Below are 72,089 nucleotides of genomic sequence, written 5' to 3'. Positions count from 1 at the left end.
TTTTTTTGGATATATAAGTCACATGCCGCGGAAGGGGAGAACTGGCAGGAAGAATCCATTCAAGGAAGAACGCGTTATAAAGGAGCATGAGCCACATGTCAGTCAGCGACGCGCAGAAAGACTAAGCCACACGTATGAAAGAAGACATATAAGAAGATTTTAAAGGTAGCCCGTGACCATAGAACACTAAGATTGGACAGAAATCAAAATCTAAAAGACATACCAAACCTGCGCCTCCCTTGCCGAAAAAACAGAAGATAAAAGCACAAGAATAGGCCCCTTCTAATGCCAAAGACAAGATATCCTGTGAGAGTCCACAAGAACAAACTGCAGTATTAACTAAGCCAGAAGGAAGAGTCATACATAGGACATTTGCAGCAATAATAGTGGTGGTACATTGGGATCATTTACATCGACCACGAACGTAATTGTGTGGTAAAGGCCTTGTACGGATTTGATTGTAAGATACCCTGCACACAAAGAAGAATGAAAGGATAAAACGATTTCTAAGCTGGTCCTGAGGAAGGTGGTCACATCTCACCGAAACGCGTAGACCTGGCGTTAGGAAACTTTTAAGATCTTTTGTTATTTCCAAACTTAGAGATTGTTTTAGAAGTTGTAAGAGTGTGAAACTGTATGAATGTGATGTATGTGAGGTAGTTGCTGTGTGTGTTAGGGGTATAGTTGGTCTTGTCGTATCTTTACACTTTGCACTTTTCAGAACAAACAAATACATGATTGGACTGTACAGATGATGATAGCTGATGTTACATTGTATAAATTATTTGGATTGTAACAAATGTTAATGAACTGATGAATTACACTTATATATCCAAAAAAAAGATTCGGTAAAACTTTAAAAAAAAGATAAATAAAATAATTGTTTTAAATAATTTTGATAAAATTGAAAAAAAGAAATAAAAGAGATTCAAATGAAAAATATGAGACTGTTATTCCTATACTAAATGTGAATTTTGATGGTTAAATTGTGAGAGCGAAGCCTGAAAAGAAATTATGATCTGACCATGGGGGAATTTTGATAAATTGTGGACCACCACTGTGTACACTTCCTTATCAATAAACCCAAGACACCCACGATGAAACTGGAGCATGGTCACAGAGGAGCAGCTCAACTGCACCCTCACCAGCGATGCCCCCACCACCAGGACCAACCCAACCTCTCAGCAAAAGAACTCCTCAAATTGATCACCAACTGTGCAGACGAGCTTGCGCCCCTATGTATTCCTGATAGACAGCGTCCCAGTAAGGCCACATGGATCACCATTAACCTCCAAGAAGCCAGATTCTCCTGCAGACTTCTCGAAGAACTGGAGAAACAGCACATCTGCGGAAGACTACCACCTTCAAGAACGCCATGACGGAATACCATCAACACATCACATCACACGCCAAGAGGACCTTCATCCAGAACAAGATCCTCGCCAACTCCAGCAACTCCCAAGGAACTCTTCACCGCCATACAGGAATTCATCAGCAAAACCACGGACATAACCACCTCCCATGACCTCTGCAACATGCTTGGCTCCTACTTTAATCTGAAAATCAAGCTGACTCTACGACAACTTCAACGATCGGATGCCTGACTCCGAAACCACCCCCTCCTCCAGCAGCGCCAGACAGCCCACCATCTCCTCCTAGACCGCTGTCACCACCAAAGATACCGCATCGAACCTGAAAAGCATTCACTCTGGAGACCCCGGGTCCCCGCGCATCTTCGACAGTCACAATCGCTCCCGAACTACGACGCACCATCCAAGCCACCTTCAAAACCAGCATCTTCCCTGAGGACTGGAAACGCTCAGAAGTCAGACCCCTATTAAAGAAACACTCAGCAGACTCCACGGACCTCAAGATCTAAGACACCTCTCACTCCTCCCTTTTACGGCTAAGGTCACTGAGCAGACCGGTAATGTCCATTTAACAAAATTAATTGCAGAGAACTCAATTCCCCCCCCCCCTTCTCCCAATCCGGATTCCACAGCATCGAGACCGCTCTCCTCGCATCAACAGACTACATACGCACTCTCCTCGACCAAGGACCCACTGAAGCCTTGATCCTACTCGACCTCTCAGCAGCCTTCAACACTGTTTCCCACCACACACTCACCGCCAGACTCCACAACAACGGCATACAGGGAACGGCCCTCAATCAGCTCTGCTCCTTCCTCACTGGCAGAACCCAAACAATCGGACTACAACCCTTCCTCTCCGAATCCACGGAAACCAACTGCAGAGTACCCCAAGGATCGTCACTCAGCCCCTCTCTCTTCAACATCTACATGGCCCCCATGCTGCCATCATTGGACAGCACGGACTCCGCATAGTATCCTACGCCACTGACGCCCAGCTCATCCTCTCCCTTACCAAGTACCCCTTCACCAGCAGACTCCACTTTCAGGAAGGAATGAAGGACGTTGCATCCTGGATGAGCAGCAGCTGCCTAAAGCTCAACTCGGAGAAGACATAGGTCCTCTGACTCTTTTCACCCCCATTGGCTTGGTACAACATCTAGTGGCTGACTGCCTTCGGCTGCTCCCAATCCCCCGCTGACCCCGTCCGGAACCTCCGCATCATACTCTACTCCTCCCTCTCAAAGACCCGACATGTCCACGCGGTCATCTCCACCTGTTTCAACAGCCTCTGCATCCTACGAAAGACCTTCAAATGGACTCTTTCCCCTGACCCCACCCCCAAATCAATAAAGACCTTCACCCAAGCTCTCATAACCATCAGACTGGCCTAAGGAAACGCCCTCCACGCCACTATCAACAAGTCTCTGCTCTGCAAAATCCAGACCCAACAGAACACCGGAAACCAGACTTGTCCTCGCTGTCCCTCGGCATGGACACATCACCCAACACCTCCTTGAGCTCCAGTGGCTCCGCGTTGAGAAGAGACTAACTTTCAAGATAGTCACCCATGGCTACAAATGCCTCCAACACCGGACCCCAATATCTCAACGACAGAATCTCCTTCCATGTACCCAAGAGGAACCGCCGTCCTTGCCCTTGCCGAACCCCTGTGCATCTGCAGAGCATGAATGGGTAGGAGAGCCATCACAGCCAAGACTTGGAACAAGCTCTTGATCGACATCCGACATGCCCCACCCTGCACATCTTCAGGAAGAACCTCAAGACCTGGCTCTTTGACTGACTGGAGCTGCCCCCACGCCTTGAAACCCTCATGGGTGAATAATGCACTTAAAGAATCCCTCATTGATTGCCATATAGCAATATCACCGAGTTTATGCAGCCTTGCAGTTGAGCACTGGGCATGGAGCCCAAGTAGCCTTATGCACTTTGGCAAGGCTCGCATTGTGGTTCTACTGGTGGATGGCCACTATTGACAGCCAAGCAGTCGCATGCCTATACCTGGCATGACTTGTTTGGGTGCCTCACTCTCTCCTATGCCTGTTTGCTATACTGCTATCTCTCAAGTGTGCTGTTTTCTCTCTTGTCTGATTATTAGATCTCCCAGTGTGCTGTGTTCTGGCTACTGACCCGACGATGATACTGTTGTCGACCTTTTCATTATGATGTGGTCTCTCCACTCCATATTGTTAGACTGATTGATTGTTGAAAATCTGTTACATTGTGTTCCCTCATTGTGTTTTCTCTCCCCCCCCGCCCCCACCCTCATCCACTCCCGAATTAGCCTCAAACAACTTGTCACTTACCCTACCTACAACGCTCGACCCCATTTTCACATCTAAAAGACCTAGTCATGTTCAACCTAGTCTAACAGCTCACCTGGGCTAACCACTACCGCATCCACTTCACCATCTCAAGACTTACCAACACTGGCACCATGCCCCCAACTCCATGCGCAGAAACTGTAAAAATATATCCAAAAAACAGTGGGACAATATTAAACGCTCACCTCCCAGACCCAGAAAAGGCTGCTAAGAACTACTCCCAGTGGATCATAGAATGAGTTGACATAATTACCACTGCCAAGCCAGCTCGATCCACAAGACTTTTCAGAAGAGCCAGCTGGTTCATTGCTGAGTTGAAATCCACCTAATGCAACTGCAGGCAAGTTGAAAAGAAATGGCGCACTAGCAAAGAGACAGGCAACCATACCAGCTTCAAGACCTCTCTAAATCATTTCCGCCCCATCCTGAAAGAAAAAACGTACGCTCAAGCAGACCGCATGGAAGCCAGCACAAACCGCAGCAAGGAGCTGTTCATCATGAATGAGATCTCCAACCCTGCAGCCACTAAGAACCACACCATCCCCTCCCTAGAAATGTGACACCCTGACTAACTTCTTCCATGACCAGATCTGTCAACTATGAACACTTCAATCAATCAACCAAATTTGTAAAGCGCGCTACTTACCGTAAGGGTTTAAAGGCGCTGGGGGAGGGGGGGCTGCTACTGCTCGAAGAGCCAGGTCTTGAGGAGTCTTCTGAAGGCGAGTAGGTCTTGAGTCTGTCGCAGGTAGGTGGGTAGGGTGTTCCAGGTCTTGGCGGCGAGGTAGGAGAAGGATCTGCCGCTGGAGGTGGTTCATTGGATGCGAGGAACGATGGCGAGAGCGAGGCTGGCGGAGCGGAGCTTGCGGGTGGGGATGTATAAGTTGAGTCTGCGGTTCAGGTAGGTTGGTCCGGACTTTAAAACCGTAACCCCATACCGCCGACCGCATCAGCCTGCTCACATCCGCAAACTGCACCCTCAACACCTGATCACCAATTGGGACCCTCACAAGTTAAGCCACAATCTCCATTATGAACTCTGTGTACTCGGGTTCACACACAGACCACTGTCACCACCCCACCTTCAACCTCGGGAGCAGGACTATTGACGATGAGCTCAAAGTCTTGAACACCTTCATTACCTCTGCGTCCTTCCCTGAAGACTTGAAACACGCTGAATTACAGCCCCTCCCAAATAAATCATCTGCTGACCCAGCGGAACTGAAGATCTAATGGCCCATTCCCACCAAATGGTCTGACATTCAATCAGCAACTCGCCAAACAAATAGAACACAACAGTCTCCTGGACTACTTTGAATCTGGATGCTGAACCAATCACAGCACCAAGACGGCCCTCATCAAAGCCACCAACGACCTCCGGGCCCTCCTGGACTTCTGCAAAATGGCAGCCCTCCTCCTCCTGGACCTATCAGCTTTCTTCAACAGTCTCCCATCACCTCTTGATCAACAGACTTCACCACATGAGAGTCCAGTGAGACGCCCTCAAATGGATCACCTCACACGGAAGAACTCTGAGAATCTTTCTCCCACCATTCACTTAAGAACCTGAGAAGACTACATCCCACATGGATCATCCATCAGCCCCTCAATCTTTGACATGCATATGATCCCGTGGCCAACACAGATCGCACAGACTCAACATCATCTCCTATTCACATGACACCCACATCATCCTCTCTCTGTCCGAAGACCCCTCCATCACCAGAGGCAACTTCCACAGATGTATGATAAATGCTGCTGACTGGAAGGACAACTATCCCAAGCTCGGCATGGACAAAACGGAAGTCTTGATCTTTGGGAACAACATCTCATCATGGAGCAATGCACGATGGCCTGCTTAACTTGGCCGATTTCCCCCGCCTGACAGACCCCGTCTGCAACCTGTGCGTCATCTGGAACAGCAAGCTATCTCTGAATAAGCAGGTAAACGTATTCTCATCTGCATGCTTCTAACACCCTACACATGCTTGGAAAGGTCTTCAGTTGGCGCCCACTGAACACTGGAAGGACTGTTATGCAGGCCCTTGTCACCAGCTGGCTGCACGGTGTGAACACTCTCTACATAGGACTCACCGCACATCTCCTGAAGAGACTACAGTCAATACAAAACTCAGTGGCAAAACTCTTCCTCGATCTCCCCAGACAGACCAGCATCACACCCCACCTCTAGAAGCTCCACTGGCTCCAGATCCAGAAGAGATTCCAGTTCAAGATGCTGATCTACTCAAACAAAGTCCTGCACATTAAATGACCAACATAAATCAACAAAAGCATAACTTTCTACTAACCGACCAGACACCTGCGATCTTCTTCCCTCTTTCTCGCACACAACTTCTCGGATCTGCCAAGTTAATAGCCGTTGGCGCTCCTCACACCTGGTGCCCAAAGCTTGGAACGGCCTTCCACTGCACCCCCTGACTACCCCAATCACCCCGGCAATTCAGGAAATTACTCAAGTCCTGGCTGTTCGAATCAACAAATCACCACAAAGCAGTTAAGCAGCTCCAGTGCCTTGAGACTCTCACAGGTGATATGCCATGCTTTATATATCCTTTATTGACTAAGAGGTCGTAGACTGCCTCAATGGCTCTGTGGCGCTTGTATAAGTTTGGGGAACTGCCTAAGTCTGAATCCTGCCCTATATCTAATTGGGGTATTGCACTGCAGCGATGATTCTCTATGATCCACCTCGTGTCTGCCTTTTCTGGCTGCTCGCGCTACCCTTTAGCAAGTGGGCCACTTGGGTTGTGCCTATACCCTCCCATGGTGAATGTGGCTCTGCAGTTGGAGATGGGGTTTGACAAGCCCTCGCAACTCAAACTGGCCACACAAAAATACTAGTATATTGCACCTACTGTACATACCGGGTAGACTGCAAACCAACTCTCCCATCAATAACAATAAACCGACATGCCCATCATCCTCAAAGCAATTCAAGGCTCCAGGGAAGCAGTACAGCCAAAAGTGGATACGCTCTGGGTGGATGTAATCTTCCTGCACTAAGATACTCACAAAATAGTAGGCAGGGTGGCTAAAGCAAGGGTCTCCGTGGTTGAAGATGAAGTGACAACCCTTAAACTGCAGGTCTCTAGTTGATCTCCACAATGGATACACTGGGAGAACGAAAAGAGGGTACCGAAAGCAATTCCTGAGAAACAACCTGTGCCTCATTGGGTTCCCAGAGGGGGTTGAGACCTCCAGGACAGACTGCTTTCTGGAGCAATGGTTCTGTTCTTGTGTCCCATTAGATAAGCTGTCTCTTTGGTTTGTGGATGAGAGGGAGTATCGAGTCATGACTAACAGGCCGCCTGTAATGGTTTCTCGCCCCATGATAGGATGCATCTTCAACCACCACTATCGGAATGTCATCTTCAAGGAGGATCAAGATCTGCGCTTCAACACCATGCTCATGGTCTTCACACTACACCCGGGCGGTCCTGCAGCGCAGATGCTTGTTTGAGGGTGTTCAATAAACTCCTGGCCCATCATATCCAATATATGCTCCTATTCTTGGTCCGTCTGAAAGTAATTTTCAACTCTTCCACCTATTTCTTTGACATTCCCCAGCAAGCATGGAAGTGGGCAATGGAGCAACGGTTACTCCGATCCACCAGAATTGAAGATGGACAAACTCTAGCTGGGTCCCCAAGAGCTCTCTCGGGTACCCAGGGGGAAAGACAACCCACTCAAGCAGGGGCCAACCGAACCAGCACAGGAGACAAGAGTTACTGAGCCAGGGCTCGACAAATCCACTCGCCAGCTCGCATTTGCGAGGTAGAATTAAGGACGAGCTATTTTTAGGTCCTACTCTCCCTTTCTGGCGAATAGGAAAACAAACTAACTTTTGTCCTCTGTCTTTGAAAACGGAGCAAATGTGACAAGATAAGATTTGAAGGCATTTTTATTGCTCACCAAGCTAATGAGCAATAAAGATGCCTTTAAATCTTGTCACATTTGCTCCGCTTTCAGAGGCTGAGGTAAAGTAGGTTGCAGTTAGGTCAAGGTGATTTTCAAGGTATTAGACCTACAGGACTAATACCATTTTTCAGATTTTTCGAGCCCTGTGAGCTCATCTCCTACTGGGAGTGAACCAGAAGCTCTTGACCCAAAGGTGTCGCTCTCTAGCACCCCCACAATCTTTCAGACTCAAGATGGCGATAATGAGCCACTCACTTGACCCCCGCAGATGGAGAGGTGCAGAATAACCCTTTCATGGATAGCCAGCCATTGCTACATAAGCTGTGAACTACTCTATTGCTGTATTACATATAGTCTTTTTGGTTATGGGTTGGAGGGTGTGTTATCCTGTGTTCTTACGTTCTTTTATTGTGATAATCAGAAATTGCTGTCAGCTAGCGTGATCCTTCTATTGGGCAACAGGGAGCCTAGGATGGAATCCTGACACCCTACTAGTTTCTTTATATTTGAATGTTTGGCGACAGATGCTTCATAGATAGGAGTATGTGTTGAGGGGGGCGGTGTGATGGGATGGGTTAATGTTTTGTTTTCCTTTATTGTTCTGACTTTCTTTTGCAGGCACCTGCAACAAATTTCATCTACTGGGTCAACTCACATACAACATGCTCTCTATGGCTCTACTGAGTCTATCCCTATTTGGACCGGGAGGCCTCTCATGAGGAGAGTGGCCAGTACTCCACTTTGCAGCCCTGCCACACATGGTTACAGTAATTTCCTAGAATGTAAACTATGTTCTTTACCGATAAGAGATTGCCTGTACTTTGTTATATAAAGCGGTTTCGCTAGGATGTGGTCATGCTCCACGAAACACATCTGTTAGGGTCCCACTGTCCCTTGCTCATCAGGTTTGGCTGTGACTTGAGTTTTTCATGCTTGTTTCTTCAGAGGTTCATGAGGGTTTGCGATCTTGCCGCACAAGGCCTTCCCAATGGCATTGTCCTCCTCCTACATTGACCTGCAGGGGAGGTACATAGAAACGGAGGGCGCTCTAGAGACTAGACACCAGAACTTCATATCTGCCTACGTTCCCCAACATATGTTGCACTGGACACTGCAGGCACCCCATGACCTTGTGGTGCCCCCACCCCTTGGACTGTCTGATTGGTGGATGTGCTGTTTTTTTAACGCTGTCTCAGACCCCTTTCTGGATATTTCCGAGGCCCTTTGGCTCTGCCTAATTACACTCTCATCCCAACTTACATTGTAGACTTACTCATATGTCCTAAACGATGCTTGGAGATTATTGAACCCCTCACGCTTGTAAATGTACATGTCAGCAGAGCATAAACTGGGTTCCAGACCTAGAGACCCTCACTGGTGAAGCTGCTGTGTTCTACAAATCCTGATTGATTGAATCAGTCAGATTTGGCTCCCATCCAATGACTTCCTGCCCTGAGGCATCTCGGATCACACACCCTTCATCTCTGTAATGGAAACTCTTCGGTCTACTTACGAGCTATGTGGCGCTTCAACGCCTGGCATCTAGTAGACCACGACTGTATTGACTTTATAGCGGAGGAACTCCAGATCTTATTTAAGCTAAACTGTAATACTGAGCCCTCTGCCGGAACCCTTGTGGGTGTCCAGTAAAACCACCTGAGGGGGTCTGACCAAGGGACATGTAAGGGGAAAGGAGATACCCAACTGCTACAGGTAATGGATTTTGAAGCCCAGATCCTCTCTGGAGTGGTGGACTTGTGGCTGGGCCTCTGCGACATTGAGCGACAGTCGCAGGACCACCAGTCCACAGAGAGAATCTGGAGTGCCCACCCTGAAACAGATCTTCATAGAGGATGCCAGGCAGTGCGGGAGAGCGTTGACCCAGCTGGTCTCGGAACATAGAGACAAATCTAGCAAGCTCTTATATTGTCTAGCAGCTTATGCTGCCTTGACTAGAACCGTACCGGCCATTCGCAATTCTCATGGAACGCTTCTTGAAAGTATGTCTGAGGTTGCTCAGGTCCTCACAGTGTATCAAGACTTCTACGTGGCAACCCCTCTACCCCCACAGGAGCTGCATTTCCACTGCGAAAGGACATTCTCCCTCCACTTCATTCCCTGCTGTCTCTGGCCCGAGAAATTGACCAACGGATCACAGATGAGGACACAAACATAGCTATTTCAGATCTCAATTCGGGCGAGACCCCTGGCACAGACTGGTTCGCCAAGAAATTCCTTTAAAGCGACCTGGCCCGTTTGTTCCCTCACCTACTGGCCCTCTAAACTGAGGTGGCAGAGCATGTATCTTTCACCCCCAGACCTGGGCACTGCCATTATTGTTGTGATTTTCAAGGCCAACCAACCGGCAGAATATTGCACCTCGTATATGCCCATCTCTCTCAAAAACGCAAACCTCAAAGTGTTTGCGAAGGTCCGAGTGATTACATTAAGTCAGACACTGAGTTACCCAGTCCACCCAGAACAAATGTTGGCTCATGCCTTGCAGGATCACCTGTTATTGTGCACGGAGGGTACAACTCTCCCTGTCCCAGCCGTTCTGTTTGAGCAGCTCCCTGGTCTTAGTCCTAATTGAATTTGAAAAGGCCCTTTACACTGGGGCGTGTACCTTGGAAGCTGTGCTGAAGCATGCATGTATGTTTTGGAACTTACTTCCTCAGACTCAGCAGCTTACCATACAATGCCCCAGCATCCCAAGTCCAGGTAAACTGAGCCTTATCCCCCGCCTTTTTCAGTAGTCTAAGGCTCCAACCAGGGCTGTCCTCTGTCTCCATTACTTGCCCTAGTAATCGAACTCTTGGCACGTATTATCATTATCAATGCCCAAATTTGGGTTGGCTTTAAGAGGAGGATCATGAAAAGCGCATAGCTCTGTAAGCGAATAACATCCGATTATTTCTGGCTGACCTGCAGTCTTCCAGCCCCAGACGCCTCCACCCGTATTGTGAAGCATATGGTCTGCACAGAAACATGAACAAGTCGCTGTTGGTACCAGTTGAAGACACGAGGACATTCTTGGCACCCTGCGATCTCGATACGTTGTCTTCTTCAAATATTTAGATCTCTAGTTATTGTCCACTGCCAATCCCTGGCCTGGACTCTTAATTTTCAGCCCCTTATGATCACCTTGACTAGGGACCTGTGGAAATGGGGCCTCCTGCCTCTTAGCATTATGGGGCGGGTAGCCTTATATATGAGGATGTGCATCCCGCGCTTTAGGTATGCCATTGTGATCTTCCTCCAAGAGACAGAACGGGGCTGCCTGAGGACAGCCCTGTTGTGCCACTTGGAGGAAGTTGGATGACTGCGACTGGAGACAAATTTTATTGGGATGGCCACATTGTTGGGCAAACAAGATATCGTCCGTAACTGGAAGTCACCGGAATCGCACCCCATTGTAAGGTTGGAGGGGGGTGGACTGGTGTGCCAGCCATAAGAATCCGATCTATGAGGTCCAGTTAGGTCACCAAAAGTATAAGATGTGGAGCTGGTAGCAGATGCATCATGAGCTGAATGTGTAACTATATTGATGGTAATGTATTTACTATGTCTATATCTCTAATGCATTTTTATGTATTCTTTTAGAATTGTTTGTGAAATGCCAAATTCTGAAAACTTGGATGTCAAAAAAGAATGATGCTTTTAAGTCCTGGATAAGGAACAGGGTGCACGCAGTGTTAAAATTAAATTAGCAGCCACCCATGGGCTGGTCCCCATAACGTTTGATCTTACCCGCTCCACAGGAGACTTTATTGGTAGCCCCAGAAACATTTGGTAGTCTGGCTTACATAACTCTCGTTTTCCACCACGGATTTCCTGAAAAGCAAATGCAATCAAGATTAGACTGTCCCAGCAGTGCTCCCAGACCCCAAAACTCACCCACAAACACCCGGAACCCCCCCCCAAAGAGCACCTCAAAGGCAAGCAAGTCAGCAAAAACGCAAAAAAAAATCCACCTCCGATTTGGTCCAAACCACTTTTATCCGGTATTAGAGCTTCCCAGCAATGGCCCCAGAGCCGTCAACCCAGGAGAAAACTAGTAGAAGACCCCCAAACAGCCAAAAAGCAAAAGTACAAAAATGGGGACTTAGTCATTTTCTTGCCAATTTCCAAAATCATTCCGCGCGCGCTCTGCAGCTAGGCCCTAACTCCCCTCTGCCACCATGGATTTGCTTCAAGCCTCTTGCAATCTAAAGTATCCATAGCCAGCAGTGCTCCCAGACCCCGAAACCCACCCACAAACACCAGGAAGCCCCCTAAACAGGCCCCCGAAAACGCTACATTGAGCAAAATGTCAGAAATAGCAAAAAAAAATTCTGCATGGATTTTGTCCAAACCACTTCTATCCGGTATTAGACCTTCCCAGGAATGCCCCAAGACCCGCCAACCCACCCGCAAAAAAGCACAACACCGCCAAACAGCCAAAAAGGAAAATCTCATACTTACAATATTTCTCGGCCTTCGGTCCAAACGCGCTGTGCAGCTAGGTCATAACTCCCGTTTTCCACCACGGATTTCCTGAAAAGCAAATGCAATCAAGATTAGACTGTCCCAGCAGTGCTCCCAGACCCCAAAACTCACCCACAAACACCCGGAACCCCCCCAAAGAGCACCTCAAAGGCAAGTAAGTCAGCAAAAACGCAAAAACATTTCCGCCTCCGATTTGGTCCAAACCACTTTTATCTGGTATTGGAGCTTCCCAGCAATGGCCCCAGAGCTGTCAACCCAGGAGAAAACTAGTAGAAGACCCCCAAACAGCCAAAAAGCTAAAGTACAAAACTGGGGACTTAGTCATTTTCTTGCCAATTTCCAAAATCAATCCGCGCGCGCTCTGCAGCTAGGCCCTAACTCCCCTCTGCCACCATGGATTTGCTTCAAACCTCTTGCAAACTAAAGTATCCATAGCCAGCAGTGCTCCCAGACCCCAAAACCCACCCACAAACACCAGGAAGCCCCCCAAACAGGCCCCCGAAAACAGTACATTGACCAAAATGTCAGAAATAGCAACAACAAAAAAATCTGCATGGATGTTGTCCAAACCACTTCTATCCGGTATTAGACCTTCCCAGGAATGCCCCAAGACCCGCCAACAAGCACAATACCCCCAAACAGCCAAAAAGGAAAATCTCATACTTACAATATTTCTCGGCCTTCGGTCCAAATGCGCTGTGCAGCTAGGCCATAACTCCCGTTTTCCACCACGGATTTCCTGAAAAGCAAATGCAATCAAGTCAAGTCAAAAGATCTTTATTCGGATTAAAAACATCCATAAAAGTGCATACAGATTACAATTTCAGACAGTACAGTACAATGATATAGAACCGACAAGGAGCATAATTCGATCAATTCCACAAAAACACATAAATGTCCCACTTTGTTTAAAAACAACAGTATATACTATAAAAATTTTAAAAACAGCTAAAAAGAATAGCGACAGTATGAATAAATCACAATCAATATTGTGCAAAATGCAAATATGCAAAATGAAATAAAATAAAGTGCATAGTGCAGTAGTGCAAATGTGCAGAATATTATACGTCAATATGTAAAGTGGCTTGTGACCGAACAGCAGATTTAAGAAAGCAGCTCACTCTGAATATTACTTCATCTGATCCCAGTAATAGTAATGTTCTCAGTGCTGTTCTAAAGTTGGACAACTTACTTTTACGGCAGTAAGGCATTAAATAGTGAGCGGAAAACAGTTTATAAAAATCACAGAAAAACAGAAAATGCATGAGACTCTGTTTCATATTTGGGTTACATGGACAACTTAAGGTTTCCAGGTGTTTGTTGTAACCCAGGGGGGAAGTTTAATAAGTGTACAATGCTCCCATCCCGAAAACGAAACAGTAGACTCCTGTTCCATCTACCAAGATGTAAACGTAGGTATCTCTGTGGGGGGCCTGGGTGACTGTTTGGGGATTCAAAATAAACCATATATTTTGTAACAGTACACTTTAAAAGGTTCTTCCTTTCCCGCTCCTCTCTGTATGAATCGTATAAGGCCCTTTTAACAATGGTCTTATGTGAACGATTTATTAAACTGGGTGAAGTGAACAAATAACCGTACCCTATACTCACTAAACATTCTTTTACAGCTTTTAACCACGGGATACAGTGTGCCCTATCACATTTCAAACAATCCAAGATTATATCACGGGTCAAAGTGGCAGCCGGGTTAATCCATATCTTTAGCCAGAATAGCGGTGGTCTAGATCTGACAAAATCCTCTATATATGGAATATTTAATTCACTATGGCATATATAGTGTGGGGAACAAATAACCCCACCCAACACCTTCCGGCAAAACCTGTTTTCTTCGGTCTGGATATGGATACAGTTTGTGTAACCCCAAACCTCGGTGCCATAAGTACCCGTTGGGATGCATTGGGTTTGGTAAATCTTTACTAGTGGTGCAATCACATCAGCATGGTTGGGTTGTCGTAAGGAAGTAATACAGTTTATCGCTTTACCCAACTTGTTCCTTGCATAAGAAACATGTGGTTGCCAAGAACCAGTGTTAGAAAATAGCAGCCCCAAGTAGGGAAAAGTGCAAGTGCTTTTTAGGACGTTTGTCCCGGATTTAATCTCGATAATTTTGTACTTTTTAGGGCCACAACTCATGATGAGAGATTTTTTAAAATTTGTGGTCAAGCCTAGGTCAGCCATAAAACAGACAAAACCTGAAATTAAAGTGCGCAGTGCCTAAGGTGTGCGGCCCATTAGGACCGCATCGTCTGCATAAAGAAGAGTGGGTATAGGGATCCCATTTACATAAGGTACGTCTTTTGTTAAGGTACTCAGGGAGCTGCTCAAATCATTAATATAAAGAATAAAAAGCAGGGGGGCCAGCACACATCCCTGTCTGACCCCCCTGCCAATGCTGATATCATTGGAAACTTCGCCAGATTGATTAATGCGCACACGTGCTCTTAGGTCGCTATGTAAATAGGCTAAAAAATGAACCAAATAATCATCCAAACCATAATTAAGAAGGATAGACCATAAACGGGAACGGTTAACAAAATCAAATGCAGAACTTAAGTCCATAAAACCAAAATATAAGGGGGATTTATTTTGCGATATTATACTTTGCCATTATCAGACTCAAGTTTAAGCATTGTTCCACCGTGCCCACACTACTGCGAAAACCAAGCTGGCTAGGGTGTAAAATTTTACTTTCATCTGCCCAAGTTCTTATTCTTTTAAAAATGACCCTGCCCAGGACTTTCAGGGTATTGTCAATTAACGATATAGGGCGATAGCACCCAGGATCCAACCTGTCGCCTTTTTTAAAAATAGGTACAATAGTACTACACGACCACGTTTCGGGGATGGATTCATTTGTTAAATTATTGAAAACGTTACATAACAGTGGGGCCCAGAAATTGAGTTCACATTTTAATTGATCTATCGAAAGCCCATCGGGACCAGGCGCTTTATTACCTGCACTTTCTTTAATGGCATCCTCGACCTCAGACAGAGAGATGTTCAAAGAGGTTAAAAGGGAAGGGGTTACTGTGTGGTTGTCAGATGCTGCATAAATTTTGGAAAAATGTTCAACCCACACAAGCCTGGTAATATTACAATTAATTGCTGTTAAATTTGAGCCTAAGGATTTTAAGTTCTTTACCTCCTTCCAAAACCCTGTAGTGTCTTTTAGGTCAGCCATGCGTGCAAGGGATTCCCAGTGGGCCTTAACTAATTCATTTGATCTAATGCGTAGGGTAGATTTATACTCTGCTCTAAGCAACCTTACTTGAGGAATGTCCCTGGGTTCCGATTTGAGTGTGGCCCTCAAATTCCTGTTTGCTCTAGAGCAAGAGGCATCAAACCATCTAGGGGTTTCCTCAAGTTTCCTGGGTGCCGGTTTGGAGATCTCGCTTTTTATTGCAGCGCAGAGTTCACTAAATGATTTAATCACATCGCCCCCGCTTCCATCGATAGTAAGGCAGTTATCAATCAATGCAGGATGTTTTTCAATAACATTTGCCAGGACTCCCCTGTTATCCACACCCCTCCAAACTACCCTTAGTTTGTCCGTTGAAACTTCCAGGTTTCTTGCTCCTATTTCCTTTTGTGGACACTTACCCCCAGGCAGTTGTAAGTGGATTACAATGGGATAGTGGTCGCTGTATACTTTGCACACTACCTCAGCTTTAATTAAAACGTTGGCAATGGGCGGTGAAACAAATATGTAATCAATCGTGGTGGCACTCCCATGCCCAATAAAAGTGGGAAACGGGGCAGTGCTAATTTCGGTGCCAGCAGGCTCCATGCAATTTACAAGTTCTCTAGCTGCGAGGAGGTTTAATAATTCTTCACCTCTTTTACAGGGGGGATTTCTGGAATGTATATGTGCATTGAAGTCCCCTCCTAAACAGATACCGTCAAATTTCCCGTATTTCCGTCCCTCCACTATTTCATCAATAAAATCAAACAAAAGTATAAAATTACGATTAGGTTGGGACAGAAAATCGTTATTATAGAAATTAATCAAACATAGTCTTGTCCTCTTGGTATATATCAATGCCATGAAGCTTATACAGTTAGTTTGAAGTACTTCAACTTTAGCTTCAGCAGATATTTTAACCCAAATCGAAAGGCCCCCACTCGGTCGTCCTATAGAGGGGGCCAAAACAATCCTATTAATGCAACTGTACCCTTCAAGTAGCAGGTCGGCTGTGCACCAGGTTTCTTGGAACATTAATATGTCGTGACAAATAACCCAGTCCTTCCAGGTTTCGATTTCCATCTTTGCCTTCAGGCCGGCAATGTTCCAACTAAGGATTAGCAAATTTTTATCGGACCTTCGACAGACGTCCTGATTAGTTACTTGGGTGGATACTGTTGTTTGGTTCACCCATGGATCACATTGTGGGGTTACAGACAAAGGATTGTCAGATGATGTCAGGGGTGCCTCAGATGGTACTTCCACTGTGGAGTCGAACCCAGAGACCACAACAGCTGGATCCTCAACAGTAACAGACAGTCAATCCAAGGTACCCAAGTCACGAAGTATTGAGAACCTGTTTTGCAGCGGAAATACAGGAGGTGGCTGCATCATTCTGTGTGGGGGTCGGTAGAAGTAACTTAGCGGTAAAGGGGTCACCACGGTGGATAAACCGGGTTGGACAAAGCTCTTATTCAACAAAAATTTTACGGTGCCGGGGTTCCTGAAGTTGACTATAATACAGTCCCCGTTGATGTTTTTAAAAAGAGGACCGACCCAGGTTACTCGGCGTGTGGGTAAGATTTCTTTGGATATATCATAGCCGACTCCCTTGTGCTTAGTTAACCAGTCGATGCATTTATTGTGCAATTGAACCCACGATTCTCCTTGCCCTTCCCTGAGAGGTGGAATGCCAGCCAGAACCAAAACATAGGGACATGCCTCAGGTGGAAGATGTAGAGCAGGGCCTTGATGTTTGAAAGGCCTATTGTCCTCATACGGAGTCTTATTCTGGCTGGAGTTGGGAAGAACCTTCTGCTTATTTGTGCCTATGACAGAATTGTATTTCTGATTATTCTTAGGGGCACTAGAAGCAATAGAGGCAATAGAAGACGGGGATGATTGAGGGATGGATGATGATGATGTGCTTGGGGAAACAGAAGAATTACCTTTCCTTGTGTTTACATCCACCGTAGTTGTTGCAGTTGTGGGTTGACTAGTGACAATCTGTGGTTCTTTAGCCCCGTTAGTTGTAGGCAAATTACAGTTTTTAGTACACTCACCACTAGGGAGTGCACGGGTAATAGACTCCAGGTCTTTTAACAAACGATCACCTCTTATCTTATCTAGGCATACCGTAGCCTTTCTCTTGGCGTCATCATTTTTGATTAGGGTTTCCAGTCTGTCAAGTCTCTTAAAAATACTATTAAATTGTTTAATCATTTGACCTTCTAGTTGTTTAAAAATTGTGTCCGCAATAGTCTCAATGAGATTCCCCTTTGGTTTAGAGTGAAAACTGTTTTCATTGGGGGATTCTGCCTGCGTAGAAGTTGTATTAAAATTTATGCCGTCATTTATAACAATGGTGTCACCCAAGTGCGGTTGAGCTGGCAAAGATACTGTGTGTTGTTGTTTCTTCCCCCTAGTCCACATACTTTGTGGGGTTGGCTGATTATTACTCCTAGGGGGCTGCTTCCTTTTATTTATTGTAGACTTTACTGGGCCCCTTTTTCGCTTAGCTCCAGTATTCTCAATGGTTTCAGTACACTCAGTGGTTTTTGGTGATGATGATTGCGAAGTGGGATCCAAAACCACCACTGGGGCTGTATTAATAACATTCGCGTCTTCTGGTGCGTCGGGCAAACTAACAACAGGGTTTGGTTTAACCACAGTAACTTCAGGAAATAAATGCATGTTATCATTTGGGCTGCCTGATGTACTAGGTTGAGTAATAGTAAATGAGCCCATAGAAAGCCTCCTCTCAGTTTCAGCAATCTCATTGAAGGCAGTGTCTATTAATGTCTCAAATGATGTTAAAAGAGATGCTGAAGTTACGACGTCCTGAGTGACTATGTCAGTAGTATTGCTTATAGCATTGCGTTTGCCCATTATTTCAACCAAAGCTCACCTTGTTAATCGACGTTTGAAGTGTGGTCCGCCCGACCACTGATGACCTCGGAGGGCCTCAGAGGGCCCGCCCTTTGCCCGGGTTTCGCCACGGGCTCTCCCGCAGGCGCGACTCGCGGGGCGAGAGGGGTGTCAGCCTTTTACTCGCGCCTCCGGGCGCTTCTGGTGCGTCACGGGCGCGCTGCCGCCCCAGAGCCTGCTGGGTAGTGTGGTCCGGTCCGCCTCCGGGTGTAAGCGCTGCCGCCGTTTCCCTCACGGCTCCGCTGATGGCGTGGCAGTGGCAGTCAGGTAAGAGCGCCTGGTGTTCCCAAATGCAATCAAGATTAGACTGTCCCAGCAGTGCTCCCAGACCCCAAAACTCACCCACAAACACCGGAACCCCCCCAAAGAGCACCTCAAAGGCAAGCAAGTCAGCAAAAATGCAAAAAAATTCCGCCTCTGATTTGGTCCAAACCACTTTTATCCGGTATTAGAGCTTCCCAGCAATGGCCCCAGAGCCGTCAACTCACTCGCAAAGAAGTAGAACACCCCCACAAGTGCTGAGTCTTTCTTCATTGGGCGTAATCCAGCCCTCTGCTTTGAGGGAAATAGGAGTCTGGAGGAGGAGGATAGAGGAGCATGTTCTTCTGAACTTGTGAACCTGAGGAATGCAGACTGCGGCACCTTCAAATCAATAAGCAAACAAGTGAAGACAGTTCTGCTGATGGGCTTGTTTTTGTGATTAGGTGATTAAAGTTTGAATTATATTAACTGTGCACAACAAAGAAAGACACACAGGAATAAAAGTGAATAAGGACGAAAAAGAAAGTTATTGTTTCATTGTCTCATTTTCAGGGCTCGGTGTCAGTGAATAAGAATAAGGCTTCGTCATCATACTCTGTGAATTCAGGCAGGGTGAGCTCAGTGTCACCTAACAGAGAAGAAATTCCCTCATCTACGTTGCTGTCCACCTCGTCTTCATCCGGCGTGCTTTCTCGTACTTTGTAATCTGGTGGTATGAGGTGCTGATTCATCTTGATCATTGTTAACCTCTCCACATTTTTGGGCGAGAGGCGGCTCCGTTTGGGAGTTACAATGCCACCAGCAGCACTGAAAACACGTTCAGAAGACACACTTGCGAGTGGGCAAGACAAGTAGTTTATAGCCAGGTTGGAGAGCTGTGGCCACAATTCTTTTTTCCCATGCCAATACGCCAATGGGTCAGCATTAACATAGACCTCTGTTGAGTCATTCAGATAGTCCTGCACCATCGACTCAAGGTCCTCCAAGGTTCCTCCACTTTGCTTACTTTTTGCTGTGACCTTTTGAGAACCAAACCCAAGCCAAGTTAGCCAATCCTCGTCAGCATCCAATGTTACTGTTGTGTCTGGTGCAGATGATCCGGTTGCCGGTGTCTTTAACGGCTGAGAGGTCACTTGTGCCACAGGTGCAGAAGTGGATTGTTTTGACTGGGGATGGCCTGCTGATGCTGATGCTGATGTACTGCCTTTTCCTTCAATGAGCTGCCGTTCTCTTTCAAACCTCTTGGCTGACAAGGCTAGCCAACGTTTGTACTTTGCAACATCTTCATCAGCAAAAGGAAAGAATGCTCGGCCTGCCAGCGCCTTTTTGAAGCGTGGATCCAGAATAGTAGCACAAATGTAATGCTGTTCTGTGTGGATCATTTTAAGACGTTCATCACCACGTAGGCACTCTAATAATTTCTCCGCCAAAACAAAAGGGTCTTGGTTTTTTCATCTTTTTGAAACACAGAAGACACCGCCTTCAGTTGGTGCTCCAGCATGAACAACAATGGGATAGCTTTTCGCAAATTACAGTCCTCCTTGCGACTGCACGCGTGAAGACCTCAAAAGGACGAAGCATGTCTGTCAGGCTTTTAACTAGGTCCCATTGCGCTGCATCCATCCTCAGGTCCTTCTGAGCTGTACCCTGTTTTAAGAAATAGTGATCGAGTACCGTATACTGCTCATACAGACGCTCAAGCATGTAGAAGGTTGAGTTCCAACGTGTTGGCACCTCCTGGATGAGTGCTTTCACTGGCATTCGACGTTCATGTAGCAGGCTCCTCAGATGCTTCAGGGCCTTAAAAGAACGGCTGAAATGGTTGCACATTTTTCGGCAGGTGGCCACTACCTCGCACGCTGGACTGTCTTAATCTCTCAAGAATTTTTTAACAACCAGGTTTATACAGTGCGCCAAACACGGCACTCTGAAATAGTCACCCAGCTCCATGGCCTTAACTACATTGGCGCCATTATCCGTGAAAACATAACCAATCTGGCGTTTTTTGGGGAACAGCCAGTGTAAGACCTATGTGTTAAACTCATCCAAAATGTTTTGTGCTGTGTGACATTTCTCCAAGCCAAACATAGCTAGTGTTGCATGTTTCCGAGCAGCTTTAAAAACTTGGTCCGGGTCAACAACTGCGTTTAGCTTTGCTTTAACCCCTGAAAAAGAGACCCAGTGTGCAGTGATGCACATGTAATCAGTGCCTGCGCCACTGGTCCACATGTCTGTTGTCAGATGTATAGTGTGAACAGCACTCTTCTGCAAAGCTGCCCCAATCACCTCCAGCACATCTTCATGTAGTGCTGGAACCGCAACTCTGGCAAAATAGAACCGGCTAGGAACCTTCCATTTAGGGCAGAGCGCTGCCACTAATTCTAGAAAACCAACCCCTTCTACAAAAGAAAAAGGGAGAAGGTCCAGAGCTAGCATTTTAGCCAGCTTAGTGTTATACAGACGCGTCAGTGGGTGGTTGCGTTCATATGGCGCTTCTGTAAACAACATGTTTCTAATGTTACCCTGGACCAAGCATTTACGGGATGATGATGATGACTTCTTCAACCCAGTTACGCTCGCTGATGAACTTTTTCGCATTGGTGTCTCACTCTCTCCCACACTCTTAGTGTGGCTCACATGGGGTGTGCTGCTGACAGGGGTACTGGGTGTAAGTGAAGTGTTTGACACGTCTTCTTCCTCATCGTCATCATCAGATGAAACATCAACGTTTTCTTGACGTGCAATTCGGGCTTCCTTGATCACCTTTAGGTGCGCAAACCATTGGACAGAGTGCTGTCTCTTAAGATGACCTCTCTGGCCTCCGGTACCATAGTTGGTACCAAACTTACCACGACTAACTGCAAGCTTACTAATGCTACAAATGGTGAAGTTTTCCCTTTTTGGGCAAACACTAAAGAAGTCCCAAGCTGGGGACTTGAATTGTCTGTGGGGGCCGGAGGAGGCGGTGATACTGGTGGTGGTGGTCATGCTGCTAATACCAGATGAAGTGGAGGATGTGGATTGCCGAACTTTAGTACGTTGCGCACTTTCACCACCACTAATTGAGGTCGAGGTGGATGGAGGTCCCTTCTGGCGAGGAAGAAATATGGAAGCGGTACGTGTTGGTGTACTAGTTAACTCCAATGATTGTTGTGTTTCCATTGCCTCCTCGTCGACATCATCATCATGCTCAGCAGCTTCTCGGGCTAGGGTCAAAATGTCTGTTTGCTGCATGCCCGCTGGGGCTGCAGTGACCTTTATGATGACTGGGTCGTCGTCGTGAGAGCCTTCATCAGCAGCAGTATCCGCCACTTCTTGTTGAGCCTCATCACACTCCATAACTATGAGACTTTTGATGACCTTCCTTTTACGCTTAAGTACTTTTGTCAGATCATGGTGTGCCTCACTCTCAGACGGCAGTGGTGCTGGTTCCCAATTGTGATCTGTATCATCAGAAGGAGGTGTGCTTGAAGAAGATGTAGACACCACCCTTGATCTCTTCCTTGCTAGGGGTGTGGAAGACAATGAATGATCATCAGGAGGAGTGGCTTCCTCAAATGATACCTCGCCTTGATTGTCGATTTCCTGATGTGCCCCTACTTCGGGAGGAACAACTATTGTGGGCACTTGTGACCCTCCATGCACCTCTGCTTGCGCATCTCCTTGCACTGCCTCTCCTTCCACTTGTACTTGGGCTTGTACTTGCACATGTGGTTGTTGTTGCGGCTGTGGTTGTTCAACACTTGTCAGATGAGTTACAACAACCTGTGTTGATTGAGGGACTTTGCTGCTACTTTCTTGTGATGAGCCAACATCACTGGTCGATGGTGATTGAACAAGTACACTGGCTGCCTCTGCAGCACTCAAGGGCTTGGACTTAAATTGGCGAACTTGGAGTGGTGGTGGTGGTGGCACTGAGCCCAATGGAGCGGGGGTGCTGCTCCCAGCTTGGTCCCCAGCAGATCCCGCTGCTGCTGCAGGCGTACTTTTTTTTTTACTCCCAAAAAATGTGGCGGGCGGCACACCAGTCTCCTTGGTAACTTGCTTCTTCTGCTCCTTACTGGCAACTTTCTTGCTAGAGGAGCTACGGGGAACTTTTTTTGGGGCCATCTTCTTCAGAGCAGGTCAGAACAGCAGGCCGCAGTTGCACGAGTTGCAGAGTTGTCTGTGGCCAGACGTGACGTCGCGTGACCTTATGCTGCACACACACACCGCTGCAGGACTTCTTCCTGGCACTGGTGGTTCTCTTGAGTCTTGTGCACCTAAAAGCAATGGAAGACAGAGGAACATCAGTTCAGTTATACACCCCAAAAAAACGAAAATCACAGAAAAATCAGCACAATCCCAAGCCATCCAGGCCCTCCATGATGTTTAAATTCAAGACACCCCACAGAAAGACTAGGCCCATGCATCACTCACTACCCCTGGGCATAAAGGTTGAAAGCTAGGCAAAATGGTTGCAGACCTAAGAACACTGCCTGCATTCAAAATGGCCCCCTGCCTCCCAGCACATGGCCAGGGCCTGCCTGTAGTAGCACTCAAAATGGCCCCCACCCACATGGCCTGTCCCCATGAACACCCCAAAAAATCGAAAAACACAGAAAAATTAGCACAATCCCATGCCACCCATGCCCTCCATGATGTTTAAATTCAAGACACCCCACAGAAAGACTAGGCTCATGCACCACTCACTACCCCTGGTGAAAAGGCCACAACAACAGCCCAAAAAACGAAAATCACAGAAAAATCAGCACGATCCCAACCCATCCAGGCCCTCCATGATGTTTAAATTCAAGACACCCCACAGAAAGACTCAGTCCACCCACCACTGAGTACCCCTGGGCATAAAGGTTGAAAGCTAGGCAAAATGGTTGCAGACCTAAGAACACTGCCTGCATTCAAAATGGCCCCTTGCCTCCCAGCACATGGCCAGGGCCTGCCTGTAGCAGCACTCAAAATGGCAGTGGTGGCTGGTGGCATTTAAAAGTGGTGAGGCGTAAAATTATTGTCACACTTCACTTTGGCGAGCGAGCCCGAAGAACCTACGGGGGTGAATTTTTTTTTAAAAAAGAGTGTACAAATGGTGCATTTTCCAGCAATTATTACTCCGACACAACCTCAGTGCAAAGGGGAAAGTAAAGAACCGTGCTTACAACAAAAGTCCACCTGAAATCCCCCCCCCCCCCCCCCCCCCCCCCCCCTTCCCCACTCGAGGAGATTACAAGATTAGGTTGATGGCTTCCTTCGGTTTATTGGAGTTCAGAGACTGGAGGAGAAGGTGTCAATAAATTGTCCCTTTACATTATTAAGCCAAAACAACCACCAGACACACCAGAATATCATAAATACTCTTAGATTTGCACAACAATTACAATCTCGTCACGTTTTGCGAAGTTCCCAATTGATCATTATTTTAATGTCTGACCCTGTATAAAAATGGGAAAGTCACCTAAAGGCAGTATTTTTCCCTCTTTATAGTTACATACTAAAAACACTCATTTTTAGAAACAAAGCACTTTAAAGGTTTTGTAGAGGTTCTCTAAGGACCCCTGTCTGAAATTTAAAGTAAACAAACTGAAAAAAAACACATATCGTTTGGCCATCGACATGGAGAAAGCACTGAAGGCACGTTGTCCATGGCCTCTTCTGCCATGACTGGGAGGGTCAAAGTCATGTTAGGGGGGTGCTGCCTCTCCCCCACCTCACCCCGTTTCTGAATATACCTAAACTGTTTGCAGATTGTGCGGCTTTCCTGCTGAGCTATCATGCCACCTATGATACAAACCAGAGAAGGAGGAGGTGTGCTCTTCTCTAGTGGCTAGAATGGCGACTTGGCAACCTGGGGAGCTAGATTTTAATCCTGGTCCCCATGCTTAACTCAACATCGTGGGTTTTCTTTTATGTAGATTTAATGGCTGTATTAAGAGCCTGTACTGACGCTTAGGGTCTAAAACAGTTTCTCAACTTCTCAAGTAACCCGGCCTCACCCTGGTGGTTCATGGGCAGCCTCTCCAGTTGGCAAGTCCCCGCGGTTCTCTTAGTCGAGTTATATTGAAAAGCATTTTCTAAAGCAGAAGGAAACATTTCACTTCATGTGGTGTGTCCGTGTGCATTGCTACAGTCAGCGGAGCAGTGGCTGAAAAACTACAGTCTGATAAACACCACGTCAGTGCCCTGGACGCCTTTCTATTAACAGGGTCACGTACTTCAGCACATTAATTTATTTTAAAGCCACCCACGTGCCGTCACACTGGTTAGTGAATCGATTAGAACCAGAAGCATGCATCACTCATGGATACAGCAACTACTTTAAGAATTCTCTTCATACTTAAGATGTATGCATTTTTACACCAAAATGTGCACAATGCTGAAGTGGTTGTAAGTGACCCACAATTTCATTTTTGTTAAACTGGAAAGTACTGTTCTCTTTATGCGAGACATTAATTAACTGAATACTATCACTTTGTAAATACACTGGATGCTGCCCCTTTCCCGTTCAAGATAAGGATTCCATACAAAAACAAAGAGGGCAAGGAGAAAGGCGCGCACTGCACACCGCTGACAAAGCATCGCATAAAACAACGTAACAAACATACCATAAAATATGTCAAAGCAGGGTGGCATAATGCAGCAAGGCACTCAACAGTGCAGCAAGGCATACCACCTCATACGAACCAATACAGTTTAAAATAGCTAATCATAACACAGGATACCTGCGTGTCCACACAGAACACTGCTACGGTGCACGTCCGTTAGACACAGATACCCAGAGCACTTTTGCAGTGCGTATTGGCTATCAGCATGGATACAAAGAGAACTGCTATATTGCACATTGGTTACCTACATCGCTGCACAGATCACTGCTACTGTGCACTTTGGCTGCCTGATTACCACAAAGCTCTACCACACTCACTCACAGCCATGCCTGCCTAAACGTCCCTCGTGTCCCACACAGCATTGACCTCACTCTGATCAAGCAGCGTTCACACAGGGGATTCAACGTGGTAACTTTTTTACCTGTCTTGCAGTCGTGGCCGGCATTACGGGCGGGGTGGGGGGTGTAATGGGGTCGCACTCAAGTCGCGACGACCTGAGGGGATGAGGGGGAAGTCGGGAGGGGTTTGGATTGGAAACAAGTACAACAACACATTAATTAACACAAATTAATTAAGTAAAAGTAAACTTACCGACGCGACGCCGTCCAGCAAACTCCAGAGACTCAGTCCGTCCCGATTCCCGCCGTCCTCGCTTTCAAGTCCTGCAGGCATCACCAGCACGTCATCAGGAAGGCGGTGCAGCAGGCAGCCTCCCTCTCTACTGACACGTTTTTCATTGGTGCGGCCGGCTGCTCCAGGGTACGTCATTTTCTCTCTGTAGGCTGCTGCTGCAGCAGCCTACAGAGAGAACAGGGAGAGTTACTCGAGGGCAGGGGGGAGTGGCTTGGGGGAGTGGCTTTCCCACTGTTGGTAATACTGTCTGTTTGGGCGGCATCAGGCTGCCCAAACAGTCAGTAATAACAACAATGGGCAAGCCACTCCCCCCAAGCCACTCCCCCCTGCCCTCGAGTAACTAAGCCAGGAAGTTCTGATTTCTCGCCGTGGGAGAAGGCAGAAACAATGGTAGTTATATAATATGATAACTACCATTTGTTCTGCCTTCTCGCAGGGTGAGAAAGCAGGGGGGGCGGCACCCAAACGCCCCCATTGTCAGATCTCACGGCGGGGTCTAGACGCGAACCCTGCCTTGAGGCGCAATAATGTACCTAAAAACTACATTTCCCATGTTTCCAGGGTCCGCGCGCGCGACGCCCGTGGTGATGACGTCACACGCGCAGAGAACATTACCGGCGAAGGAACAAAAGCGCCCGCCGTTGATTCTGGTTGTGTGCGGTAAGACTACGAGAGTTACCAGCGTATCCTTTTTGTGATTATCCTCTGAGCCGGCTGGTGAGTACTTTAGAAGCGTTCCGCTTCTGTCTGGGGGTGGCGTCGGCTGGCGCTTCCCATTTCTTGTGGAGTCCTCGGCTGAGGCTCTTGTTTTCACTTTCGTGTGGGATGCCGTTGTACCTTGCGGCATCTTCAGTGTTTGCAGTTGTGAGGAATATTCGAGTGAGCACTTTTATTCAGTGAACTGCCATCCTATGCTCTGGTGTTTACCTGGCTTCCTAACTCACATTGCGATTGTTCTTGTCATTCGTATCCACCTTGTCTACATCCTCTTCAAAGGGGAATATCGGAATTACCTGCATTGAGACTCTGGATTCCAAAAAGTGCCTATTTATCTTTGGGGAATACTGGCAAACTGAAGACGTGATTAGTCTTGCTTGGCTTCTGTGTATATCTCGCTTCAGGATCCAGGACTATTGTGTGCTCCTTGTGTGCAGTATCGAGTGTTGCCTGGTGATGTAACCGGGCAATACAAATAAGGGGTATAAGACAATAACAATTGTCTTCTTTTCTTTACTTTTGACAACAGGGGCTTATGAGCTTCGCCTGGCAGGCTAACTTCCATACTGACCCCTGTTGAAGCCCTATTTGACATTTATGTTGGTATGTACTTTATACTGTTGTGTTTAATTTACTAGAACCTTGCTGAGGGAAGAAACTGACCATAGGGTTCTTGTATTCTAGAAATATCTTCAAGTACAACTTTTCTGATTGCCAGGCAAAGCCAACCAATTATTCCTTTCCAGGTATACAGCATTCACTTCACACTAGGGTGGGGATACAGGTTACTATTAAGTGAATTGTATATGAGTCTGTGCTTGTCTCATGGTGCCTTGTTCTCGTTTCAGCTTCCCTTCCCCGCTGCTCCCTTCCTACCCTTCCTGATTATCCCTCGCTCGATCATTCCTGTGTGTCTGTTCACATTCAGACCCAGGGGCTGTCGAGAGGTGGACCCCATAGAGCATCGTGAGATCCTGAGGACCCTTGGACCTGACACTCATGCAGAAACCGCCACTGCAAAATGGCCCCCACCCACATGGCCTGTCCCCATGAACACCCCAAAAAATCGAAAAACACAGAAAAATCAGCACAATCCCATGCCATCCATGCCCTCCATGATGTTTAAATTCAAGACACCCCACAGAAAGACTAGGCTCATGCACCACTCACTACCCCTGGTGAAAAGGCCAAAAAAACAGCCCAAAAAAAACGAAAATCACAGAAAAATCAGCTTAATCCCAAGCCATTCAGGCCCTCCATGATGTTTAAATTCAAGACACCCCACAGAAAGACTAGGCCCATGCATCACTCACTACCCCTGGGCATAAAGGTTGAAAGCTAGGCAAAATGGTTGCAGACCTAAGAACACTACCTGCATTCAAAATGCCCCCCTGCCTCCCAGCACATGGCCAGGGCCTGCCTGTAGCAGCACTCAAAATGGCCCCAACCCACATGGCCTGTCCCCATGAACACTCCAAAAAATCGAAAAACACAGAAAAATTAGCACAATCCCATGCCACCCATGCCCTCCATGATGTTTAAATTCAAGACACCCCACAGAAAGACTAGGCTCATGCACCACTCACTACCCCTGGTGAAAAGGCCACAACAACAGCCCAAAAAACGAAAATCACAGAAAAATCAGCACGATCCCAACCCATCCAGGCCCTCCATGATGTTTAAATTCAAGACACCCCACAGAAAGACTCAGTCCACCCACCACTGAGTACCCCTGGGCAAAAGGCCCCAAAACAGCCCAAAAATCGAAAATTCCAAAATTGTAGTTGCAGCAACTGTAATGCCCCAAACAAACTTACTTGTGAAATTTCTAATCCAAAGTGATCCAAAGAAAGTCAAAAAGGCCTCAAATCCAAATATCCAGCAGCATCCACAAAAAGTAATCCTTCCAGGTGAAGAATCCGAATGAAAGTGACCAGCACATGAAGAAAGCACTGGGAGGAGCCTGCTGGACAGGAACAGGAAGTTGGAGACTGTGGGGCACTTCCTGCCCCCCCCCCCCCAAAATGGACTCCTTGCACAAAAAAGTGCAGGCAAATGTCAATCTGAGAAGTTATTCTGATAAAAATCATCATTTCCAGAAGGTTTATGCTGCTTGCTGGTGGATTTCTTGTGCAGAATTGCAAATGTTGTATTTTCGTGAGTGCGAGATTTTTGCTGCCCGCCGCATCTACAAGTTCGCAATTGCGAACTCCCGCGATACGTGATCACGGCGTACTCGCATTGACAAACTCTCGCAGTGCAAGGTGGCAAGCCGCGATGACGTAATCGCGCTCGCCAAACTCCCGCGGGATCCCGCAGCAAGATCCAAAATGGCACTCGCAAAATATTGAGAAAAACAACTCGGCAAACGATGAATGACAGTAAGTGAACGCCGCGCGCCGCAAAATTGTATCACCAAGAAAAAAATCCGCTGCGTGCGAATTTGCGGATTTTCGGTAAATTCGCGAGCGTTCACGGATTGCGAATTTACCGAAAATCCGCGAGCGGAATGGATTTTCCGCCCATGCTTAGGAATCATCCACTTTGGATGATCTATCTTTAATTTTTTGGGGCAATTACCCGTCGATTGTAAGATACTGATGGGCGGAGACTTCAACTGCCACTTTGAACCATTGGAAGGTTTGAAGGAGGGTGCCCTAACTGCTTTGGATGACTATTGGGGGATTCCCCCTTGCCAATCCCCTAACCCGAAATCATGGTCCCCTCTAGCGGTGCAGATTACATCCCTAACTTTGAATTATGCCCTGAGGGCCTGTAACGGGCGTACTCCATCTGACATCCCCTCATTGTGTACCTTTAATAGAAAGGACCTCGAGTCTCGCTTGCACTACATTTTTGTAGATACAGGCATGTGGCCCAAGGTTTTGGATTTCAGGGTTATTGAAAGATTAGATAGTGACCACAATGCCCTTTGCTTAGATATGGTACACCCTGTGCCCGAAGAAGGGATGCCACTTACAGATCTAAGTGAGGACACAGGGAACCTAGTTCTATCCAACCATAGACGCAGGGTAAGATGGGGGAAATTGGTAACCTCAACAGAGTGCATCACAAAAATGTATGTCCTGGCACTCCCAAAGCTAGTTGAAATTGATGAACTAATCAATAAACCAAGAACCACCGATTTTAATGAGAAACTAGCCCAAATCCATGCAGATTTAGTGGGAAGTCTAGGAGAGGTCTTTTACCCTGAGGTGGGGACTAGGAAGAAGAGGACATTAACTTCAGCTTGGTACAATTCCACATGTAAAAAGATTAAAACCGAGCTGATTTTTATGATAAAGTCTGGTACCAATAAGGACACAGTACTTGAGTTGAGACGCAAATATAGGGAAGCCATCGCCCAGGCAAAGTCAGATTGGGATTGGGATTGGGATAGATGGCAGGACCTATCCCTGGCATTGGAAACTAGGGATTCAAGAAAATTCTGGTCTCTCGTCCATACAGGTACAGGCGAGCTGAAATCAGCTGTGGAGCCGAATATTGCTGCCTCAGTATGGGAATCTCATTTTAGTAAATTGTATCAAGACACTCCCGTATTTGCCAATGAGGTAGCACTTGACAACTCCCATGAGTCCGCAGACAAATTAGAATTCACACTGGGTGAGGTGGTAAATGCTATGGAGAGATTGGCGTGGGGAAGGCCCCAGGCCTCGACAAACTCCCTGGAGATTTGTTTAGATACCATCCAGAGATCTGGGGTCCTTACTTCCTAGTTATATTTAATTCCATTTTTGGAGGGATGGAGATCCCCTGTACTTGGCTGGGGGCAGAGATTGTACCGATTTTTAAGAAGGGCTCTCCTCTGCTCCCAGCCAACTACAGGCCGATCAGCCTCATAGACGTACCCCAAAAACTCTTTGCCCGCCTTCTCCTGGACCATCTCCTTGACTGGATGGAGGACAATGCGATTCTTAGTCCCCTCCAGGCGGGCTTCAGGAAAACACGTCAACCATGGACCAGATTTTCCGCCTCGTTCTTCTTTACTGGAAAACAGTGGTGATCGAGGGGGGGAGTCTGTACATGGTGTTTGTGGACCTGAAGTCCGCATTCGATTTGGTACCCCGCAAGAAATTATGGGCGGTTCTTAAGGAGCTAGGCGTTCCTCCACAATTGCTACAGGCAATAATCAGGCTCCACAACGGCAATTTTGCCCAGGTTAGGTGTGGGAGGGATGGAGCGTTGTCTTCTAGGTTCCCAGTTCTCAGGGGGTAAGACAGGGTTGCGTCCTTGCACTATCCCTGTTTTGCCTCTTTGTTAACAATGTCATATCCCATCTCGATAATGTCAGGGACAACGACGCACCTAGGCTTGCAGGTAGGAGGGTTCCGGCAATTATGTTTGCCGATGATACCCTCCTGCTCTCCAAATCCCCGATGGGGATCCAACGGATACTGGACGGGTTTGGGGATTTCTGCAGGGCGCATGGCCTGGAGATCAACACAGAAAAAACCAAATTCATGGTATTCAATCCCTCAACAACTAGGCCCAACCCAACCCTGGGATCCGAAAGGCTGGAAAGGGTTAGAACGTTCCAGTACTTGGGGGTAACTTTACATGAAAATCTATCGTGGGGTCCCCAGATAACAAGATCCCGTTTAAAGTTATCCCAAATGGTGGGAGCAATTTTGAAGGTTTCGAATTCATCAACCTTCAAACCTGTTAGTCCAGCCTTGGAGATGTACAAAACCCAAGCCAGAGCAGCCTCTTCCTACGGTGGTGAGCTATGGGGCCACAAAGCTGGGACAGAACTTATCAAGGTGGAAAACAACATCCTTAGACGCTTGTTGGCCCTTCCCCAAGGTACACCCCTGTTACCTCTGAGATTAGATCTGGGGCTCCCCTCAATAGGGGATGAATTGGCCATAAAACCATTGAGGTTTTGGCACAGGCTATGGACCACGGGTGAACTTTCCCACTACAGGCAAGATCTCAAGCACATCCAGGACCTAAACCACTCTGACAGAATTCCATGGGTGGCATATGTCAAGCGAGAATTCTACCGCCTGGGACTGCCTGAGTTGTGGGACGATCCCGAAAGAGGTTGTCTAGGGGTGTCACGCAAGATGGTTACTAAGATTTTTAAGGATAAAAGTCTAATCTCGCTCGTGTGTACATTAAAAGTCGGCACCCTAACTGAACAATTTTTGGCCACCAAAAATTCTTTCTATTTTGAAGGTTTTATGGATATCATATTTCCTATTCTTGCAAGGAAGCTTTTCATTCAATGGAGGTTTGGAACGCTGCCCCTTAAAGCCCTTACTAGTAAATGGACAATGTTGAATGATAAAATCTGTCCTGGGTGCAGTGGGAACGAGGAGGATGAACTACATGTGTTGTTTTTTTGCCCTGCCTACAACAGACCGAGGAAATATTGGCTAGCGCCACTGTGCAGGAATTTGGGCATCAGAAACTATTTACATTCATAGAGAATCCTGAAGACAAGTACCATGCACTATATAGTTTTTGCAGTCGCCAAGTACTTAATGGCCATGTGGCAGATAAGGGGAAAAATACTGAATGGCTAATTTCCTACTAAATATGTACTGGACTGTAACGAAATGTAGCTAACTGTGTTCATAGTACCTCTGACCTTCGTGGAAACTAAACTGATTTGTATGTTGGTCCTTGCCCTGATTTTACTGTATGTTTTATGTGTTTTAAATGTTTTCTAATGAATCTTTTATGGTCTCAAATGGCCGAAATAAAGAATTTTTGGATTGGATTGGAATTGCACCTGTGGACTCTACAGTGTGTTGTGTCTGTAAGTTACTGAGGCAACTTCGTGAGCCAGGAGGGGCTGCTGGGACCAAGTCACAAGACTTCGGCCTATCACATGGAACGGGAGTGAGGCTGCAACAAGTGGGTCTTGCCGCACCAAGAGATCTGCCCTGCCTAACTCCAGAGGGCCAGGAGGACACCGAGAAGGAAGACGCGCCTTTTTCGTGACTCCAGTTGCAAGCCGAAGGACTGAATTGCCCCCTTCTGGGGAGAACTTGACTTACCTCATCTCTGTGAGCTGGAAGCTGCTCCAATAGCTGTGGAGAGCTGCTGTCCCACTCCGGAAAGTGAGGCTGCGCTTGCCTGGCACTGGTGCGTGTACTATGAGCAGCCCATCTTCTCTGAGTAGGATCTGATCTCACTAGTGCTTGCGCTGAGGGCATCCACTGTAAAACTGAACGCTTCCGTGCTGCAGAAGCGAGTAAGACTAGGGCTTGTGTGTGCCCTAGGGAACTCACGGCTGAAGGTACGGCATCATCATAGAAGCTTTTGACTAAAATCCTGAGTATGGCCTAATAGTGTGTGGACGTGGCCCCATTGAATGGGGAATAACCCCAAACACTTTTCACGAAGAAGGGTAGACCAAGGTTTGCCTGACAACTTCTAGATCCCCGCCCTCAAGGGGAATTATGTTGGTGCATTTGAATGTTGGGCTATCTGTAGAGTTAGAAATAAAATACTACATTTTCTTATAAAAGCAAGTATTTGGCTAAACATTGATTTATTATTCGTATTGTGTCTATTTTGAGAAATGAGTCGTGTTCATTGACCTGTAAGTACCTCCACCCTAGGGATCCTTGATTGTTGAACCAGAGCTACCCATGCGAGTCAAGTGCAGAAGAGGTACTTGGCCCAGTTGAGCGGGATCCATAGAAGATTGGGTCCTGGGACATCACGGTAAAGGGCCTCAACCAGCAAGACTGAGCCCATTAACCCCTGTTGGGCCCAGTAACACCTGGGTTCAGACACCATTGGTGTATGGGGTAGGTCTGGAATTCACAGGGTCCTTTAAAAAGATATCCTCCTCATCTCAATTCTGTTCCTGTTTCTCTCTGTCACCTTCATCACCGTGTTTTTCTTTTCATAAACTGTTGTTTCCTAAATAAGTAGTCGAGTCAGGCCATGTGTTTATTACTTTTAGAATCTGATGAGGGACATGTTTATGCCCCAACCAAACGCACTGCTGTGTGCCGCTCTTGCGTCATACACATATGTATTCCTATTGTAATCCAAGTGTTTATTTCCAACAGTTTTCTTTTTCTCCACTTTTAACTTTACTCCTTGTTCTATTCATCAAATCCACATGTGGAATCTATTGCCTTTTTTCCAAGTTTCTTATATTCACTCTGTGTCCATCCAGACCTCTTGAATAAATATGATTAATGCCAAGCTCATCACAGGCAGTATTTATTCATTAAAAACCCAATGCATTTCGGGCGGCGAAGCGCCCTTCTCCGGGGGTCACTAAAAATAATAATAAAACATTTGCCAATTACTTAGCTGCTTACGTATATGCATTTTGTACACAACGCAAAATCATCATACAAATTGCTGTTGATATTTAAACATTTTAACAAGGTTCCGTTTTTTTCATAATAATACATGCTAGTTCTGGGACACTCCTGCTTAATACTGTTGACTTCATCTGCTAATCATTGCACCCGGTCATAATCCAACCTTCACACTGAGCAATATACATGCACTTCCTTTCCATTCACCATTGTTTATAAAACCTGCTCTCTACAAACGTTTGATTTACCAGCAATGTACGGAAACATTTTGAACCCTCTTAACCGCTGTTATCACGGACATTATGTTGGTGAGAGCCTATCTGTATAAACATCTTAAATATCTTTCATCTTTTGAACTTTTAAACTCTCCTCATTTTTCCATGCTTTCTATCGTCCGTCCTTCCTACATTCATGCATAATCCCCCCTTTTTTTTTTCCCTTGCCGGTTCTCATTACAAAAACGTTCTGTTTGCTCACGTACCTGCCCTGCAAATTCAAAAGCCTCTCGTTCTCCCCACAGCTTCCTGCTTGATTTGAATCCATTTCACCTGCCCGTTTATCAAACCACTAAACCGTGTACTTTATTACTTTTAGGCCATATGTGGCTTTTAGTTGAGCCAATAATAAGCGTAAAGCTAATGACGGAAAAAGAGTTTGAAATTGGAGTAAAATACTAGACGCAAGTTACAGAGATCTCCTGTTTGATTCCACCCCTGCTTTGACTGAGAATTTGGAAGATAATGTGGAGAGCGTTAATCAAAGGCTCACTGTTGCTGTAGATAAGCATTACTGAGATCCAGGGTCGCAAACATCAGGGCTTATCAGCCCCTTGGTTCTCACCAACTAGCTAGAGAGAGATCCGCATAAAAGAAAATAAAAAACTCATTATCTGCTTAAGGGTAAAGCTAGCCATAAAATAATCATCAAGAGCTATCTAAAATCCATTAAGGAAGCAAAAACGAATTTCTTCTGTATTCAAAGACAGAGGGGAAAAATACTACATGTAAGATCCTCCAAATTGCAAAGGATTTTCTTCACCCCAACACCTGTACTGTTGAAACCCAGCCTACACAAGAGTTGTCTGATAGACTGTCTGAATTTTTCAAACAGAAAATAGAAGCAATTCAAGCTGGATTCGCCAATAGCAATTGAGTGTTGCTGGAGACGAATGGACTTCCAGTATTAAACACCTCAAGGGTTAATAGCACTTTTGCTTAGTTCCAACCAATCGCTTTACAGCAATCTGAATATGGTATTAAGAACTGTAAATCTGTGTGTCCAATTGGCCCATGTCCTCTGGCAACTGTACCAAAAGCCATCAGCAATATTAACACTATTTTGAACTCCATCTTGAATTCCTCGTTAACACCCGCTCAAGTTCCTGAAAGATGGAAACAGATGAAGGGTAGACATCTGCTGAAGAAGCCATTAGCAGATCCTTAAATCCTAACTAATTACAGCCGAATTTCATTGCTACAGGCTCCAGCCAAAATATTGGAAATGTGCAAACTCCTGGAATATCTCGATAAGTTTAAACTTTTGCACACTTTTCAATCAGTCTTCAGACCTCGGTATTGCAGTGAGTCAACCCATCTTTAAGTTTCTGTATCCATAAACATATATCTTGATAATGGCTGGAATGCTTTACTACCACAGCACCTTGCAGACTTTGTAATCTGTGACCATGTTTTGTGATAGTCTCAGTCATTTTTTGCAGACTGAAAACCGGTATTCACAGCTGCTTATTTCAGCTCAGGGGACAAACTGCCTGAACACAGGGTCCCTCATGGCTCATCTCTTAGCCCAGCGTTGTTAAATATTTACATGACCCAATCTGTCTCCCATTATGGAATCCTTTGGGGGCACTGTTATTTATTGTACAGATGCTGAATTGATTCTGTCCTTTAGGTAAAAATTGATCACGTTCTAAACAGAATTTTAAGGCTTGTCTTACCCAAGTCATTTGCTGAATTTACTGTAACCATCTAAATTGCAAATTAGAAAAAACCCAAAAGTCTCCTTGGCAGAAATAAAAAAAATTCTGCCTCTGATTGGTGACCCACACCTCCTTCTGCGGTAGCAAATAATTTAGGGGTCCAATTCAACAGAGATTTGTCTTTCCATCCACAAATTGTTTCTGGAACCTGTTTCCTCTTATTAAATCACTGAAAATATTACTTAACTTTCTTCCTTCAGAAGCTCGGAAGACAGTGGTTAATGCACTAATAACCTCCAGAATTGATTACTGACATAGTCTTTATTTAGGACCACCTAAATATGTAGTTAAAAATACTGAATGTTGTGCAAAATGCTGCGGCAAGACTGGTGCTTAACTGATCACATTGGAACTCTGTATCCTGTAGCCTGAGGGAACTCCACTGGTTAGCTGTGCAGAAATGTATCTTGTTTAAAAGCTTCGGTCATGGTCTCTAGCGCCTTTCAGCAAGCTTGCCCTAAGTACCTTACTGACTGATTTACACACTATGGCACCCAGAGATCCTTACGACCTACCAACACTAAGCTTCTGTGCCTTCCTGTAGTTGAGTATCCTTTCCGAAAGCCCATTTTGGCCAAAGGGAGAATTCTAGCAAGACACACTCAAGCTTCTAATAGACCCAGCAGATGCCTTGCATTAATTTTACTCAGGTTTTCCAACAGTATAATCATGCAATAATTAGAGTGCAAGGCCCTATCTCCCTTTTTAAACAAAGGCACCCTAATGCTGCATTTCCAGGTTTCCAGCAAATTATGCCCCCAATTATTTCTTCAAACAGCGGTACCAGGGTCTGTGCCAACAGGTGGGGGGTAAGTTTAATGGTGTCTGAGGAAATGCCAGCTGTCCCTTGTATTTTCAGGTCTTTGATCACTGCTTCGATGCCACTCACTATAGGGAGACTAATACTTTCTTCCCTCCCCCTTAACATTTCTACTTCCCGGACCCCTCGACCCATCATCTTTGACTTTATACAAGTCTGAAATGTAACTAACCCACGTTTCCTCCGGAATTGAAACTGCTATGATGTGTGGTCCAAATATGCCATTTGAATTACTCCAGAAGCCCTTTAGCTTGCCAGTGCAAAGGGAAAACATTGCTTTTGTCCATAGGTTCTCTCTTGCCCTCCACTTAAATTGCTGCATGGCTTTCTTATGCTGTTTTATCAGACTGTCCCCTTGTTCCCCACTTACTCTAAATGCCTCTCTTATTTTCTTGTTAAGCGTTTCTTTAGCCCATGACTTTCTAAACTCAGAGGGTCCTTTTTGACCTTACCCCTTTCCAGCCCTCTGGCTGCCATATCCCTTATGGAAGAAATCCATTTTTCAAAAGCCTGAACTGTGTGGTGTAAGGATAATTTGGATTATCCTTTGAGCACCTCCTTCATGCAGTTTATATTATGGTGTTTTAATTTGGCAGACCACACTATTATAAGATCATTTTTACAGTACAGGGTCAAATTATTGGGCCACCGATCTCTTAGTGTAACCGTCCTGGACAGTGAAAGAAAAGCCTCTAGCAGCAAGATCGCCTACTTATCAATCCTTTTCCATCCAAAAATGCTATGAGATAATTGCATAATTGATCAGGGATGTTACCCTCCCATTATCAAAGGTTGGCTGAGCTGGCTGATCCCCAGGACACCTACCATTTATTGTTGTTATTTAAGGCTATTAACTCGGATCCATCGTTGCCTACTGGCCCCCTCCCCTCTGACTCCCAAGACCTGACATGGAATATTCAATGCACATTCTTTGTCTCTTTGATTAGCATCCCATGGCTACCTAGAAGGGATTTTTACATTTAAGTCACCAATCAAAAGAATTGGCATGTAGGAAAATACTTATTGAATCTTATCCAGTGGAAATGCGAACTCCTTGAATTGTTTATCTTTGCAAAGTTTTGAAAGCAAGTATGCATTTTTTAGTATCCGGTCAGGACACCCCTAATGGTACCCCCCGAGTATCATGGGTGAAGGAAGCCCAGATAGTGATACCAATAATACAAGAACATTTGTAAAATCTCCAAAGAGGACAGGCACCTCTACAGCATGCCCAACTGCTAACACAAACGGAAGACCCCCCCCCCGCAGGTCACCCAAATTGCCCCTTTACTGCCATAAGGCTAGAAACAACATAATTGGGCAACATCCAGTCCTCTGTTTCTCAGGTTTCTTGTAAGGCCGCAATCACTACATTGTTATCTCTAATTACTGACTGAGTCTGTGAAGAGAGGTTTGCAAGGCTCCCTTTTTGAATTGATTGTCCACTCAATCAAATTCCATGTGAATTCACTCTCGTCTGGAGGCACCACATGGATAGTAAAAATGTATCTTCCCAGATCCGTCTTCAATACAAGGATCTGATCCAGTATATGTGAGAAACCAGGGGTTAATGTCCCAGATATACCTCCTTCTGACAATGGGTGAAATTCAGAAAGTCAGATGTCCTATGGAATGGGAAGAACCCTTAACCCTTTCAAACATTGGTACATTTAGAAGGTATAGGACATAGCTAAATTAATTTCCAGTTAGTTCAGGGATAATCTCAATAGGTTAAAAAGTGCAAGAATGATGCCGATATATAGATGATTAACTTTGATAAACTTCCAGACTAGAGACCACAGGACCTGTTCTAGAACTAATCCCCATCAGCCTCCTGCGACCTAAGGTGGGGGTTCATGATTGGATAAGGAGGGATAAGACTCCAGGTTGTCCCCCGCGACTCTAATGGTCAGTGGATGAATTAATGGGAGATCCTGCTGTTGGATCGATGTGGCATAAACATCAAAGCCTGACCGCCTAAGATCGTCCAGTGATTTCAGGACTTCTTCTGCCACTAGCCTGGAGTAGAAGTAAATAAACATGGGCGGAAAATCCGTTCCGCTCGCGGATTTTGCGGATTTTCGGTAAATTCACAATCCGCGAGATTCGCGAATTTCCCGCAGAATCCGCGAGCGGAACCGTTTGGTCAAAAGTTCAAGTTGACTTTTGTAACTCTTTTAGAATGGCGCTGGCAAGCTGCCAGAGCCATTCTAAAATAGTTACAAAAGTCAGCTTCAACAGGAAGCTCTAGTTCAAGCTCAAATTCAGTTACACAATCATTAATCACCCCAAAGTTGGGGTAATTAATGATTGTGTAACTTAATTTGACCTTCAACTCGAGCACCTGCTTTACTTTATCTATTAGTGCTTCCTGTTGAAGCTCTTTGTAGCTATTTTAGAATGGCGCTGGCAGCTGCCGGCGCCATTCTAAGTGGGGCTGAGGACAGAAGGGCACAAAAGTGGGACAGAGGGCAGAAGGGCACAAAAAATGAGTGGGGCAGAGGGCAGAAGGGCACAGAAACGAGTGGTACAGAGGGCAGAAGGGCATAAAAAACAAGAGGGTGGCATTGATTAACCAGGCAAAAAAAAACCTGCGAATATGCAAAGCGCCCCGCGAACACCCGCGAACACGCAAAGTGCCCCGCGAACAAGCAAAAATATAAAAATCCACAAAATCGCACGAATTCACAAATTTTGCGGATTGCGAATTCGCAAATCCGCAAATTCACGGATCGCGAATTTGCAAAATTTGCCCATGCTTAGAACACATATATGTGGCCAGGCCACAGGTGACACGTTAGTATTCTGCTGGATGACCAACAAAATATCTTTAGAGGAGATTTTCACCAGTTGTGGCATTGATTGAAAAATAAGTGATCTATTTAGCATCCCGCCTGTCTCGGAGTCTGAAAAAAAGGCCCACAAATTGAAGGACCCAAACGGTGTCATCATAGGAATTGGTAGTGGGTTTTAGCCCCAACCATGTGTCCTCCTCCAATCTAGCATTCCACACTCCTGCTCCCACAGGTAGGGCCACCCTCTACCTGGGGAGCCAAGAGAACCACATGATCGGCCTGCTCGGGTTTAAGTACCACCCTTATATCCGACCCAGCGGGCTTCAATAGGATTGCTGCCACATCAGGAGAAGCCAGACCAATTAAAACAAAAGCAGAATCCGTAATATAAGTGTACGGCACTGTAGGCTTCTCCGGTGTCATAGCCCCAGCCAGAAATGTAACATTGTTTGGTCTTCTCTTGGTTATTCTTCTCACTTTCCTTCTTAACTTTTGTTTGGGTTTTATTTGTTTATTGTGAGTTATTCCTCGTTCTGATTGCCTGGCTCTTGGATAATGACTTAATTCTGTTGACTTTGTTAAAGCTAGAAAAGACTTAACCTGATGCGCCTGGGTGGGGCCATGGGGGACTAGTCTGTTATTTGTAGCCTCCACGGCTGACATCCCTTTCTCCATAAAGAGGACTTTGAGATCACTTAGAGCCAAGGTTGATCACATCTTTTTCCCTCCCTATACGGAAGAACCCTAAGATCCCGGTCTACTTGCAAAACTCTTTGGTATTGGGCCTATTCTCTTTGCTGTTTTAGTTGACAGGCAACTCCTTCAGTCATCTGCTGAGCTATTCCCTGGCTGGTTTAACATTAAGTACGATGTAGCGGAAAGATTGCTCTGACCCACGAATATAAGACTAGGTGTACTAAAGAACAGGGCCATAGAGTGTTTCTACTTTGGTTTTTCAGGTTGTAGCTCACCCATCCGTTCCAAGCACAGGGACACAGGTTTAAATGGTGAGATCTCAGGTAAAGTATAGTCCAGACTTAGTGAGGGCTGAGAGGTCAGGGGAACGGGTGATACCTCAATATCGTTTCCCCCTAACAATGAACATAATTAGGTTGACTCCCTTAGAAAACGACGAACAGTGCTGGCCAAAAGTGACACTTGAATTTGAGTGCGGTAAGATAGAAGCATCCAACTGATCTACCACCTGTACCACCTAGACCTTAGAGGGGTGGTGACCTCCCCTTTTCACACCCCCAATGGAGTTGACTGTGCAGCTTCTATCACAGTGAATTTATCATCTAGTAGTTTTTGAAAGAGAGCTGGTATTTTGCCACTACCTTATACCTAAATGGGGAGCTCTATTCCTCAGCGGGTTTGCTTTAGTCTTTTGGCACAGTCTGGTGGTCATTTTATGACTTATCTCAATGTTATAGCTGTCATCTTTTTTTTGTTTGGGCTCCATATAAGGTCTGGTTGTTTGGGCTTCAAAAGATAAAGTCAGGGTTGAGTCAGCGGAGCAAGCCACTTAGGGAGATCTTAAACCTCCTCTTCCATGAGTAGGTAACCCTAATAAACAAAAGCACTAACAACAATTGCCCCAACCGTAAGGAGACACGAAATTGGAAAGTCGCATTCAGCCCTATGCTTGGAGTTGGCTGGAGCAGAGGCTCCCTAGATATAACCTCCAAACACTCTCCCACCTTATGAGGTCTCCAAAGACTCTCCCGATTTGTAAGTCCTATCACCGTACTGTCACTGATAAAGCCCCGCTCTCCTGAGCGCCGATCTACCCACTTCATCACCTCCAGATGTACTGGTGCCGGACTCACTCCCAAGTGAGGGACAACTCCCTGCTCACAAACTGCACCCAGGCCGCCAGCCATGGCGGAGCCCAGCCCCCTTTATTTTATTTATTTATTTTTTTATTTAAAAGAGTTTTATATAGCGCTGGCTAGACCTGAAGGTATCAGAGCGCTTTACATGAGAATCAGCACTGTAACAGAAAAAGTTAAACAATTACACAATACATCAAAAAATAGGCAATACAATTAGGAGAGGAGAGAAAGGAGAGAGTGAAGTAGTGGAGGGGGTGGGGAGAAAGGGAGGATAAGGGAAGAGACAACAAGGAGAGACGAAAGGAAGTCTGTCTAAAGACCGACTGGGTAGGTGACGACCAAGGAGGGAATCCACGGCCCATCTCCCCTATAGCTAAACCAGGTAGCTCCATCGGGCATCAGACAAAATAGTTGAGTCACAGTACATTGAGAGAGGAAAGAGGGAGAGACATAAATAGAGGGAGGGTGAGGGAGGAGACGACAGGAGAGACGAAAGGAAGTTCAACAATGTGGTTCAACAGTATAACAGAAAAAGATCAACAATTACACATTACATCAAATAATCAGCGATACATTAGGAGAGGAGAGAAAGGAGAGAGAAAAGTAGTGGGGGGTAGGGGAGGTGAGAAAGTGAGGATAAGGGAGGAGACAACCGTAGAGACGAAAAGAAGTCTGTCTGAAGACCGACTGGGTAGGTGATGGCCAAGGAGGGAATCCACAGCCCATCTTCCCTACAGCTAAACCAGGTAGCTCCATTGAGCATCAGACAAAATAGTTCGGTCTCAAGTCGCGAGGGAAAAGGTTCACAGAAAAACAGGGTGGGGACAAAGGGCAAGGGCAGAGGACAGAAGCTGGAAATAGTGGGACCGGAGAGGGGTGAGGGGAGAGGCGGAAGATAAGGTCAGGAGAGACGCGGGAGCGTTTGCCCGAAGTCCGGCTGGGTAGGTTATAGTCAAAGGAGGGAGTCCAAAGTCAATCTCCCCTATAGCACGCGAGGTAGCTCCACCGGGCATCATACAAAAGTAGCTAGGTCTCAGCTGTCTAGGGAACCAGGGAGTGCTGAACATTCATTTGCCACAAATGTAGCAAACGCAAAAATGCTACAGAAAAATCACATGGGCCACCATGAGCAACTCCTTACTGGTGACATTTAGAGGGACTGCAAGCAGTCGGCCTTCCTAATCTCCTCAAAATGACTGCTTAGCGATGCATCTGTATGAGTTTCCATGTGGGTCTCTAGACCAAACTTGCAAGGGAACTCCTTAAAGCACACTGGACAGTGGAAGACTTCTTCTTCTATCTTCTTGAGGAGCTCAATGGGTTGGATGTCTTCTACCACTTTTTTGCAGGGCTAGGTTCATCCTTCTCCATCTCTGCGTCAAGACTCAGCCTACGCTTGGTTGGAAGCCTTTGGCGTTTCGGGGGACATGGTGGGCTGGCACTCACAGGAACACCGGGATCCTTCTCATGTTTCTTCATGTACCTGTGCATGTTTCCATTAGTTGTAAAAGACTGGCCACAGACATTGCACTTATAGGGTCTTTCCCCAGAATGCACCAGCATGTGGCGATCGAGGGAGCTAGCCGAGCTCAGGGATATCCCACAGATGCTGCAGCTGTGATCTGTCCCGCCAGTGTCCGTGTTATGCTGATGAATGTGCATGGTGAGCTAATGTTGTGAGTTGCAGACCTTCCCACACAACGGGCAGATGTGGGGAGACTTGTCTTCTTTACTTTCCAGGGTCCGCCTGCCTATCCACAGTGGTGAGCTGCCACAGCTGAACCAGCTTACTGCTAGCCCACTCAGCGCAGCTGACAGTACTCTGTCTGCCCCACCCCCTCCACTACAACACCCCCAACTCAACTTGTCTACATGATGGGAGAGAAGGGTGTCACCAGGGGAGGAGCACAGTTTAGGGTTGCATCTACTGCTGAAGGTGATCAGCACTTCGACACCACTGGGCCCGCTGCGGCCTCCTGCGCTTTGGCAGCTGCTCATTCTAGCTTCTGAAAGCAAGGGCATGTGGCCGTCGGGCATGGGTCTTCGTGAAAGTACAGTCTACCAGACTTTTGAGACTTCCAAAAGCTGCCACCTTCTGCAGCCTTGCAGCTAGTGGCTCACACACAGGCTAGGCCCTCCTGTCTTCACTTAACATGCTGCCCTGCGTACATGCAAAGCACACCTTTATCTGTCTTGCTTTCTAGCCACTGTCTGAACAAACCCAAAACCTGTTTCTTCAGTCTCTTTCTCTCTTTTTCTGTGGCCATTTGATCTCATTGATTTAGTGACTCAAACTGTGTAGGACTGGATAGTGGTTTATTCTCATTCATTGTAGTCTCAGGAAACCTAACTTTCTAATGTTAAAGGAACCATCTAAAGGACATTTTCAAATCCTTATCACAAGAAGTATATTCATGTCAATCATGAATCCAGGTACATATATAAAGCCCAAAATTGACAATATTTTGTACTCAGACAAGCCCTCAGAAGAAATCTTCTGTCCCTCCGTAGTGGGTACACTCGAAGTTTTAACCTTTTTCAACACAGCACCCATTGTTTCTACTCAAAATAATCTAGAAACCGCACAAAACCAGCACATGAGCTACCATCAATCCCAGCCCGGCTTATGCCAAAGGTCACCCAATGACAGGGCAACTTCGACAGCAGACACCCAATGACATCTCAATGTTGTGGTGCCATTTCACCAATCCCAGCGCAACTCCCTGGATCAGTCAACTAATCGCAGCACTACTTCTTCCATGAATAGAAAAACAATGCACAGCTTTTTTTGTGTTCAATGCATTTTATTGCCATATAAATGACCAAGATGCATAGGCCTTGTGTCAAACAGGATGTATATCATAGTACAAAAGAATTCATTGTATTGCAGTACCTAGAATAAACTATGCATATTAGTATATCATCTTACCAAAAGACAACACAATGCAGAAAACATATAAGACAGATGTAAGTGGCACAGAAAAATATATAAAGATTTCCCGTAAAGCAATAAGGTATAGGGTTGCGTGCCTTTAATAATTCCTTATAATAGAGCTAATAGAAGTAAGACAAGAGAAAAATCTGAGAATGTGTCTAAGGATGGCAAGGAATGTAGCAAGGTGTAGCACCCACCCATTTAATGTCAAGAGAAGGCTGTTGGGACAGGGGAGGACTAGAAAGTGCCTCTATATTGTAGAAGTGATGTGACCAGACCTAAGCCAACTTAATAGGCGACGTGGTAAGGAAGGAGGGTTTGGTTTGCTAAGTTTGGATAGTTTGACTTTTAACTTTAAAAAACTGTAGCAGTCTAGTGCCGAAAGATTGTAAGTATGAGCGAAACTAGAGAAAGGTAAGGGAGAATTATTAACATCAAAAAGATCTTGAAATCAGAATATGCCCTTGGATGCCCATGTTTCTGGAGAGAAATTAGGTTTATCAATCCTAGTTTTGTGATTATACCACAGTGCTGCAAGCATTGAGTTCTGTAATGGGCTCTGTATCACGTGTTCTGATGCCTCCTGCTTCAGACTGCTCATCTGTCTCACGCTGGGGAAGTAGGCTGATGCTGCAGATATGAGCCCAAGGTGAGGGGATTGACTTAAATGTACCTTTTTCCATTTGATGGGGGAGAAAAAACACCATGATCTAAGGCACTGCTCACAGTTCAGGAATGAGCTGAATTTCGTGTGAACTGCCAACGTACGACATTCCGAGCTGGTGTATCTGAACTGTAGATGCAGGAGGCACACAGTACCATCACATGCCTTCATAAGGAAGGGTGGAATGTCGATCCTTTTTTAGTGCAACAACGAATGTACGTGTTTGAGCATTGGTTTACAGGCATCTCCTGATGCAAGTAAATACATTTGGTAAATCAAAAAGTCTTCATTATATGGTGGACAGAATAGAGTGAGATATTTACCACATGTCTGGAATAACATTACCTCATTGTGGACTATTTACCCTTTGTGGTAGACAGCTCCTATTCTGAGTTTTTATTTTTAAAATGACGCCTGACATGCAAAATCGGTTTCTAGCACAATTCTGCAAGTCTTGCATTTTTCCCCTCTTGCCTTAATACATTTCAAGAGGATTCTATTAGAGGAAAACGTGCGGGTGTGATAAGTAACTCGTAATTGTGATCCTCGGCATGATTACAAGTGGCGCCTATTAGATATGATTATCGCATTTTATAGAATCCAACACCAAGGTGTTTGGAATTGCTTAGACGAGATAATTATCACCTATTCTGATCTTTTGGGGGGAATAGCATGCAGATGTTTAGTGCTTACCACAACAACGTCCTTATGTCCCGATAAATAACAGGTCTTTTCTTCTTGTTACATAAACTCCATCAGGGTTGACCTGCTGAACTATAAAGAAGGCTGTGATAAACATTGTGTCTGGCAACTGCTGTGTGTGATAAATATCACAGCACTTGCAATTGTTATGCCTACGCAAACATGTTTGTGCAAGGATCGCAATTTAACGGGTCAGTTTTACTCAGACCCTAGAAATTTTGCATTGACCCAAACCATGCATTGGTGTGCAGAGAAAGGGGTTGTACTCTCGCACAGCAATGCTTTAAGAAATCTACCTTTAGTCTACCATTACTCTCATTGTAGGCACGTGGAATAACCTATGAAAAGCTTTACAAGGTTTTGAATTTTGAAATCGCCAGGCATTTGAATCTAAGGCTCTGAGAAATTATTCAATGTTGGTGGGTTAGCAGCTTTGTCATCCTCATCTTCTTGTCCAAATTGATGCCATTGTAGATAAGAGAGAAGTCCCTGTGACAGTGGAAAAACTACCAAATGATGCTAAATTAAAACAAAAGGGTCTAAAGTTTCCAACTTCCTTTTATCCGAGTTAAATTGTGTGCATACACATATGCATGTTGCTCTTTAATGTAAGGCATTAACTCTGCCCTTAGAAGACATTAGTTAACTTCATGTCTGTTTGCCTAGTTAGTAACACATTTGACACATAAAAAAGTAAAATGTATGGCATAATCTTGCAATCGTTAGGCATATTCCTTCAAGGAAACACATGGAAAAGGCCTAAAGGCCCATGGATCGTTAATGAGGGCACACATATTTAATCTGCATCTGGACGCAAAAAGCCTGAACAGATGAGTCCTCATAGCACTTTGCAAACTGCAGCAAACCGGTAATCAATCTGAGTGAAAATCTGGCAACTAGTTGCAGTGATGAGCCACTAAACTGGAAAACGGCTTCCAAAGGATTTTCCGCATCTTAGAATTTGGTATGAAAAATACATTCAAATTAATTCCTTGCATTAATGTATTACATTCCATCTGTGTTATTTGTCATGCCAAATATTGGCTAATGATGGTTTATTTTATGCGCAGGGTCAAATTTAATTTGGTGTGCATATGCCTACTTATATAATAAGAAGGCATTCAGACCTGCCATTATTTGTGATGTTTAAAGTTACAGTTTTCATATAATGGATGATTTCCCAAAGTAGAAATCTTATCCTATTTCGTCACTCCGAACTGCTGAGCTCCAATATCTGTCACTTCTACTTTGTTCCAGTTCCTTTGACATGTTGATTTGTGGTTCTCAACTACAAGTAGTTTTTAGCTGTCGAAGATTGTGAATAATGCAAATGCTTACAGTGTGTTTTGAGTCAGCCCATTTTTTCCTATGATTGGCTTTCTTATCATTCTCATTTGCTTGCTTTTTATTAGATAGCTTTCCTTCCTCTTCCTGTGTTTGTGGCTCCTCTTGAGCATAGCTTCTTTACTTATATGTTTCTTTTTCTTTTCTTTTGCTTTCAGTACACCATGGTATTGCATGTTATCTTGATCTCTTCTTTGTGTCCTGATTTCCTACTCATATCCCTGCCCCACCCCACACTTTCCATGTTGCTCCCCCAGCTCGTCTGTTGCTCCACCACTGCTGCATGTCCAGCCCATCTATGTTTTTTTGCTGTTGTATTTTTTAATTTACATCCACCCAGCTCCTCTGTGGCCCATCCCTCTGTCTCATCGCATGTTACTTCTCTCGCCCACCTCCCACCCACTGTGCTGCTGACCCACCTGCTGTATTGCATTTCACTTTACATTTTTTATTTTCTAGCTGGTGGTCTATGCTCTTCAACTAGATTGCAAGGCCCTCTTATGGTTGTTTTTATGATTTCATTTGGTGGGCTGAAAATTGTTAAAAGAAAGGCTCAGAGACATATTGGTTCTAATATTATGTTTTTTTAAACCATATGTGCCTGGCTATTTATTTTTGTTACAGCAAACAAATGATGGACGGAATGCTGACAATGCAAACATTCTCCCCCAGTCAAAAGATCTGGGTTAAATCCATCGTTCTTTTGCCCACTACGCCACCCCAGTTTGGACCCAACCAGGATGCTTGTTTCCAGTCCAGGGAGGACCTGGCTTGGCAGTTCGGGCTGGACTATTCCCATGGGGCACAGGGTCAAGACTGATTTGTGTATGGCTAGGTTCAAACTGGAATGGCATGGTGAGCAAAAAAACGATGGATTTAGGCCCAGATCTCTGTACTGGGGTGAATATATGACATTGTTCTGAATTCTGTCCTTCAACGGTTGTTTTTGCATTTGTCACCCCGAGTGGGACGGGTATGCTCAGACGTGAGTCTCGTGCTCTCCATGCCACTGGAATCATGCTATCCTGGCTGAGGAAGGCTGAAAGCCCGAAACCGGTCCTAGGATGCTTATTTGCAGTCCAGGGAGGGCCTGACTTGGCAGTTCAGGCTGGACTGTTCCCATGGGGCACAGAGTCAAGACTGATTTGCATATGGCTAGGTTCAAACTGGAATGCCACATTGAGCAAAAAAACGGATTTAGGCCCAGATCTCTGTACTGGGGTGAATGTATGACATTGTTCTGCATTCTGTCCATCAACTGAGGTTTTTGCATTTGACTATTTATTTTGGTATTTTACTCACACAAAATGTAATAATAAAAACTATGTAAATAGAAAGAGGCACAGACATATTTTTTGTTAAAATTGTATACATTTGTTAAAAATAATCAATATTAAAAAGCATTGCATTGTGTGAATTATTAAAGCATACATTGGATTAAAAAATATTGGTGATTTTTGGATAAAGTTGATAGATCTGCTTTATAAATATTGATATGCTCACCCCTTGATAATGTTTTTTACTTTTTGGTGTTTTGACTCTTTGACAATGTCATTAAGTGTGCCTGAGGAGGGGAGGTCTTGTGAGGCCAGCTGCACGCTACGCATGCCAGAAGCACATGCACGGCATAGGGTTTGCTGCTAGCTGGCCAGGCCCTGTGGCCAACCTCAGGCCGCGCAACAAGGATTGGCTACCTGTAGGGGGTTGGCCAAAGGGTGTGCATGGTGGTGGTTGGCTGCCTGTTTTAGTTACTTTAGGGCACAAGTTATAGTTGCTAGAGATAGCTTTAATGGGTGAATGTCAGTGTTGTTTTGGGTTTAAAACGTTACAGTGTACTGACATTTTTACCTAATTATAATGTCACTATAATCAGTTAGAAAAACCAAATATATATATGAACAAGCTCCCTTGTGGAGTGAAACGCGTCATCTTTATTAAATAAACCGTCTTCCCTGCTAACTCATTTGAGGATTCATTGTTTTTTGGCACCACTTCGTTGTTCTGCGTGAGGCTCAGGAGGTCCAGACCTATCAGGTTCCGCTATATATGCAGGTTCTTCGTAGAATAAGAGATATGTTTAAAGATGGGGAACTAGTTTCTTTTTTCATACAAAACGGTACCTGTTTGGGAGATGAAAAGGATTGTTTTTTAAAAGTAGGTTGCACATTCGTTTTGTGGAAAAGCATCTTTGTGATTGGTTAAGAAAAAGCAGTTTGAACGTGGAGTACATAATATAGGATAAAATGTGCTCAACTCTACCACACCTGCTACTTGCATTTGGAAGGCACTGTTCAAACTTAAAACAATCGTGAACTTTTAACCTGCATGTGCTGTTAAATGTTCGAGAAAATGTTGCAAAAAAATATTGTTAGGTTTAAAAAAATTGGTGAACTTTTAACCTCCACATGTTGTAGAATATTCTAGAAAGTGTGAATAGAATAGAATACGTTGCATTTTTGAGTTTTATGTGTACTTGAACATTAAAAAAACTGTTTATATGGAAAATTAGAAAGACAGTAATAGACAGAAGTTTTGAAACCTAAAAGAATCAAAGAACTATTCGAATTTGTTCTTCATGTGTATTTATGTGTGGAGGAGCTAATTTATAGAAAGAATAGCAGCAGGAAGAGGAAGAAGCAGGGAGTGGGGGGACAGGGGAGATGGGCACAATGGCATACATGTACAGTGAAGTACAGCACAAGTATAGACAAACAAAGGCCAGAATGAAACAGACCAACAAGGAGCATAAGTCATAGAACTCTGCAACTTCGCAGCGCTGAACGAGCATAGAAGTGAAAACCGCGCTGCATTCATATAGGATGTGTACAAAGGTGTGTCGTGGTTGTTGTTGGATGTGTGCAAGTGTGGTCATCATGGATGAGATGTCCAGCACATGGCACATGGGCGGGTTCATTATGTGTTACATTGCCAAACAGCTGCTCTTCCTTCCCTTAAGCCTCCATACTTTTGTACGGTGCGCTGTTGTATCCTGTGAACTCGTACGACACAGCATTGCAATGCGTATTTCGGCATGTTGTGGGGTATTCCAGCCACACCATGACACTGCCAGAGAGATACACTTACTGCTCTTTCTGCACACAGACATGTGGGAGAACCCCGTTTCCCTTGCCGGACAGCCCTGCGCTGACTTGTGTAGGCCCGACCAGCACACGTGTCTTGTGGTTGCAGGAGGATGCGTGGGTAGCTACATGTCCAGGGTCACTGTTAACGCTGAGGTGACATGGGAACGTCTGCTGAAGACAGCACACTGTGATGTTTAGGGCATTTGCTTATCATGCTAACACAATGAGCACAAGGACACACTTGCTCAGATGCGGGGTTTGGTGGGCGTTGAAGGTCCTGGGGTTGTTGCGATGAGTCTTGTGGCCCTCATGGGTATCCCTGTATCGTGCTTATTGACTCTATGGCACCTGTGGGTGTTCTGGTGTGTCTTTTCATGCAGCAGGTAGTCATCCTGTTTAATACTAGTTTAAAGCACATGTAAAATTCTTGGTGGTAACGTGGGTTATCACCGGAATTAATTTTGCATTGTAGTTGTGAAAGTTGTGATGTCATTTGTTCGTGTGCAGAACAATATACGGACTGGGTAGTGTATCCCGTTAAGATCCAGCATCTGATGCACTATTAGTAATCAATATAAATACAATGAGGTTTGTTAATTGATTTTGTGTGTACACTGTAAGTGGAGGGACTACCTCAGTGCAATTCAATATAGGATTTTAGTATTTAGAATAAATCGCAAAGGTGCACCTTGTGTCTTTTTGCACTGGAACAGCTACTCTGCATCTCATTATTAGCACTTTAATGCAACTAAAATTGAGATAAATCTAATACAGTACTTAGAAGTTGGTGCAAGCTGGAGAGATTATTAGTATGCCCGCTATAAGTGTTCTAAAATTTAACATCATGGTTGATACCACCAAATAACAGTAATAAGAACAAGAAAGAGTCACACAGCAGTTAAGAAAAAAATCTATATTTTTTAATAAAGTTATATAAACCATACACTATTCTCATTTTTTTAAATTAATATATTAATAAAAAATAAAGCAATAAATAAAATTTTACAAATATAATAGAAAACAACAAGGTGGAAGATTCCTCTGGGGTCCATGGATGTCGACGACCGAGCTGGGAAAATAAAGCACAAAATAAGGACGTGTGTAATGTGCATATGAAAAGACTGAGAGAGAAACAGAGAAGGAAAAACAAGCCAGAGAGAATAAAAGAGGGAAGGAAAGAAAGAGAGAGAGAAAGGGAGAAGGGAGAGAGAGATAGAAGGAAAGGAATGAAGTGACTGAGAGAGGGAAGAGAGAGAGTGAGTGTGAGAGATTGTCACCTCTGCGCATCAATTAACAAATAATTACTTGGTGCTATCGGAGTGTGCAGCAGTGGGCGCACTGCACGTTCCTGTCAAAACCCCGCCAATCTCAGATGTGTTACAGAGTCCTGAGTCCTTAATGGCGGCCACCACATCACATTGTGCTGGCATTTTACAGATGTCGTTGAGTAATGAAACGAGTGTTAGGTTACACTTCATGGTCTTAGGCGAGGGCAGGATCGCCTCGTGGAAACATTGTTCCTATCGGCAAACCCGCTCGGTACTACCTGATTACTCCTCACCCGACCGCATATGCGGTCGGGTGAGGAGTAATCAGGTAGTACCGAGCGGGTCGGGTGAGGAGTAATCAGGTAGTCGGGTGAGGAGTAATCAGGTAGTACCGAGCGGGTTTTCCGATAGGAACAATGTTTCCACGAGGCGATCCTGCCCTCGCCTAAGACCATGAAGTGTAACCTAACACTCGTTTATCATTACGAGTAAAATACAAACCGTATGTACAGAAAACACGCATGTTTTATTATTAACAGCGTATAGTATAAATAACTAGTATTTATTTTTAAAAAACACTTATTCATTTGAATATAGGAGTGGAAATACAGGGCTGGACCCTGTATGGTCCTGATGAAAAGCTTGGGGGAGCTTGAAACATGTCGACCAAAACACTGATCTAGCTCAATTAAAGTTAGAATACAGTGTTACCCCTTTTTAACTTTATACCACACTAGGAGCAAAATAAATTGTTGAGGCCCACTAGCACGGTATTTTTAATTACACATCCACTCCACCATCACTACACTTACACCACACATAGTCATCTCACAAAACAAGTGCTCCAGCGTAGTCGCCTTGTCGCAGCACGCCCCTTTTCGTAGAGAACTGGGATGGCCCCAATGATGAAGCATGTCACCGTGGGGCAACCCCGGTGAGTGAGGGGACTCTAGAAAGAAATTTTTCTTTGTCGGGGGATGTTCAGGATGAGTCAATCAGAGGCGTTTGTGCAAACCTGGCCTCAGGGAGTGGCTGTGAGATGTTGAGAACTAGACCACTGACCTGCACACCAACAGCAAGTACACCTGCACAGGTAGCTATGTGGGCCAACGTCGGAATGTAATGGCAGTGGCGTGGTGTGGTGTACGACGGAACAGGGCAGGGATAGACACAATGACGCGGGCGGCTCGTAGTACTGCGTCTGGGAGTTGAGCGGACGGGCCGCAGCTGTCAATGTGCGCACCCGGGTCCAAACTGTTCATAGCTCACACTACATAAGTATTGAAAAACTATTTTGTGATTCAGTCCGCCAGCTGGCATCTGCCCGAGGCATTTCTGAAAACTTATTGGTGTTCTTCCTGTGAGTGATACTCCTTTGGACGCTCCCTCTCCCATATTAGTAGGTAACATACCCTTTTTTCACATAATCAACATGCCCCCAACAAACTTCTTGGGCCCAGAAGTATCTCTGTGCGGTTGAACAAAGAAGAATGTTAGCCATGTATAGATTTACATATAAAAAATGTATTTAAAGAAATGAAGAACAAATAAGACTGAAGGGAGTCTGGTGCTGTAGTCGCTGCCACGAAGTTGGGGTCACTGCTGTTCAGGACTCAGGATACAGTTAGATATGTAGGATTTGTGTTAAATAGGGTTAGTGGTACCAGAAGCATTGAGAGTGTAGGAGCTTGAGATGATGTTTGATGTGGACAGGTCGCACTGGGAGCAATGTGTCTTGCGTACTGGAGTGCGTCATGTGGAATCTGGACTGTATTTGAATTGTGAGGACTGCTGACCGTAGTGTAGGTCAGAGGTAGCGAGGAGGAAGGTTGTACAGCCTTGTGCATATGTTGGTGGCGTCACAGCCTGCGTAGTGCAGGTTCACTGGCACCACTTGTCGGCACACTTGAATCTGAAAATACTGCTCACTAATCGAAGGGAGTGAGGTGCTGTGGTCATTGACACGAAGTTGGGGTCACTGCTGTTCAGGACTCAGGACACAGTTACACATGTGGGATCGGCTTGTGCTGAATAGAATTAGTGGCAGCATGTGTCGCCAGCCTTATGTATGGCAATATGTCTCAGTGATTGAAAGGCGTCTGATGCTGCAGTTGACTTACGGAGTTGTGGTCAGTGCTATTTAGTACTCAGGACGCAGTTGGAAATGTACACTTGTGTTGAAGACGGTTAGTGGTCTATGTGTCGATGGTCTTCCACAGTGTAGGTTAGAGTTAGCGGTGAGAAAGGCCCAAAGCCACGTGCATATGTTGGTGGCTCCTCCGGCCTGCGTAGTAGAGGTTTAGTGGCACCACGTTTCGCTGGCTTTCCATATGCAAAAATCATTCACTGATTAAAGGGAGTTTGGTGGTGTGGTCGCTGCCACGAAGTTGGGGTCGCTGCCATTCAGGACTCAGGAACCAGTTACACATGTGGGATCGGCTTGCATTGAACAGGGTTAGTTGCCACCACGTGTCGCCGGTCTTCCACAGTGCAGGCCAGAGGCAGCGGTCAGCAAAGGTCCACAGGCAGGTGACGCTGACTAGAGCTGCACAGATTGGGAGCATTTGGTCTTCTTAACCCATTATAGTCTTACACAATTTGGGTCACTACTAATCTGGAATTGTGAACCTTGTAACCCCTCGTGTAGGGCGCAGGCAGCGGTCAGGATGAGCGCACTGACACGTGGCATTGAGTTGAGCTGCACAGTAAGTGGCACCTTGAGTACTCAGCGTGTGTCCCAGCGGGCCGCACTGGGAGCATCGTGTCTTGGGAACTGGACTGCGTCATCTGCAATCGCCACTGCATCTGAATTGTGAGCCCTGCTGTCCGCAGTGTAGATTGAGGGAAGTAGTTAGCATAGACATCGAGCAATGCTTTATTTTTTTTACTTCTTCTTGACAAAATCCGAGGACATAGAGTACAATTCTGTCTGCATTTAAGAAATCAAGGCTGAATCCAATGCTGTCCGTAGTGTAGATCCAAAGCTGAATTCAAGTTGTGAACCCTGCTGTCCGCAGTGCAGATCTAAGGCAGTATTTAGCATAGAGATCAAGGAATGCTTTTTTCACTTCTTCACAAAATTCTAGGACATAGAGTACAGTTCTCTGTTTAATAAATCAAGGCTGAATTCAAGTTGTGAACCCTGCTGTTTACAGTGTAGATCGTGCATAGTAGTCAGGTACAGACATACGTACAGACAGTGCATTGTGGGTACGTGAGTTACAGTTAGCTCAACTAACTATAACAGGCGAATTACTCTGGTTTTATATGAGTCAAATGTCCAGCTAACTATAATGTCCCTGAAACCTATGTTTTTTAGTGAATTTCGAAAGTTTTTTAAATGCTAATTCCTAACTATAACGTCTGTAAAACCTATGGTTTTTTCAGTGAATATATATATATATATATATATATATATATATATATATATATATATATATATATATATATATATATAAAAAAACAAAGTCTCCTGCGCGTTGCTATTCTCCCCAAGTAGGCAGGGACACAAAGCACGGACCAAATTCCACGGTGTTAAGATTGTTTATTCGCTTGTCGGTTCGATGACGTTTCGGCACCCCTGTGCCTTGCTCACATGACAGCGACAATGAGTGAGGGTGAAACATTTAAAGTGACAGTGCTCAATTCTGATTGGATAATATACCATAGATTTAGTAAGCGGGCTTGTAAATAGGACATTCACTGTGTAATACAGTAGCGTTTTTCTATAAAGACATTATTAATTTGACACCAAATTAAATTAATACATTGGTGTAGCAAATATTTAAAAAACATCAATATGGTTAGATACTTTGTGCAAAATATTGCAAAGCTCATGTGTCAACAGACATTTCCACATAATTAATTATTCCAAATGTAATGATGTATAAAAACTTTGAGAGTGGGTTTATAAAATATATATATATATACACACACACACACACACAGAGGAGTTCGTTGGTAATATTTTCAGTGCAGGTGCCAGAGATGCGCTTAAGAGGCCCCCGCATCACCAAGTTGGCCTTGGACACTCTGGTCTCTGCTTCGGCTGACTTTTTCTTCATATCCAGGCTACTGGAAGGACCAAGGCCCACCTCCAGGCCCAGGAGGAGATGGGGCGGTGTTGAAGTCACTGACTGCACGTTGGGCGAGGTGGATTTCCAGTCTTGTCCCCGCCCAAAGGATCCCTGAGGCTCGGGGGTTGATGCTGTCTGGGGACTCGAGGAGGCATCAGAGTTCGGGGAGCACACAGACTTGGGGGCCAAACAACATTATTGCGCTAATCCACCCCACAATACCAACCTGAAAAGAACAAAGCATTCTGGGACCTGTAGGCACCATGCAATAGGCGGCCTGCAGGAGGTATGTGCAAAGGTACTTACTTTGGGGGTGGAGCGGCTCACCACTAATCAGGATGGGGCAGCATATTTAATCCAGAATAGCACTTGCATCCTGAAAACACCCCTGGCACTGAAGAAGGCAAGGAATACGCCAAAATACATTCACCACTTTGTGTGTTTTTAGAATAAAGATGCCTCCACTGTTTCCCCTGCTGTGGTCTCTTCACTTTCTACAGAGGAACCAGTTGGTGATATTTTCAGCACGGTGCCAGAGACGTGCTTAAGAGGCCCCCGCATCATCAAGTTGGCCTTGGACACGCTGGTCTCTGCTTCAGTGGATTATTTTCTTCATATCCAGGCTACTGAAAGGACCAAGGCCCACCTCCAGGCCGGGGAGGAGATGGGGCAGTGTTGAAGTCACTGACTGCACGTTGGGGAAGGTGGAATCCAGTCTTTCCCCCGCCGAAAGGATCCCTGAGGCTCGGGGGTTGATACGGTCTGGGGGCTCGAGGAGGCATCTGAGTTCGGGGGGCACACAGACTTGGGGGCCAAACAACATTATGGTGCGAATCCACTCCCGCAATACCAACCTGAAAAGAAAAAAAAATTCTGGGACCTGTAGGCGCCATGCAATAGGCGGCCTGCAGGAGGTATATGCAAAGGTACTTACTTTGGGGGCGGAGCAGCTCACCACTAATCAGGATGAGGCAGGATATTTAATCCAGAATTGCGCCTGCATCCTGAAAACATCCCTGGCGCCGAAGAAGGCAAGGAATACGCCGAAATGCATTCGCCACTCTGTATGTTTTCAGAATAAAGATGCCTCCAATGTTTCTCCTACTGGGGCCTCTTCTCTTTTTACCGAGGAGTTCGTTGGTAATATTTTTAGCGTGGGTGCCAGAGACGCGCTTAAGAGGCCTCTGCATCATCAAGTTGGTCTTGAACATGCTGGTCTCTGCTTAGGTGGATTTTTTCTTCATATCTAGGTTACTGGAAGGACCAAGGCCCACCTCCAGGGCTGGGAGGAGATGGGGCAGTGTTGAAGTCACTGACTGCACGTTGGGCGAAGTGGATTCCCAGTCTTGCCCCTGCCGAAAGGATCCCTGAGGTTTGGGGGTTGATGCGGTCTGGGGACTCGAGGAGGCATCAGAGTTGGGGGGGCACACAGACTTGGAGGCCAAACAACATTACCACGCTAATCTACCCCCGCAATACCAACCTGAAAAGAACAAAGCATTCTGGGACCTGTAAGCGCCATGCAATAGGCAGCCTGCAGGAGGTATATGCAAAGGTACTTACTTTGGGGGCGGAGCGGCTCACTACTAATCAGGATGGGGCAGGATATTTAATCCAGAATAGCGCCTGCATCCTGAAAACACCGCTGGCGCTGAAGAAGGCAAGGAATACGCCGAAATGCATTCGCCTCTTTGTGTTTTTTTAGAATAAAGATGCCTCCATTGTTTCCCCTGCCGTGGCCTCTTCTCTTTCTACAGAGGAGTTTGTTGGTAATACATATATTTATTTCCCCTGTATCACTGCTTTTAAATATGGCGATTGAAAAGGGATTTTGCCTTTTGGTAAAAAGATATTTTAAATAAACATGAACTGTATTTATTATTTTATAAGTTCAGTGGCACATTTAAACAAATGAAATCCAAGTTACATATTACTTGTATAAATATGTTAAATGTGCCAAATGAAATATGCCTCTTTATCAGCGGTAATATGGATATAATAGAAGAAAGCTATAATACACAGTATTTTTTCTATGTTTCTACACATGTGGTCTGTGATGCAAACAGTGGGAGGGGCGCTTTTTGCACTTTAAATTGAAATCCTGGTGTATTCAAACTGTGACACGTGATCAAGGGCTTACGGGCTTGAAACGCGTTGTGTTGGGTCACTGAATAAAAATACTGCCCACTTGTAAACTCCGGAGGTCTGTGTCTCTTTCCTCGCCTGACTGCCGCTGGTAGAATTCAGGAAGTGGTTTGAGGGTTTCCAGGTGTCTATCACGAAGGGCGGTTACCTTCGTTACCAGACCTCCTCCCTACGAGCCGGCGGCTGAGTGTAACCGACGAGCACAAGGATCCATGGTGGATAATTATCAGCTGCCGCCTACCCCGGGAGAGTACGTGTGGAAAACGGAGTCACTTGGATATTGCCGACCGAGTACACGTGGACGGCTGTTCGGCGGAAAAGCGGCAACAATCTGGTGAGTCTGCACGATACTACAACCAGTGGGAAAACGTAGAAGGGGAGTTGGAGTATTACACAGCAGCGCGACGGGGTAAAAGGAACCAGCTTTTTCTTCCTGCACGCCTGTTGGGGCTTTTGCAAAATAACGTGACTCCATCATGTCAGCAGCTGAAATGAGGGAAAGAGAGCTAGCGGCTGAGGCAATGTTTTGCACGCAAACAAAACCGGCTAAAGAAACTACCGCGCCGGCTGGCGATATAACGGAAAAGGACAAAGACATTGTTTGCCTATTTAAAGAGTTGGAAAAAAAGCGTAAACTCGAAATTACCAAGTGGTGGAAACACCGTTCATTGTCAAAGTATGCTGAAGTTGGAAGGGTGCCACGAGGATTACGAATTTTATTTGCGCCCAGCTTTGACAAACCCAATCCCAATATGCTACGTGAGTGGGGGGAGAGCAACCTCACTGCTTCAATGAATCTTGTCAAAATCCTCATAAAATATGCTCATATCGACCGTGAGGAAATATTAAAAGAAATTGATGTCCTTTTGGAAAAAATTAAAGAATTGGGAACTACTGAACAAAATGCTAAACTAGAGGAAACCATGTTAGACCATTTAAAAAAAATGAGGAAAAAATCAAACAAAGAAAGGCAACCAAGTTTAATCGTGACTTGGAAGATTATGAAAACGGCCAGATTTTTACTTTCTCTAGGAAGTTTGATCCCATAAAACGCCAACAATACAAAGAAAAAGTCAATAATGAAGAAGTGAGTAGCGCAAGACAAAATGTGGAGAACTCAGATAGTCTTGAAACCATCTCACTCACCAGTGCATCTAGCACGGAATCCATTCCCACAGGAAGAAGAAAAACAGTTTTAAATGTGGGACAAGAGATTGATTTTTTAGTCGAGGCGAGACTGCAAACATTAAGACCTCGATGGAACCAAACAGTGGTAAATGTCGGCGAACCAAAAGACGACGCGAACAACGCAAAAGGTGCAAAGAAAAACACCAACAACAAAAAAACAAAAGCGAAATGGAGAAAGAACAAAAAGGAGTAACAGACAACACTGTGATTAATTTATCTAATGTTACTCTATCCAAAGCAGAAGAACAATTACTGGCTTTGGGTCTCAACTTTTGCCCAGGTGACAGTTTTAATTATGCCAGAACACGCATTGATGTTTACTGTTTCATCAGAAAATTAAAACTGAAGAAATTCTTTGCACTCAAGACATCTAAAGACATTGAAGTTGACAACGTAGCTGAAGGAAATGAAAGTGCACCTGCTATTAATTTAGCAGCATCGGATGTTCACCAACTACTTTTGGTACACGATTTGGCAGATGGTTCGGACGGTATAGAAGAAAATGAACAGGATCAAGCAACCCAGGCACGACTGCGCAGAATAGACCAAGTCCAAGAGGGGGCTGGGCTCAGCCCCTTCAAACCCAAGTCTAGTTTTGTTCCAATCATGCCTAAGGACAGCATTGATGTGTTTCATGATTTAATTATCAATGATCTCAAAAAATTAAATCATACTGTCCTCAAAAACAGATGTGAAAGAAATGTGTTTTTTAGAAGAAAGGCATACTTTGATTTGGTTAAAAAATTGGAAAACAATCAAGAGGTGGTGGTCAAAAAATCTGATAAAGGCGGGAACCTGGTTTTGTGGCCTAGGAAGGAATATATAGCCGAAGCATCTCGCCAATTAAATGATGTGAATTGTTACGCCAAGTCTAATATGAAGGAGTATGAAAAAGCTAAATCTGTTTTACACAAAATGTTAGCATCTTGGAAAAGACAAGGTCTGATTTCCACAGAAGAATATAAATACATGCTAATAGAGTTCCCATTGTTACCTGTGTTGTACCTAATTCCCAAGATTCATAAAAATGTGGTCCCTATTCCTGGAAGGCCAATAATATCGGCCATCAATAGTATAGGAGAACATGTAGGCCAGTATATCGATTTTTTTCCTACAGGGCTTGGTGATGTCACTACCTAGCTATGTCAAGGATACTGGCGATTTTCTACAGAAAATCAAGAAGCTCCCATGGTCTAATAATTTACTTCTTATCACCTTAGATATAGAAGCTCTATATACGTCCATAGACCACATGCAGGGGCTCTCTTCAGTTAAATATTTCTTGGAGACACGGTCCAGCACATTATATGAGCACAACAAAATCTTACTGCAGCTTATCAGCTGGTGTCTGAACAATAATTATTTCTTGTTCGACAAAGATCTGTACAAACAGTTGAGAGGAGTGGCGATGGGGGCCTGCTTCTCCCCCAGCTATGCATGCTTGCATGTTGGCTGGTGGGAGGAGCGGGTCCTTAAGACCGCCTTTCAAGAGGAGTATAACACCCACATCAGATCTTATCTGCGGTATATAGATGATGTGTTCATCCTGTGGGAGGGTACAGAAGAAGAAGCTACATTGTTTGTGAATGAGATCAACAAAAATGATTTAAATCTAAGATTTACCTCCCACATCGAGAGAAAAGAAATCGAATTTCTAGATGTCAAGATCTTTGTGCACAATAATAACCTTGAGAGCACACTCTATAGGAAGGCCACTTCCGGCAATATCACTTTGCACGCCACCAGTTCGCATCCCAAGCACCTCATTGCGAGTATCCCATATGGAGAAATCCTAAGGATAAAAAGGATTTGCAGCAATGAGGAGCAATTTGAGAAGTGCAAATCTGATTTGATAATCAGATTAAAAGACAGAGGATACTCTACCAAGATAATCAGGGAAGCAGAGGAGAAGGCCAAAACTAGATCTAGAAGTAGCCTCTTCTCGGAGGAGGAATGTCTTAATACTACCAGTCCTGATAGCCCGGTTCAGACAAATGATACTCCCAGGTTGATCACTACATTCAAGAGAGAGGAACGTCAGATCAGGTCTATTATAAACAAACATTGGCCTGTGGTACTGACAGATAACATCTTACAGAATAGGATAGCTGCTAAACCCGTGATCACTTTTAGAAGAAGCAGCACCATGGGCACTAGATTGGATAGAGTATCCCCTGAAATTAAGAAAGTCACTACCTGGATGCCTACTAAGAAAGGCTTCATCAAATGCACTACGTGCAGAGCGTGCAATTTTGGATGCAACATGACCTCATATCATACTCCTTTCAAAACTACTTCCAACCCGATAAGAGGCAATTACAATTGCAAGACTGAATATGCTGTATACGTCCTGACGTGCACCTGTGGACTACGCTACGTGGGTAGCACGAAGCTACAGGTGCACGTCAGGATTTTGCAGCATATTAGGGCCATCCTGCACAGCGATGCAACATATCCTGTTGCCAGACATTTTAAGAAAGTGCATGCTAATAACATCAACTGCCTTTCTTACTATGTAATAGACGCTGTTCACAGAAAGAGGAGAGGGGGCAACAGAGAACGCCAACTCCGGCAATTAGAGACCAAGTATATCTTGGACTTAGATTGCAAATGGCCCAATGGGTTGAACACGACGGAAGACATGCGGAGTTTTCTGTAGTACTAGCTAAATACAGCATGGTCTTAACACGTTGGTTCAAACATTTCAGTCTTGTAAATATATGAACTTGTCCTTGTAAATACAATATGTATATAGTATGTACATATATAACTTTCCCTCACTAAGAATTTCTCATTCTCATAAACAATGAAATTTAAATAATTGTTTTTTACATTCAAATGTTTTTGGGATTTTTAAGATATTACTAATACCTGTATTATCCAGGAATTAATCAATATTTATTCTTGTGGTTAACGGTAAATTAGACCCTACAATTACATTTGATTATTTTGAGAAATTTACACCACTTTTGCACTAGCACTTTACTATTTTGTATGGGATGCACTTCTAAGCACTTTTTTGAAACCTCTCCATTACTATAGACTATGCAATGTGTACAAACTAAAGAAACTGTTCTATAGTTGTATTAACATCTGATAACTAATTATCCTTTACAAGGTATTTTGATAAAACGGATTTAACCGGTTATTTATTTCCCCTGTATCACTGCTTTTAAATATGGCGATTGAAAAGGGATTTTGCCTTTTGGTAAAAAGATATTTTAAATAAACATGAACTGTATTTATTATTCTATAAGTTCAGTGGCACATTTAAACAAATGAAATCCAAGTTACATATTACTTGTATAAATATGTTAAATGTGCCAAATGAAATATGCCTCTTTATCAGCGGTAATATGGATATAATAGAAGAAAGCTATAATACACAGTATTTTTTCTATGTTTCTACACATGTGGTCTGTGATGCAAACAGTGGGAGGGGCGCTTTTTGCACTTTAAATTGAAATCATGGTGTATTCAAACTGTGACACGTGATCAAGGGCTTACGGGCTTGAAACGCGTTGTGTTGGGTCACTGAATAAAAATACTGCCCACTTGTAAACTCCGGAGGTCTGTGTCTCTTTCCTCGCCTGACTGCCGCTGGGAGAATTCAGGAAGTGGTTTGAGGGTTTCCAGATATATATATTCCACACAAAAAGAAATTATCGCGGCACACCTTTTGGTAGTTTTCAGATGTTTTATTTCAGATTGTGATTAACTCCTACGCGTTTCAAACCGAAGTTCCTGATCACAGCAGTGTTTCACAATTGTCCCTTTTTCATTTCTCTCTTTATATCCCTACACCCAGATTGCTATTATGGTGCATTGTGAACCATGAAGTGTGTGTCTGATATTTCAACAAGCTTTATTTCGCGGCAATGTTATCTTTTTACGTGCTTGCATGTCCGTTGGTGATAATGTCAGACAGCAGGGTTTAACATTTATTACATTACACATCGTGTTTTTCTATAGTTTAGAAGGCTCGCACTCGCTCGATTTCTGGTGACACCATGAATACATTAATCAATGTCACAATTGCTTGACAATGATCGAGTTGTAATTTTGGACTAAGTGTCTGTTTAGATATCTAGGGCTGAGTGCCCTTAGCCCCCACCGTGCGTTTGTCACCTGCTGGATTGCATGTTTTATTTATGCAGTTTAACCATTGCCAACACATTAAGTTTTGTACAAATGTGCCCATAATATGAGTCTCATTGTCAATAGAAGAAAATTGTTAAAAATTGTTCAAAAGTCAATCATACACAGAAAAAAGTCTTTACAGCATGTCAAGAATTTCCACAAGAGTCAGTATTTTCTTCCTCAGTCCAGTACAGAGACAGTCTTAGTTGCAATGTATGACAGGCTTTTGTTTTGCCAACAGTCTATAACTTACAGATTGATGTGCATTTCCTCGTCTCCGTTCAAACCTGAGGGTTGCTTGGTTTTGAACCTCATTATCAGTTTCAACTCCAATCTTCTAAGCTTTTGAATTCGATTTCCGCATCGTTCAAGGGGCGGAATTGTTGCCAGGCCGGAATATTTAACATCTTGCCACGTTTTTCCTTTGTGGATGGTCATATGTTTGGCCAATGCGTACGTGTGGTCCCCATTTTGTATGGCACAAGTGTGTTCCAATATCTGTTTTTTGAGGGGACATATCGTGCTTCTTGTATACTGTTTCCTACAGTAGCATTGCAGCATATAGACCACGAAGAGGGAGTCACAAGTTATGTTATCTCTGATTTCAAAGTTCTTCCCTGCTGGATCTTTGAGATTTTTAATATTTCTGCCTATTTTGCAGGCTTTACACATCATGCACTTTGTGAAGCCCTTGGATCTTGTTTGGAGCCAGGACTCAGGTTTTTTGGCTTCAAAGTGACTTCGCACCAGATGGTCTGATAGATTGGGTGCTCTTCTGTGGGAGACTAATGGACGTTCACCTATGCTGTTTCCTATATCTGGATCTTTCTTTAGTACATGCCAATATTTCATAAGTGTCTTTTGTATTTTGTAACTTTCTTTACTGAAAGTTATTATCATTCGTGGCTGATCATCATTTGAGGATGTTGTCTCATTTTTGTTGCTGGTGTCTTGGATCTTTCTTTCAATTCTTTGTTGTTCTACTCTTTCTTTCTTGTCCAATAGTGTTTCTGCTCTAGTTTTGTTCTTGGATCTGGCGTCTACTCTTTTTATATCTGTATGTTTATATCCACGCTATAAAAAATGTGTTTTGGTATCTGAGAATTTCTTTTCCATTTCTCGATCTTCTGACCAATTTCTTTTAATCCGTAACAGTTCACCATACGGTATGCTCTTTTTCAGATTTTGAGGATGAAAGCTCAGTCCATGTAATAGACTATTTGTTGCTGTTTTCTTTCTATGGACGGTTGTCTGTATTTTGTTGTCCTTGATGTAAACCTTGGTGTCTAAAAATTCTATTTCCTTTGCACTGACTGTGCATGTGAATTTTAGGCCCACATCGTTTGTATTGAGAACTGCAAAGAAAGTTTGAAACTCTGTTTCTGTTCCTTTCCACAAGAGGAACAGGTAATCGATGAAGCGCAGCCATAAGGCTACTTTCGTCATATGATGGTCGTTTTCTTCTCTCCAAGCTATGCTCCTCTACCACCACCCCATCATGAGGTTAGCATAGCTTGGAGAGAAGGAAACTCCCATAGCTGTACCACAACACTGTGTATAGATCTTTTTGTTGAAAAGAAATACGTTGTTATATAGACACATCGTTATCATGTCAATTAGCATCTTTGAATGTTCCAGCTCATTTATTGGTCGTAGTTTTAGGAAATACTGAATTTCCTGTATATGTCACATTTGACTGTCCTCAGGATCGGTTTGATGCTGGTATGGTCCACCTCTAGATCTAACCAATGCCTGGATAACCGTTATATTTTCACAAACAAGGGGGACCCAAATAAGTACCTAAGGACCTTGGGCAATCATTTATTTAAAAAAACAGAGGTCCGTAGGATTAAGTTATCAAAAGGACAGATACAAATATAGACTCCAATCAGTACTATATTTTGTTTTCAGTACCCAGCCGGGCCTGAAAATTTATTTCAAAATATCAACAAGTTTAAAAGACCATCAGAGAGGTCTGGTGCGAACGTTGATAGGGTACAAGCCTGTACCTATCCAAAAGTACATTCAAAAAGGATTGAAAAAAATAGGCAAGAAAGCAAGAAAAAGAGGGTAAAGAATATCAGGCAAAAAGAACATGGGAGCCAATTGTCCCTTGCATCAGTGGCATATTTGCATGGCAAGTTCAGACAACAAATTCATGTAACAGTTTCAACACTGTGGTAAGGTTACAGAATTTGGCAAAGTGTCGACGACGTTTCGATCCCCGGCTCCTAGTGAACTGGGATCATCATCAGGACATAAACATTGTTTTGCCTGTATGTGCTTTTTCTCTGCAGACGGTCCTCACGAGTCTCCTATGGTGCAGGGAGAGACTGTGGGGTAGAGGCTGATGCCTCGATGTCCCGTTATACTACATATAGTATGGTGGCCATCGGTTCCTTAACCAGCTATGGCTTTCCGCTGGAATTGGCCGGTATATTAAGTAAGACCCCTTGAGGTACTGCGTTGGATTTAATATCTTAATTTAATATCTTCGAGACGAGACAATGCTTCTTCACTCGTGATCCGATTGAAGAACGGGCGGTGTGCTTGATGGCCATCCTTCCTTGATGGGAAGCCGGCGGATGGCCATCAAGCACACCGCCCGTTCTTCAATCGGATCACGAGTGAAGAAGCATTGTCTCGTCTCGAAGATATTAAATCCAACGCAGTACCTCAAGGGGTCTTACTTAATATACCGGCCAATTCCAGCGGAAAGCCATAGCTGGTTAAGGAACCGATGGCCACCATACTATATGTAGTATAACGGGGCATCGAGGCATCAGCCTCTACCCCACAGTCTCTCCCTGCACCATAGGAGACTCGTGAGGACCGTCTGCAGAGAAAAAGCACATACAGGCAAAACAATGTTTATGTCCTGATGATGATCCCAGTTCACTAGGAGCCGGGGATCGAAACGTCGTCGACACTTTGCCAAATTCTGTAACCTTACCACAGTGTTGAAACTGTTACATGAATTTGTTGTCTGAACTTGCCATGCAAATATGCCACTGATGCAAGGGACAATTGGCTCCCATGTTCTTTTTGCCTGATATTCTTTACCCTCTTTTTCTTGCTTTCTTGCCTATTTTTTTCAATCCTTTTTTAATGTACTTTTGGATAGGTACAGGCTTGTACCCTATCAACGTTCGCACCAGACCTCTCTGATGGTCTTTTAAACTTGTTGATATTTTGAAATAAATTTTCAGGCCCGGCTGGGTACTGAAAACAAAATATAGTACTGATTGGAGTCTATATTTGTATCTGTCCTTTTGATAACTTAATCCTACGGACCTCTGGATAGCCGTTATGGCACAGGACATCGGAAGGATCAAGCGGGGGAAGGAAAGGAAGGGGACAGCTGGGAGGGGGATCTGTAAAACAAAACATACTTATAGTTACACTATGGTACTTTTCTATGGATACAATAGACCTTAAAACTCAGTAGGAGTCCACAATCTCTAAATACCTGTAAATCAAAATAAGAACTCTTTGTAGAGGTTGTTGGTTTAGACAGTGGTGCTTTTCTGTGCAGAAGATATGATCTGGTTATAACTGTATGAATACAAAAGAACACAAACTCATGGATATGGTACTTAGATTGCATATGAGATCACCTAAACAATATATTGTGGAACAGGGAACATACCCTTATCTAGACTCCATAGCGTATCACAGGGGTAGAGTGTAGCCCTATACCACTCATCGGAACCCCTGTTAACAAAGGGAGCCAGAGACATGGTAGTTAATACACCATCACAATCCACACACACACTTCATTGGCAACCCTTTTCTTTCCAAATGATAATAACGTGATAGGCTTGTGATATGCCCAATAGTTTAGCAATGAACACATAGTAAATAGTGATCCTATGACTTAGTACAATACTTCTTGTACTGGTTTGGTAGGTGCTATTCATGCAGAACAACAGGAATGTAGCCAAAATATTTTAAATGCTGGAATGCTTCCTTGTTGCCTTAATCTTGGCTCAGAAGCAGGCGAGAGTTAAATACTAAAAGTTACTATGGCCCAAGAATGTTCAAAAACAAATGAAGGGGGTCAAGTTGGATCCTGAGACACACACCCCCGTCGGCCGACAATGCTGACCGAAACAAAGATCCAAAACCGCAATCACCAAATGATACCATGAACAACTGCACGCTCGGCTGCCATTGCCGTCGTGTGAAAAACGAAAGTCAGTGTCCCTACTGCAAAAACAAGGACTGGTGCAGAGCACCCTTACCGCTACCTCCTGGACTCAGAATCACTGATAGAACCTCTTGGGAACGGAGAAAGAATCCCCGACACTGATCCTGGCAACTGCTTCCTCCTTATGCGGTCCTCTCACGACGTCACACGTGATTCGCGGAGGATCATGGGGGATGTAGGTCGGGCTGAGAACGTGATTGTGATAGCACATCCTCTCCCACAAAAGAGGGAGCACTAAGGCCCGGGCTTCGTAGGGTGCACCCGATGAAAGGCAGACACAATATTAGGCGCATCGATCCACGCTGCGGGTTCCCACAAATTCTCTTCCGGGCCATATCCTTTCCATGAAACTAAGTACCACAGCTTACAGCCTCGTAATTTAGGGGGGGACGTGAGCGACCCTGAGCAAGGGACGGTTTCAACAACGATACATGAAATACAGGATGTATCCGTAGGTGTGAAGTGAGTTTCAACTTCACAGCCACCGGACTCAATCGTTTCACAATGGTATAGGGCCCAATGTATCTAGGATTGAACACACTGTGTTTCCTGAAATGTATGTTTCTTGGTGGACAGCCAAACTGCATCGCCCCTACAATATAATGGACCTTGCCTCCTATGTTTGTCCGCTGCAGCCTTGTACTTGACCTTGACGGATCTGAGATGGAACTGTGCTTTTGACAGAGTCTCACGGATATGTACTACTCTCCGCGCCACCTCCGGAAGGTTAGGATCAGCCCTAGGATGGACAAACGGGAGAAACCTGGGGTGACACCCATAGATGCAATAGAACAGAGTAGTCATGGTGGAACTATGTTGGTTGGTTGAAAGCTTTATTTCGACATGCAAAGATATCTTAAAAGAATTACATACATTTAAAACTGCAGATCAAAATAGTACAAATATGTCAATTATTAAAAAAGGGAAAGAGTACCCTTTATACAATAATAAATTAGTTAAAAAGTAGATTAAATTGAGATAGACAATCTATTGCAGCGAATCAACCATGTCCACTTTAAAAATTTGGAGAATCCACAAACTATAAGAGGGGAAGTGTCAGTTAACAGGATGCGTAGCGCCACCAAATGCTGGCGCGTCCCCAAACATCTGAATAAGGGTTTGAGCCAATGTCTCCTTGGACGAATGTAGTCCGGGCACTCAAAAAGGATATGAGCCACCGTCTCAAGCCTTGTGGCGCAAAGGGCACAAAAAGGCGATAGCTGAACTGGCGATTTCCATCTGGAAAGAAGGTCTCCAATCGGGAGAGTGCCTATTCTGAACTTAAAATAGAGACCCCTATCCACTGGCTTGGTGATTAAATCCAGGTAGGGTTCGTAGGCTACCACGTCTTTAATTCTTAAAAATACCGCGGTCGAATTGCAGTGGCGTGGATTGCCGATGAGTTGGCAGGAGACCCAGTCCCAGTACAGTTTTTTTAGGACAGCTTTTGGTGGAGCGGATTTTGTAACCCAACAGTCCCCCAAACCCAGCTCCCCCAGGAGGTTTTTAGTGTCCCTCAGCCACTTGATCTTATGCCAGCCCCCCATTCCCATCACCTCGGACAGCCCATCAGCATAGGATTTTAACTCTGGGACCCTCCACAGGCGAGCCCATAAAAGCAAAGCCCGGAGACGGGCCTGATCCTTAATCGACTTGCAGCCCACATCCAAGAGCACAGGAACTGTAGGGGTGCTCAAGGGGAGAGGTAATAAGTCTTTCAAAAATTTGCTCTCAGACTTGGATAGGGAGTCCAAATTGCAGTGGCCCCACAGCTCTGCCCCGTAGAGTGCTGACGTGACTCCTCTTGCTTTATAGATGTCAATTGCAGGTGCCACAAAGTGTTTGGGTGAGGCTCGATATTCCCTTAATAATGCACCCCCTATCCTTTTATGATTGAGAACCATCTTGTTGATGTGTGGCGTCCAAGTCATAGTGTTACTCAGGCGTATTCCCAGATAGTCAAATTCGGAGACTTTCTCCAGAGCAACTGAATTTAAAACAGGAGGTCTCACTAGTTTCCGTGGTGGATGCATTATCAAGTATTTGGTTTTATCCACATTAATAACCAGTCCCTTTGTCAAACAGAAATCCTGAAAACGGGTCAAAAGCTTCTGAAGACCCTGGGGGGTCTTGGCAATAAGGAGGGTGTCGTCTGCAAACAACAGTGTGGGGATCCGAACACCCCCCAGGGAGGGTGCATCCGCTGGTTCTTGAAGCAAGTGCTCTACCACGCCGTTTACATACAGGGAAAATAGGGTGGGAGCTAACACGCAACCCTGTCTGACACCCCTACAGACCGGGATCCTATCAGTTGTTTCCCCATTCTGGCCCCAGCGCACCTGAGCATAATTGTCTGTGTGTAATTTGATCAGGAGCGACAGAATGTAGGGGGGGAGTCCAAGACCCTGCAGAACCCTCCAGAGTTCCTCCCTAGGAACCAGGTCAAAGGCAGTCTTCAGGTCAATGAAGGCCAAATAAAGACTGCCTTTGCCCAGCTCCACCACCTTCCAGTGCAGAAACATTAATCTAAAAACCTGCTCAATGGTGCCCGTTCCTGAGCGGAATCCTGCCTGAAAGTCGGATAGGACCTGGTTCTCATCCACCCATTGGAGGATCCTCCCTAGAATAGCCTTCCCGGCCACCTTTTGCGTCGAGTCTATCAGGCTTATCGGCTGTAATTCCCTGGATTGTCCCGACACCCCTTTTTAAAGATGGGGACCACCTCTGCCCCCTTCCAAGATTCTGGGACAGGTCCCCCCTCTAAGATGGCATTCAGGAGGGCGGAAACCAAATTAGCCCATTCAGTCGGGTAGGCTCGGAGTAAGTCCCCTGGAAGTCCATCAGGGCCGGATGCTTTCAAGGGTGCCACAGACTTTATTACATTCTCAACCTCCCGCACAGTGAAGGAATCGAGGGTACTATCCCTTACCAAGGTAGGAAGTGAGACGGGCTCATTCAGAGGCCCTTCTACCAAAGAGTATAGGGCCCCAAAGTGATTGAACCAAGTCTGGGACGAAATAGTACAGGTCCTCAATGTGTCGTCAGGTGTGGTCCTGGATCCCACCAGGTTCCAGAATCCCCTGGCATCCTTCCCTTGACTGGCAACCAAAAGGTCCGCCCAAAACTTTTCCTCCCATTCTTTTTTGGCTGTTTGTAGACTCTGGGAATAGAGCTTCCTAGCCTCCCTGATCCTGGCTTGGGATTTTGACTTGACTGCCTCCACCAACATTTTCTTTCTTACCCTGCATGTATGTGTGTACCACCCCTGTCTTCTCCATGTCCTATTCTTGACCTCCTTTTGCCCAGTTGGAACAATAACCAGTTTGGTTAAGGCCATAGTCAGGTCGCAGAACTTCCCGACTACCTCCACAGTCCCGCCCTCAGAATTGGCCATATTGGTTTGGGCTGAAGCCAAAAGTTGCGTTATAGCTGCAACCTTTTCTGCAGACAGGGTAAGCTTTGCCCACTTCAGCCTCCTGCCACAATGCGAAATAGATGTTCCCCATGGCTGGCGGCGGTACGGGGCAAAGAACCCCCTGTGCCCTCAACCCACCAAGGAAGCAGAGTAAGAGAGAGCAAGTTGTGATCGCTCTCAACGGACGGAATAATCACCATGTCCCTCACTGAGCTCCACAGTCCCACGTCTAACAAGACCGGGCCTGTTGTATGTATGGGCACCCACCTTGTCCGATTGTCCGAACATGACCTCCCATTAAGGGCCCTCAGGTCAAATTCCATATTAAGGGAGTTAATCTGAAGTATAACTTCAGTCCACCTCTTAATAGGGTTAATTCTAGGGCAGGGATCCCCCTCCTATTGTCCTCCTCCTCCTGATCCAAAGTGTCATCCGAGCCCAAGGGCTCGAACGTGCAGTTCAAATCACCAGCGACCAGGGTGCAAGATTTATGTGGGGATAACCGTAACAAGCCCTCCAAGAGGGCAATTGTGGGCGACTGACTACCACCCTTGGTGCCACGAGCATAGATGTTATAGATATTCAGGATGGGACGGCCGAGCAGATCAGGAGAGTTGGTCTGCTGCTCCTCTACCCTGCAATTCAAAGAAGTAGCCACCCAGATGAGGAGACCACCCGACGGGCGACCCCTCCCTGATTCTGAATAGACAGCCGGAATAGAGTAGGAAGAATACCCCACCTTGTGGGTGGGCTCCCTACTCCATGTCTCCTGGAAGATGCAGATAGAATACTCTTCCACTAGAGCATTCCAGTCGGGCAGGGCCAGCTTTCTGCCGATTCCAGCCACGTTCCAGCTGAAAACCCTAAGAACTGGATCCGTCACAGCTGGGACGTGACCGGAAACGGCATCGTTATCGACAACAACCCCGACCTGGAAGCTGGTCTGCTGCCTTCTCCAGTGTAGGCCTGCCCCCCATTGGTTTCCCGACTGGCCATTGGTGCTGTATAGTTTTCTGTTGGGGATGGCAAACTAGTCAACATTTCAATAGGGTGGGGAGGCCCTCCACTATTATGTTCCCCCAACACCAACCCACAGACGTCATTGAGTCAATATCCCATAGAGCCCCAGCTCGAACCTGGCCAAACTGCCTGAGGGTAGAACTGAGGCACCACCGGATATGGTGGGCATCCACTAGTGCTATGGCGTGTTTCCCCAAATACTGGCCCAACATGGTTCGTAACGGGACGCGGGTAGAAATAGGTCAGGTCCACCACACTAATGCCGGGCCCACCCACCATCTGATGTTGGTTACAGATTGTGTGGGCTACTCTGTTGTCTTTAAAATTGACAACCACACAATCACCTTCCAATCGTTTCTTGCTATGTCCAACCCAGCCTACCCTGCGGACTCCGAGAATCAACCCGTCCAAGCCCCTAGGTAACGGTTTGTTGGTTTTTAACCAGTGCAAGGTTTTGTTTTTTAGGGTCTGGTGGGTTTCAAACTGATTATCCCTCAATTGAGGGACATTCAGAAGAACGGCAACATATGGGTGACACTCAGGGGGGAGATTTACAGGGGGGCTCCTGGGAGTTACTTTCGAGGATGTAGCTCCCGAGAGTCCATCTCCCGGGTGGTTTATTATGGGCTTAGCCAGGGGGTCCGCCCCAACTCCTTTGCCA

The sequence above is a fragment of the Lissotriton vulgaris genome, chromosome 7 (genome assembly GCF_964263255.1).
Source record: "Lissotriton vulgaris chromosome 7, aLisVul1.2, whole genome shotgun sequence".
Taxonomy (NCBI): domain Eukaryota; kingdom Metazoa; phylum Chordata; class Amphibia; order Caudata; family Salamandridae; genus Lissotriton; species Lissotriton vulgaris.
The sequence above is the reverse complement of the archived record's forward strand: the minus strand, read 5'-3'. Positions refer to the sequence as shown.